Genomic DNA, 72,089 nt, shown 5'->3' with positions numbered 1-72,089 from the left:
GCTTGTCATTTATTAATATGATTTTACTAAGGGCTTCTTGCTCAGATCTAGTTTGTTATCTGCAGTTCTTTGCTTTTTGTTAATGAATACATTGTTGAATTCATGACTGTCGTTCCAGCAAGAGAAACACTTTTTTAATTGAGCTCTCAAGGGCTCCAATAGCACTCTTCAGCCAGGGTGAGAAGCCCTTTTTTAATCAAAGTAAAATGTTGATAAATAGGATAGAACTGCTCCTCTTAAATACCTGTATCAGCATTGCTACTTTTAGAGCCTGTCCTAAAGCCCAATCTTTTGCATTTCCTTCATGTACTGTGGTCTTAATTTCAGAGATGTCTTATTTGTAATACTGGCTTAGACCTCACAGTGCTTCATCAAGTAGGTTCAAATTGTCCCTGCACTCAGTGGCAGGTGTTCTAACATCTCTCAGCTATATCTTGCAGGTGCTATGAGTCACGCAAGCTTATTCTAAAGATCTGTGGCAATTTCCCCAGGAATGTAGTTAGAACCACCATGAATCAATGCTATTAATTTTGCAAGGTGAGTAGCTCTGGAGGAGATGCCTTTAGCACTGAAGTGTGGGGAAATTGCAGCTCCCAGGAGCCTTGTTCCTGAACAGCCAGAGCCACCCAGATGGAGTGGATGAAAGAGGAGGCTGCAGTGCAGACCTGATTGTAGAAAGTGCCTTGACATGTCTCCTGAGGCAAGGGTGAACAGTGGACAGGGCTGTACATGGTGTGCCCCAGTGGAGATTGTCCTGCAGCAGGTGACTGAGCTGCAGGAGACTGTCAAGAGACTAAAAGACATCAGAAGAGAGTCATTAAGAAGGACTACAGAGCCCTGGGAAAGGTGGTTAGGGGCTCTGGGACTCAGTTTTTTAATTGATACTCCAGGTCAAAGAGGAGTACCTTGAAAAGGCCATGTGGATTTGGCAGGTTAATAAATGGTTAAAATGGTAGTGCCACAGTCAGGGGTCTGGTTATATAGAGTATGGGACACAATTTGGGAAGCCAGGTCTACTGGAAGCTGGTGAAGGTGGTCTGATAAAAGGGGAAGAGCTGCTTTGGTCAGAGACTTGCCAGGCTGGTCAAGAAAATTTCTAACTACATTTGTTGGGGGAGGGGGACATGGATCCATCCCAAAACTACCAGTCAGGTACCAGCACCTGTAATCAGAGTGATGCGGAGCTACTTCAGCCACTCCAGCCATACAATCAGCTTTATTCAGAGCTCAGCACAGATGCTTCTATACAAAACCCATAGTATGGGGAATAAACAAGAGTTAGAGATATGTGCATATCTACAGGGATATCATACCATTGGAATCACAGAAACATGGTGGGATGGCTCCTATGACTGGAGTGCTAGAATCATAGAATAATTAGGGTTGGAAAACACTGTAAGAAAAACTAGTTCCAACCCCCCTGCCATAGTTACAGGCTCTTTAGAAAAGACAGACTGGGCAGATGAAAAGGGATGTAGCTATTTATGTCAATGACAGGCTAGAGAGTATGGAACTCTACTTGGGGACGGGATAAGGACCTTGTCAAAGGGATAAGGAGCTGCTGAGAAAATTCAGAAGGACAAAAGAAGCTTATAGAATGTGTTCCTGCCCATGGCAGGGAGGTTGGAACTAGATGATCTTAAGGTCCTTTCCAACCGTAACCATTCCATGATTCTATGATTAAATAGATTGGAAATACTTACAGTCACAATAAATAGCTATTTCTCTATACAAGTTATCAAATAACAATGCCATCTGTCAAACACTCCATTACTTCTATATATATGTTCACGATAACATGTAATCACTCTTTGTCATTTCTTACCCAAACTAACCATGTGGTGCCAAAGCAGTAGAATAAGAGGAAAGTCATTCAGGAAAGTGAGTAAACTCAGAAATATTTCAACTCAGATTTTATGAAAGTAGCAAGTATAATAATATTGAATAAAGAAATTTAGTTTTGTTAGAGTTCTATAGGCAAAACTGATTCTGCTGCTCACAGATAAAGAACAGTATTATTTGTTTCGACCTCGTTGCTGGGAGCAACAACATTCCATGCTATGACAAAGGAAGAGTGGGTTGCATAGGAAGCATTTTTTTCCACTTCCTCTAAGACCATGAAATAGAAGTGGAAGTGTAGGATGTGGGAAGATTTGGGGAACCTAGTGGAAAAACCTCCTTTCTTCTCTTACCTTTCCAGCTCTTCCCTAAATGGCCTTTTACCCACACCACCTCATTCCATTTTGCTGGGACTTGATTTCTTAGGACTCTGTGCTACAGTACAAGTGCAGATAGTGCTGGCCAGGGATCTGAGGGCTCTGTTTTGGCTGCTGAGTGTATGTGATCTGCTGCTCCAGCCCACTGACCTCAACCCCAACTCTCCTCAAAGATTTTCTTTCATTCTAGGATGCTGGTTAAAGCCATCCCTTTGTTCAAAAGCTATGCAACAGCAATATGGTATCTTTCATACAAATACTGAAGAAAGATTACAGATCTTAGACTACCATGTATATTAATCATACCAATGATATTTCGCTTTGATTTTCATGTCATTTTTGAAGGAAGCTCTCAAAACACATGACAGTCTGGGCTGACTCTACTTTCTAATGTATTGCTTCTGTTCCATGGCTTGATTTTTGCAACCTTCTTTTGAACTTAAAGTAAGGTTTTCAGATTCAGATAATCTTTTTGGCTTCTCATCAAGGCCCCTACACATTGTAGTTTGGTGCTCACCAAAACACACTTCGTCTCAAGGGGAGAGTTAGCACAATACTATGTTAGTTATTAGAGTTAGTATAACATGAAAGACAGTTTCAAGGAACAATAGGAAGAGAGCCAGATGCTGAGCACAGTGGAAAAAAGATATCTTATTAGAGACACTTGCCTGCCATGGACTATGTAGCCTGGTAGCTAGTTTGCATCTGTAGTTAAGGTAATGAAGCTCATCTCAATCTTTTAAACTACTTGGTTTACATGGTACTTTTTACTTCCCTTCTCTCTCCCCTCCCTCTATTGGAATCACCTCCATTTCCAAATATCACTACAAATTAATAGACCTAAATTTTCCTATTCTTACTTGGACATGTTTCAGATGTTTTATGAACAAATGAAGTTCCACACACACTAAGTCCCATTGCTTAAGAAATCTCAGTGTACTGCTGGAAACAATCCTGGCTGGATGGGGAGGTGAAACTGATTATTTAATAGAAGTTTTCCAAGTCTCACAGTTTATTCTATTTTTTCTTTTTACCCTGTGGGCACAATTCTTTGAACTGGACAACTTCAGAAGCTTAATGGAATTTCTCCTATTTATATCCAGGCTTAATCTTTCTCTGCAAAAAGAAAGCAGTTTTTTTGTTAATGAACAATACTTCTTGCTTTTAAAGCCCGGTCAAGATGTCTTTCAAACAAGGCTTCAAGAAGGAATGGAAGGTATATGCAAGAATTGGAATAAATGGAAAAACAGTAATGTTCCAAAATTGGAGCCAAAATATTTTTCTAGTCCTTATTGAAGCAAAATTCTGCTTGATATAAATTACAAGTTTTCTTGGTTAGAGACAAACTGACTGGCCTATGCATGGAAATGGATAATCAACAATTCCAGTATTTGAGAATGTCTTTTCACCACGAAGAGAGCTTAGAAACCAGGCTTATCGTTTGACATACATAAACAGGAAGGTTTTATGCACAATTCTGTAAGAACAAACACTCATTATCGAGTTAGTTAGTAAATAATAATGATAACAGCATCAGAGTAGTGATTGCTGTCAATGAGTAATGAGCTTTTTCTCTTTGTATATTTATTATTAGATTTTCTGTGCTCATCAGAAATTGAGCGTAGCTTTGTTCGCGGCATATATCTTCATACTGCAATCAATAGGATGGTACACTTTTCATACACATCAGACTTTAATATTAATTTGTTCTTATTTACACACCACAAAGACACAGAACATCTTCACTTCTATAAAGCCTTCATTCAAAATAAAGTATGGTTATATCATCACTGAGGTTAAGAAGATTTTATGTTTACTACTCAAAAGATTAATGGGTCACTCAAGCATTTACATTCTCATACATTTTTATGACAGTGCTATGAAGTAAATTTGATGTATGTTCAGAAGACAATGATAGGTTTAAATGTCTAACAGCTGCTCTTTTGAATTTCAGCAATGTTTTAAGTGTTGCTACCATTTAGCACTTCCACCGCTCACTGCAATTTACTGTTTGCCTGCATTAGTTATTGGTATTTGCACAGGAAGACAAAGGGAAAGAATTAGATGCAGAGTAGAACCAGTTTTACTTCCTTTAAGACACCTGAATCTAATCAATATTACAGCAGGCACTGTTGCAGAAAAAAAACCAACCCAACAATTTTAAGAGTGTTTATGGAAAGATTTCAATGAAAAAAAATCTTATGCATAGGTGTGTGCACAAACCCATACCGTTTTCCTAGATCTAGTTTGAAGCTTATTCGCCAGTTTGAAATGGATTTAATGTGCTCTAGGTCACAAAACCAGTTTGATGAGTAAACAACTCAGAGGGGGGCTGATTTCAGCAAAACAGGCCATTGAAATTGCATGGGGTTGGGAGTGGCGGTAGCAGCAGGAAGTTCTGGTCTTTTAGCTTCGATCAACTGAAACAGCTTCAAATGCTGTTGTAGTCTTTTCCTGTGTGAAGTATACATCGCTAAATGCAACACACTTGGTACACTTCACTTAAGACTGTTTAACACAGCAGGGAAACATGGTTCTCTAATCACCCCCTACTAAGAACCAGAGCCAACAGAGGAGTAATTAAATAAGAAAGATCAGAATGTCACTATAGGCAAGAACAACCTGTGTTATGGGACAGTCACCATAAGGGACCATGAAGATCTACTTCCACATGTTTTTGCAACTCCTTGTTCCACTACAGCACCAGTTGTTTCATGAATACCTGAGGACTACAGCAGTCCTCACAGTGACTACAGCAGCAGAGGATATAGAAGAGAGCTGGGGATGCTGTACATAGCCCTTTCCTAGCATGGTCTGTACTGCATAGAGATTCAGTTCTAGGAGGCGTTTGCATGTGTGTGACTACACGTTCCCATTTGTCCCCATTTTGAAGAGTGTTTAGTTCACCCCTGAGTCAGGGTTTCACAACTGCCTCATTATGTGAATGAGCAAAAGACAACTACGCTGAATTCCAAAAGCAGCCAATAAATCTTTCAGAAGCCTAATTTTATGTTAGGAATGGTGCCTCAGGCAAGACTTGTGTGGCTTAGAAAGGAAAATATTTAAAACATTTATGAAAGTTCTGCAAACCTGGTTTACCCAGTTTCTACTCTGTATTATGCTGTTCTGAAGAGCCTCAAAGTTTAATGCTTCCATCAGATTGGGAAATAGAATAGTCTGTCACTTACAGTATACACAGGCTGTTATAGCAAAGGTTATCACTGAACACATTTATTTCATATTCAGCTTTGTAACTGGAGGAATATAACATGGAATTGGAATCTCAAAGAAGGACTCCTAGAAGTCTAAAATGACAAGGCAGAGGTTTATCACACATACTACCATCAGTTTTTGGTCATGCAGAACAGAAAACACAATCCTGGTAAATACCTGCAATGTAGTTTTTCCTAACAGTATTTTCACTGTTTCTAGTCGCATTACTTGTTGACATCCTCTAGACTCAGAACAGTCTGCAGAAATGCAATTGTAGCAATTAGCCTTCGTCCCTGATGCCACAACACTTCGCTACCTTGCCCACCATTAGACATCCACAACAAGAATCCTGTGCCTTCTGCAGAGGCAGTCTATGACTAGATATCACCTCCCACAGCAAGGCACTTCACCATATGGGAAGTAAAGTAGAAAATCACTTGCTAGCTTCACAGCTAGTCTTGCTACGTTAGACAAGCTAGAAAGATTGCATCCCAAAATTAAAGGAGTAAGGAGAGAGGGGGGACAAAAACCAAGCAAAAATTCCCCCCTGCCCCTTAAGATTATTTTTCATAATATAGAAACTAAAGTGGGAAGGGGAAGCAGACAGTTCATTGTTCTGTGATAGGCATCTGAAGAGACTCTCAGAACTCCTACATTAGCAGCCATCCAAATATGTATAAAACTTGAAGAAAGAACTTTTAGATACCAGAGAAGTGAGCCCAGCTGACTCAGGCATGCAGAGTGAAGTAACTCAGAACTACAAACCAAAAGCAACACAATAGAACCACCCATCCCTAGTCTGGATGCTGGCTAAGCAATGCTTTGAAATAACCCACAGACTTAAAAAGGATGAAAGAAGATGCAGAAAACGTTTATACATGACCAGTACAGATAAGTCAACATCTTTAGATATTTTAAGTAAAATGTACAAAATTTGATCATTCAAATGATTGATCACTTTAGATAAACTCATTGTAACTTGCTTCCCTGTGCTTGAGGCTTCTGCTGAATACAGTGAGGCACATAATAGTTTTCTACTTTTCTCATATATTGATGAATGATTTTAAAGCATTTATTGGGACTGAAGGAGGTGTGCCTGAAGAAATATAAATTCTTAAATTACTAACCATGTGGCATTACACCTAAGGAATAATTCCAATAGGAAAATTTGGATATTCTGAACTTCCCTAGGCTGGTAAAAATGCTCAAAGTAAATTTTTCCTACAAATGTCTTCCAGAAAAGATTAATTTCCATAACAAAATATTAATTGTAAGTTAGGTTGATATTACTTTCCATTAATAGAAGACTTTTGAAAAAAAAAAATAAAAAAAGAATTTCAAGTTCATTTTTGAACATTTGCATCTCCAGTGCCAAATAAAGACTTTTTTACTTAAACCCTTGTTATTCAGGCAACTTCCCCTCAGATTAATTTTAATATATTAAACCTCCAATTTTAAATTTATAGTATTATTAGTTCTATTCAGTAAATCAGAAACATCCTCTTATTATAATGATATTGCTTAGCATTATGTTCTATAGATAGATTAGTTGCCCGATTTCTCCAAACATATTTCATTATGACTAATAAAAACCCCAGATAAATAAGCATAGACACACAAATTAGGACAAATATAATGTTATTCATGTTATTTTAATTTACATTCCCAGGAAAAGTTACAGCAAGGTATAAATTTACTCGCTGAAGAAAATAAATGAAAAGATAATTAAACTCTAATTAAAATTACACTCTGATGTACAGCTGCAAGGATGAGCAATTCTGGCTGGAGCATCATTAACCATGTATGCTAGCATTTGTTTGTACTTATAGCTAGGCATGAATGTATTTAAAAACCCCAAAGATCTCATTTCAGCAACCAAGCACATGCTTAGTCCCACTAAAGATGGTGTATTTAAGTTTGCTCAAAAGCAATGAATTATCCATATGCTTAAGATCAAGCCTGAGTGAGTGTATTGCTGAATTCAAGTCAAAATGACAGTCACAGGCTTAGGCTGTGCATCTGTGTTGGGGGTGGAGGGGAAAGATGTGGAACTAGAATGCCTCATCCTTCATCTGTGTTTGAGATGTCAGAATTGTGTCAGTCATTGAACTCCTAGAGCAGAAGTAGGAGGATTTAGCTCTAGAATGTGAACAGACACAGCAAGACCATGGTTCTCCCACTGTTCGACAGCCAGCAGAGGTGAATCAACAGGCATGCACTTAAAAGCAGAGGTGGGATCAAGATGCAAAGTGTAGCACACTGAGATCACAGTCTCAGCATTCCGCATGCAAACATATACATAGTGCCTGCAAATTTTATCATACCATGCACAGCTGCCATTCTTTGTGTATTTCTTTTCAAGAGCATACAACAGCTGAAACAGCATGCCAATTGCCCACGTTAAAAAAAATATACAAAGTGAAATGATTTGAAAACAAATATGCCAGATCAAAAATACAGTGTCATCCAATTTTTTTTGGCCACATAATGAGTCACTGAAGAGCCGTGAGTAGAGGGTAGGTAGGAATCCTTCTTCAAGCGCATCTAGATTTACCCCCACCACAATCTCTCTCATCTACTTGATATGAAGCTGAACAAACAGGGATTGCACATCTGTGTTCACTTTGATGTCGTCAGACACCACAGATAGTCCTTATATGCTACAGCATCCTAACAAACCAGACTAGACCAAACAGCTTGCTTGAGGATCTTCTCCCTTTGTTACCCGACAAGCACATTTCTGTGTGACCACATTTCATAGTACCTTGACATTTGCATCAAAGACAGCTGACAGGTCTTTGCTGTTTTAACTGACATGTTAAGAGACAGCAAGTACTTGCCTGTAACCGCAGAGGAGGGAATGAGTAAATATGTACTGTTCCTCACTTTGTGGGGTTGGAAAGGTATTTCCAAAACACATGAAATAAAGTTTAGTAATTTCTAGATCCAAAGCAACCTCTTGATGACTCTAAGTAGCTGGAGTGAATGATACAGGTTTTAAGGGAATCCAGTTCTCAAGTGCTCTGAAGTTTGTGCAGCATTTTTGCAACTGCAAAGTGATGACAAAATGGATCCAAGATCCAACAATTCAGAATGATCTGGTTTTACTTTTACTTCCCTAGGCTGAACTGGGCAGTCTAGAATTACTTGCTAATTTTTATATGATTCTGAATAGCCTTGAGAGAATTAAAAACCTAAGCATTTTAATTCAGTTACAATGAGTTCTTTGGTATCAGCAGTTATTTATATGCTTATGTTTTCACCACTACATACACAAAAAAATTTCAATCATAGGAATGGACAACATTCATTTGGCCTTTAGCTTTCATTTTCTTATACCTTACTGACTATCCTGATCTGCCTCTAGACCAGCAGGACCATACTCTCAATTTTTTCACTTTTGGAAAAACCTCTCCTTGGTAGCTTATGGAAGAACTATCATGGGACAAAATCCAAAGCACTCCAGACTCTAAGCTTCAGTCAGCATTAAAGCCTGGATTATACAGTTATAAAATTTACAAAGAGGCATCTCTGACTGTCTTGAATTAATGCTTACAAAGAAGGAAAATCTCTGTTATAGTCCTTTCTACAAGACCTCACAGGAAAGCAATAATTATGCAGGTCTCTAGACAAAGCATTTTAAAAATACTATTGTAATCCCATTGAAGTTAATGATAAAAAAAAACCTCAGGAGCTGAAGACTTCCATGTTTGTAAACAGCACAACTGTAGGAAGTTATACGACCTAATCTATGCCATTTTTCCTTTAAAATTAATATAATGGAATTAAATCTGTCCACACTGTGTTTTAAGGAAAACTTCTGCAGTTCTTTCTTCCCACTGTATTGTACTTTGTTTAATTTCTACTCCACTCAGCAGCCAGAAAGGTCTAGGGTCTGTCCATGCATTTAATTGTTTCAGGCAAGACAGAATTCAAGACTCCAAAGTCTGCTTTATCCTCTCCCTCCTGGTTAAGGTTATCCTGATTTGCAAAGATAGTTCTTCAAGATTTTAACATAAGAAAGCTGTTCTGAGCACACATGCTGTGAAATACTAATAAAAAAAGGCACAGGCAGAGCTAGCTCACAGAACATGGAGTGGATGCAATTGAGTACATGAGGAGAACACTCTTGGTGGGAAAGAACTATCTAAAAGGTGCTGTTGCTCTCCAGCCTTTTGGAGACTCAGGGCCATGATCTGGCCCCTGCTTTTCAGATCTTGTACCATTATTTTGCTGAGGTTGCTCCAACAGTATACCTAGCTGTCAAAGAAAACTTGAGCAGACCCAGTGTAGACGCTTGTAGGTAGGAAGGCGAAAGGCCAAGGCAGGCTGCACTCAACAATACTGTGCTTCCCTGGGAGGGCTGGTGACAACACCAGTGGCTGTCAGGGCCCTTGCACAACCTTACGTTTGGAATAGGGGACAGTGGCTCAGAGTACTTTGAAAGCCATGGCTTTCCTGACCTGTCACTCTTGGGAAGCAGATGGAGCTTGGGCCTTAGACTTGAATTTTAATTCTTATCCCTGACAGAGGAAAACATTTTCTGTTAGTTGCCTTAAAACAAAAAGAAAGGAAAGTAGAGACGAACATTTCTAGAATTATTTGTTGATATTTTCTGGCAGCTGTACATGTACTACTCTCTTGCTGTGACCATAATCGAAGCTTAATGTTGCTCCCAAGGAATGCTGTGGCAGTATTCCCACCGACTGCACTGAGAGCGGATCTGGGGCCTTTGTTTGGTCAAAGCTGTTCCAGATGGAGTCCGGAGGATTCCCACCCGCTATTCCAGTTGTAAAGAACAGCTCTGCTCTTCTCTTCCAAAGGAGTTTTCTGGCTCCAGCTATGGTTGACCTGTTGGAACCAGTAGTGGAAATGACCCACTATGATTGCACAGTATGATCCCTTGTGAGAAAAGGGTAATTCTGTGTTTTATTAGCAGCATACCTGTCTAATCAATGTTAAGATAGTTAAATTTGGTGTAATTCAGTTTAGTGCTGTGCATATTGAAAGGGTTTGGCTAGTCACAGGAATGTAGCTGCTCCTAGGATAGAAATATAGTACAACAATGGGACAGATTTTGAAGGATATGGACTCTTAAACCCAAGTACCGGTGTACCTACCCAGATGAAACCATACCAATAGTGTAATGCAGGAAAAATGTAAATTACCCCAAACGGAAATATGACAATCACAACATAGAAAATTTTTTAATTCTCCAGTGAGGTTTTCCTGGGATCTTTAATGGTGAAAAATTGGTTAGAAACTTAAATTTGCATCTCACTTCATAAAGTACTAATATTGTCTGTCATTATTAGTGAACTATTAGCCTAGCAGTAATTTCTATGACCAACTGAAGTGGGCCTAGTTCTCAGAGGACAGATTTGTGGGAACACCAATCTCTTTGGTATTTGGTATTTTCAATTTCAAAAATCACTTGTCACCTCTGAAAATTTAGGCTGCTATCATCATTATGTAATACTTCCAAACAAAACTTCTCCTCCTCCCTTAACTTTCTTAATAACTCACTGCTGACCTGTGTCTCTAAATCTGTAAGCAAACTGACGTTTTGTTCATATAAATAGGGCTTCTGAGCAAGACTGCAAGTTTAGTCCAGCAGAAAAATGGCACTACCTCCCAAGTTACCACTGTACCCAGCTTGAAGTTTTTGCTCCAAAATTGTTTGACAATACAATAAAGTGTTGCCAAGCTCTCAGTTCCGATGGGAAAATTCACCAAATCATGCGTAGCAGTTTTTCAAATCCATACTTATTCAGAAGCTTCCAGTATAAGAAATTAAATTTGTCTTTCCCTATACTGTGTGGCTGAGCCTGTCCAGGCTAAAAGCCAAGCACCCTGATTAGTATTCTGGCATGAAGCAGTACAACACCAGTGGAAAATACATTGACAAAAGGCACATGCATGCTCAGATGGAAGATTCTTGATTTGTTGAGGGGGGTTGGTGCTGTTACAGCACACAGATACCTTTGGTACACAATACAATCACCAGCTTAAGTGTGTTTCATAAATCAAGGGTTTTCTTGTATTTCTGGTCAATTTAGCCTTAAAAACCAGAGAGACCTCAAACACAAAAGGACATCCAAACACTGCTGACATCGTTGAAGAACTGTTATGCTAAAAGTAATCCTTCAGTCAAATTTCATTAAGATATGCACTGAGAAACAAAGGAACATAACAAGGAAATCGTTTAGGTGCTCCTGTAATACGTGTAAAATTCTTGTGCACTGAATCAACAGTCCCAGAAAAACAGTTCTGACTCTTGGTTTTGCCTTTCCCCTTCACACAGTTACTATACAGGCTTTTGGTTTTTTAACAATGTGGCTGTACCTGTTTGCCAGAGGTTCCTCATTGGCTCAGTTGTCTTACAAGGTACTAGAAAATACATTTTTACAGTTTACTAAAGTTCATAGAAAGCAAGGGTGGTAGGGTGGTGAATAACTCTTCTTTATTTTTAAAATACGTTATTACTCACTGAAGTAAGCTTGTTTCTTAGTATCTTAAAAGACACTGATTAAAAACCAAACCAAATATTTTGCTGTAAAGTTCTGAGACCAATAGCCTTCCCTTGACTTTACTGGATGTCAAACCGGGCTTCGAGTCTACATTAATGTGAGTAAAGTTGGCAATTGTCTCCAGGATGACACACTAGTGAAGCAGACTTTCTAACCAGAGGTGGAACAAAGTATAATGTCTTATGGGCTTCCAAAAGCTCTCTGACAGTTTTACCTTTGCTAACGTACATTTCCATCTGATGAAAGATAGGCAAGGAGCAGAAAAAGCACACGTGATAAGGTATGTGATGCTTTGTGTTCAGCAGGCAAATTTGTATGACATTTTCTCCCTTCCGTTTTCTCAGTGAGTGAAAGCTTGTGCATGTTTGTCAGACTGGCCCTCCATTAAATGTCTCTTCATGGAAATAAGGGGATATTTATGCACAGTGACTAATGAATGGATGCATTCCAGCATCTGCTATTGTGTATTTCCTGTAAAGTCATTTATTATTCTATCTAACAAACACAGTGTTCTTGGTTTGATGCTTAAGATTAATGAGGCATTTACTCCTATTCAAGAAACAAGTTCAGAAGAGACACATTTTCTCCCATTCAGCTTTGTTGATAGTTTAATTAATGCCATTAATACATATAAGTCACCAAAACCTGTTTTATGGTAACACTGAGGAGAGTTGGCAAAGTGAAGAAATTTCAGAGGTAAAGCTGCAGCATAACACTTCCCTTTGTTTCCAGGTAGTACAGGATTCACCAGACAGCGGGTGATCTTACCGACTACACAACTAACAAAACCCTAAGATGTAATGAGCTGAGGTAATGACAGAATATCAGTCTTAACTCTCTGCTTGTGTGGGCTTAGTCAAATCCTTAATGTGATTTCATTACTATTTTTTTTGTGTGGATGCATGTCATATTTTTTCTTCCTAGGATTACAAAGAGAGGAAAAGAAAGAAAATGCCCTCTCATTGAAATGTATGAGTTGATACAATAGACCATAACCAGTGCTATAGTCTATGATTTAAAGATACATGAGGTGAACTTTTCAAAATGTGCCATTTCACTGATACGACAGGAGGAATGTAATGGCTCTTTCAGTGCTCCTAGGGTTTGGAGGGTTTTTGCTCAAGTTTCTGCATGGGGCCTTTTTTCTTAGGGATGCCTAATTGCCAGGCCCACTCAGGCCAGCACGGAAACCTTGGTGTGAACTGGAATGTCACTGGGTTCACATTTCAAAAACAGAGAACTCGAAAGCAAGGAGTGAGCAAGGGAATATGCAAATAGAGGTGGGGGAACCAAATATGCAATAAAAATGTTGCACTTAACAGGGTTTCCCAATCCTACTCTCAGGTGGGAACAACGCATCAAAATAAAGGTATAGTACTCAGACACCAAAACACAGACCTTCTCACTGTGAAATCTCATCTAGAGTTATCTTTTCAACCATTGTCTTATGACTGGGATAATTTCCTCCCTCCTGTAGCCCTAAATGATCACCTGATGATCACCAGAGACCTCTGGACCCCAGACTACAGGGATGCTGGGGAGGGACTATTCATTAGGGACTGTAGTGACAGGACAAGGGATAACGGGTTGAAACTTAAACAGCAGAGGTTTAGACTGGATATAAGGAAGAAGTTCTTTACTGTTAGGGTGGTGAGGCACTGGAATGGGTTGCCCAGGGAGGTTGTGAATGCTCCATCCCTGGCAGTGTTCAAGGCCAGGTTGGATGAAGCCTTGGATGATATGGTTTATTGTGAGGTGTCCCTGCCCATGGCAGGGTGGTTGGAACGTGATGATCTTAAGGTCCTTTCCAACCCTAACTATTCTATGATTCTATGAATAGGCACAAGATATGAAACAGCTTGTACACATCATTCTCACCGAGCTAGAACAGAAAAGGTCCAAGGACAGAAACCATTGGTGATCCAGACAAGTAAACACAACATATAGCTGTATTAGAAGTACAGACAGCTGCTTGCTGAGCTTCTGGAGGCAGAAGCTTGTTTGAGCCTCCTAATTATGTTTTTTTCTTTCCCCATTTTCAGTTTTTATCTCACAGACTAAAATCACAAAAAGCAACCAAATCTTCAACCACAAAAAACAAACCCCAAACCCCAATAAATGATATTGAACATTATTTTGACTCCCCAAACAAGGAAAAAAGTAAAACAAATAAAAGCTCAACTTGAACTGCTTATAGAGGAGCAATAAATCTCAGTGTTTGTAGGCTGCTGCCAGTGATGTGCTGCCAGTGATGTACTATGTCACCACGCAGCTTTGCTGCTTGAGCTAACACCTGCTAAAAGCCACCCCCAGCATGTAGTGGATGACTCCAGGCACAAGGATGGATTTAGTTTGGTATAGTGCCTGCTAGAACAAGGGACTCCTGGAGAGTTGAAAAGAGAAAAGCCCATTATCTGCTCTCAGTGTTACTGTAATTCCTGAAGTAAACCAGCAAAGTCCATGGAGGCTGATTTGACAACTAGGAGGCCTAGAGAGATACACTTAGATCTTCAAGAAATCTTTCTAAAACCTGTCCTACAAAGAAAAAAAAAAAACCCTAAAAAAAACCACCCCAGTTTTGTTTATATTAAGGATTCAGTGATTAATGTGAGAAGATTTATAAAATCCCGTCCTCTCCCCAAATGCCCCAGCCAGAAGTTCTGAATGGCTGTAATATTGTAACACTCTTTCTCAGTCTGAAACAATGATGTTATCAAGAGATGCAGGGACATGCTATGAACAATTCAGAGGTAAGACCTGTTAGAGACGTGCATCAAGCATATAGACATGACACACACACACACCCAAAAAGAGAAAAATTAGACTAAGAAAGATACAGGAAGCAGAATTTCTTTTATAAAAAATGTTTCCATGAATATATCTAGATATTTATCCCTCTATTATGGGAATAATAGATATCTGCACATAGAAAATATGCTAAGATAAACTATAATGCATTTTCTAATTCTCAGTGTCATTTCAGAGAACAAGCTTATTATTTAGGCTCACTACTTTGGAATAAGTTCGATCAATAGCCTCAGGAATTTGATTTACTTTTTTTCCTGCAAGGGTTTCCTAGTGCTTAGCCTGCAGCTGTTAGCATTAGTTTTCAAGACACACTGTACTAAACTGTATTAGGCATGTGAAAGGACTTTCATTCCTCATTAGCTGTGCATAAGAAAGGATTGTAACTTTTTAAAAGAACTAAGCAGCTTTGTAAAAGATTCAAACTTCCCTTTAACAAAAATTATACTTGTTAAAACTTTTTTTTTGATTCCCATCTGAACTGTGCTTCAACTCAAAGCAAATAAAGTCATCAGTTGACTCCATTCTGTTAGGGGACAGCATTAAAAAAAAGAAAGAATCCAATGGGTCCTTGAACAGTGGTCCCTTGTCTGTCACATCAAGACATGGCTTATACTTCACACACTATTGACCATGAAAAGCAATCTTGCGACTTTTGAAGCCCTATCACAAAAAAAAAGCGAGAGAGAAAACTTTTCTTGAGATGTCGAGGATGGGGGGCTGACTGCTCTCATCTCCTATGATTAATGACTTGTGGCCTTATTGTGTAGAGGCTGCTAATTAGCTTCAGACTGATGAAGGCTGCAGAATGCAAACTTCAGCTCCATAAACCTGGACTGCCCCCACTCCCCACCCCAAACAAGCCTGATGTAGAAACTCCGGCATCTTGATAAAAACAGTGAACACATTCTCACTTGAATTAATGTAATCGCAAGCAACTCTGGCCTTCACCTAACTGGAAATGTGAGCTGCAGTATTTTTCTGTACAATAATTATTTCTTAGTCTTACCCAAGTTCCCTGCTTTTTGTCTAAAAGCTTGCTTGGCACATTTAGTAAACAGACATCACATACTACTGAATCTTATTCAAGACCCATTTAAAATTTAGTTTAAAAGCAAAACAAAATAGCAAGTGTATACTTCTAATCTTTTGTTATCTACTAATTAACAAATGAGAGCTGGTTAATTATAATGCTTCTACACAGGTGCACACAAGCCTTTTTGGGTGCTCTTTATAGATACATTAAAAAAAGAGCAGGAAAATGGCAGCTTCTAAATTGTTATTGCCTTGCATTTTGATCACCTACTTTACTGAAGTACATGCAGAACCTTTTACTTGGTAAAAATTGCTTGCCATATCTATAGAGGTGGAAGCCTAGTACACAGAGCTTCAATCCCTTCTGCCATGACCCCACTCCTGCTCTCCCCCAGTGTCGGATTAAATCTGCTTGTTAAGTTGATCTTTGCATGGAAAAGCATTACATTCCACTAACACAGGAAGGTTGCAAATACTTATGCCAGATTTTTAACACTAACCTCATCAAACTGATGCACTACAACATAAGGCTGATTAGCTTAATAACTGATTACTTGTCCTCTGGGCACCAGCAACCAAAATTAAGAACTTTAGCAGCTCATATAACAAAGTAATATGATCTTACTGTTTCAGAGACCTACAGTTTCAAGAGGGAGGAAAAAAGATTTTACATTTACAGAACAGCTTTGAAGAGAAGTTTCTGGGTTTTGGTGTGATGGATTGAAATGCTGATAATTTCCCCTCCACTGAATAACACCTAGATAAAGAGACCATGTAAACGACTGCACAAAGGATAAGTTAACCAGATTACCTTTGTGAAATCATTTTTAATTTAAAACATACTTAAGTCTGAACCCTTTCAACACATCTGCTATTTGAATTTGAGAGGCTTCCTTTTGTGCTCTGTATTTCCCAGAGCATCCTTCACTTGTGCCACCGATTACTCACTTGCATTGCTTTTACACCTGCAGGGCACCTGTTACACCAGGTACTGCATGTGGTGTAGTGAAGACAGTCACACTTCAAAGTAAGTTCCAGTATTGCAAAAATATTTCCACATCAGTTACCACTGTGAGTAACTGTAGCAGGCCTTGCCAATGGGAAAGTTTGTAGGGGCAGTGCTAAATTTATGATGAGAGGTAACAGATAGTCAATTGAAATAGTAACTTAAGGTAACATGAGACAAATGTGATGGGCAATGCAAGTACAAGGGCACCATCCACAGCCTCTTTCAAGTCCCCAAAAAGAAGCTTAAGTATATGCCTACCTTGAAACATGAAAGCAATCCCTTTGAAGTCAGTAGTAATCAAGTTTTTAAGTACTTGTGTGCCTACACATTTATTTTTACTGTAACTATACAGCATACACACTGCATGGTGTAAACACTAACAGAGCAACTTCAGCACTGCTGTAATGTAGCACAGTTCCACTGACATACTGGATCAGTGTCCTGCTCAAGACACAGGATTTAACTTAATGTTTATAAATGTTTTTCTATGCCTTACCCTGTTTCTTTCTTGCCTTGTTTTGCTTTCAGCAGGGCTCTTTGTAGTGTCATAACTCACAATCTTTCTAGTCAGACTGTTTATAAAACCTTTATTGTTCCAGAACAATGGAGTTGTGACCTGTTCGAAGGCAGGATTGCAGTCGGGGCCTTCTCCGTACTTTCTCAGGGTGCACTTTCTGATGAAGTGAATAGACCACGCAACCCTATTGATGTCAGCCAGGAGGGGAAAAATAGGCTCCCTCAATAAATCTAAAAGTAAATCTTCTGCCCTATCTAACCATCTGTATGAATTCACCTAAGACACGCAACTAATAAGCGGAACAAGTATCCCCAAGCCTAAAAGGCTGAAATACTGCCTGCAGACCAAAATGGATTTGTTTCATCCTTATGGCAGTCTGGGGGAATTCATAGGCTTAGAAAGCAACAGGTGGAAACATAGCGTGGGCCAAGACAAAGTGAATGAGATTGACCCCTAGCATCATGAATATGCTTCACTCTTCTGTGTCAGTTCCCTCCTATAAATTACTCAGGGAAGTTTTGTGGCTTCTGATTCTTTCTTACCACCAACAACATGAATTTTCTAATTTTGCCTCCAATGTCACAAAACAGTTATCCACTTGCCAAGACAATGTAAATCTTTGTGAAACAGCCACAACTTTTTTGCTTTATACAAACAAGCCACATTCTGTAGTTCTGGTTTTGAAGATCAGTTAAGGATTGCCTAGAACAGGTTGAAGATGGCTATGTCCTTTTTAAAACCATACTTTTTTTAAAAACAAATTTTTATGCTTTTTCTAATCACTGGCCAGTGGCACTTGCCCTCATACAGGTTTACCATGGCTTTTGGACAAGTGTTTCAGAACATGAAGGAAGATAACCATAGAACAGAAAACTTGCTGCAGAGCAGCAAAGGAAAGTTTTCCTTGATTCCAGTGGATGAAGCTTTCAGATAACACCACCTAGGCATATTCTAGACAATTAAAAAACATGTGCCTTCAATATAAATTTTCATTATTATTCAGGAAAGAACAAAAAAGCCAGAGCAAGTACCAAAGCAAGCAAACAAACCGAACCTCCAACTTAATTACTTAAGTGTTTGTGGGAAAACTGAAAGCACTTCAGAGCAGTGGCTACCTTTCTGTCCAATGTCAATACAGCTTCTGGCACAGCAGGGTTCCAGTCTGCGACCAAGCCTTTCAAACACTACTGCATTGAGCAACAACAGCACAAATCCAGCTTAAGTTACTTGTAAATTTATTAGTTATGTTTTCTAACATTCACTCAATTCTGACAGCAACAGAATTCTTGTATAATGCCTTCCATCTGAACAGGGCATATCAAAGTACTGTGCAACAAGAAATTGCAGCTTAAAATGTGGGAAAAAAATAAAAATAAATATTTAATTGTTACAATGGAAGGCAAAGGATCTCATCTCTGTCAAGCACTACTAGATGGAAAAATATTACTGTAAATGCATCAGAACTAAAACACAGCAATAACTGACTTCATAAAATAACAATTCCGCTGATTCAATGCATCACATAAACTTATACAGCAAATTTCAGGCAACTTCTTTATATTCCTGCTTAGAAAATACCTAAATGAAAAAAATGATTGTTCAGGCACCATTAGTAAAATTGCACACTTATTGTTAAAAAAGTTGTTAACATCAGATCAGCATTTTCCAATCTGTATCAGCTGACCTGGCCATATCTACTCAATACTAACTGCTCCTAATGAGATAAAAACAAAGGAGGAAAAAAACTCCAGCTTATGAAGCAAACACTTACCTGGGACAATCTCAACATAAAAGAAGCGTCGTGATCAAACAGAGCTCCTGTGAGACACACAAGGGACCAGCCTAGGAAGTCAAGCAAGGCAGGGGAATCCACTGCTGTTCCTCCTGGACATGTGGAAAGAAACAGTTTTCCATCCAGCAGCTTTCATGAAGAATTAATTCATTTTTTTTTTGTGTTGAAAATACCAGGAAAAAAAAAAGCAGCTAAAGAGAGCTCTACTATAATGTTTTTCCTCTCACATCCCTCCAGTTAACCAAACCTATTCACATCTACAATCTATGCATTTAGTAGCACTGAAGTTATTTAGCAAGTCACAGAAGAATGTGTAAAAATTTAATTATGTGTATTTTTAAATCCCACTTCTAGTAAAACTAGAATAACTATTCTTTGCTCTAGCATAATGCACTTTATGAGGTACCATAAAGCAATACTACTATACACAGGCTTTGCTCCTCAGTATAAAGCAATATACTCTGTTAACCTACCTCACTGCTTTTATAGTCTGGTGATTGGATCAACAGCTGAATGTCACCACCAAATCAATTCAGGTGTCCTCATTAGCACTTTCACTCACTGGCTGTGGGTTGTATTCAGGTTGCCTGGGCACTGAAGAGATGATAACAACTCCTAGCTGCTGTTGCTTCCCATTAGCAGAGAAGCTCTGGAAAACTGTAAGGACAACTGGAGCTCAGTGAATACTGCAGTACCATAGGAAAGGGTTAGATGGTCAGGAGTACTGTTGGCCAGACACTCCCATTTCTACCAAGATCCTAGGTGCAAAATTAATTGTGGCAATTGAGAAGTAAAAGTTCTCATCTCTACATTAGAGTTTGTGTGTCCAGAGCATGGCACATCAGACAGGTAGCTAGGAAGTCAGGAGTAACAACTTGAGAGATCAGAGTGTAGAGGTGCTGGAGAATGGCACATAGGAAGAGAGCTAGAGCACAGACACGGGGATGTGAAGGCTTGTGGTAACAAGCCAAGAAACTAAATTCAGGTTGTGCATCTGCTTGCAAAAGAAGGTAACTTGAAAACAGATTATCTGAACATTGTGTAATAGGTCTAATTACTGGAGATCTACAAGATTATAGTAGGGGCAACCAGGTTAGCAGAGGGATAATTACAGGTCCAACAGTAAAACTACTGTAATCTACAGACATTTTGGGGTCAGTGTTTCATTAGACCAGTTTAATACAGTAGGTCTAAGAGCAGCAAGATTTTGAGTGTACAAACCTTTCACAGAAAGGATATAAAAATCAGCAGCAGGGTGAAACCTGACCCCACGGCATTTTGGTTATGATGCAGACAGATTTTGACAAATACATTTCTTATTGCACAATATAAACCAGCTCTCCCAGGCTAAGTCATAACTAAGGGACACTCAGAGTTTCTATTTCCACTTATCAACAAGGAAATTAACTTTATTTTCAACTATTTATTATGTATGACAAAGCTATCCAAACCAAAAACACTAAGTGCATTTTAGACGCTGCATAAAAATTAGTGCCCTGGGATGTGTAGGGGAAATCACCAGTACTTACACTTGGTAATTGAAATTATTAATAACAGTGAAAATAATACATTCATTCTCCAAGGAAGCCATCATAATGCTTAATAATTGATTGTAATTTCCAGTAATAAATACTAATGAATTCATTTGCAAAGTAATGTAGCCTTATATGTTTATTCACTTTCCTAAGAAATATTTGCATTTGTGTTATGTCAACAATTTCATACACTAAGGAAATTTATAAATATTTATTATTAGCTTCAATACTTCTTAATAAAAGCAGTCATTTCCCTTAAATACCAAAGCAATCTTCAGAACACATCTATGTCCCCAGCAAGCACTCGGGCTGGATTCTGAGTCCATTTACCATCTGTGAACTTGCATGTTGACAGTGCATCAACCAGCTGAATGTCCCAACAGCAGACTGAGCAGGCCTGCAGTGACCTTGCCCTAACCTGGGATTTACCAGTATCCAGTCTGTCTATCTCCAGAACCCACCATTTCCACTGAAAAGAGATTCAGTCACTCTTCAGAGAGAAAAACACCCGTTCAGACCAAAGGCACTGAGTTGGGCTACCAAATAATCTCTCCCACCTCTATACAGTTTCCGACCTTGGAGTCTATCTGTATACTGCTTCTACTACATCATCTTCTAAGACAGCATTCCTCTTCCTCCAGAGACTCTGTTAGACTGCAAATATTAATGACAGCTTTTTCTACTCAGCCGTTTGATTCATCTGTGAAGGTTATTGGGCCCTACATTAAACTTGTTTTGTGCCATGTGGAATGTATATCTCCTGCTGCACTTGTGTTACTGATGTGGAGCGTCTCTTGGCAAGAGTGGCCACAATAATCAGGGCAGTGCCTTCTGTGGACCTCCAGGAATGTGACTGCAGCCAGTTTCTGCAGAGTGAGGGGACACAAGCCTCCCTTCCACTGTGGGCATAAAGTTAATGGTAAGACTAGCTGTTAACCCTTTCACTGTGCATGCTGTGAGAAAGATGTTGCTCTGCACAAGAAATGTGAACCTTCAATCCCAGCTGTAGAATTGGTGGGCTCACACGATCAGCACCGTCCTGCCTAGTGCTTGGGATTAAATCCAGACTGAACCAGGCATTGTCCCTGTAGGCATAAAGGGTCACATCTTCTGCAGCACTAGTAAGGAGGGGTGGTGAGGCATGTGGTAAATAGGTCACATCAAAATTCTCTCCTTATAAGCCTGTCACAGCTGGATCCAGGTTCCTGTCTCCTTGGGTCCCCTCAGAAGGCCCACACTGCACCTGTGCCACACAGCAATCTGCATGCCCTTGGATACACCGCTGTTACGACCAACTGACAATGCCTTTCCAGCACTGTTTCCTATAATTCATCTCCCAGCTGTTCATCCTCCTGATTTATGCCATCAGCACCAAAGCCTCATAGCAAACAGAACAGAAGGAGAGGAATTCACACTGTCTTTCTAAGTTTTATGAGTGCTGGCAAGCCTTTATTATTCCCCTGTGAAATCCCGGGCACATCCAGTGCCTTCTTGCTTTCTCAGGCACCTCCACACTCTGTAGCTCCTTATCTTCTCATTTAAAGGGAATTATGGATCTGACTTGGAAGATGCAGCAATATGAGTTTTTGTGTGTCAAGGAGTAGAGCTTACTTCAGCCCAAAGTACAAAAGACAAATTAGAACTTGCAAAGGCACAATCAACTGGCTTGCTCTTGATCCCCAGCAAAACAAAGAGTCCTAGGATGGCAGTAGCTGAACCTCCTCGTCTCAAGAGCAGTGTTACAAGAGCTGGATGTCATCTTAATGCTTCCCCTGCTGTTTTAAAAAGACAGGCCTTGATACACCCACCAAACAGCATGAAAGGCTGCAAAATTTGGCACCTCAATGTGCCTCTAGGGATACTGCAATGCAACTGTTACCAAAGGGGGGAAGCTGACTCCAAAGAGCTCAGACCTGGAGCAGACTCATAAATGTAAGGCTGCCATTCTGCTTGCACCTTTGCTGTGAATGTACATCTCTACAGTATGAGGTTAAGAGCTGGACTCTGTGGCTGCCACCTCTAGCAGGCAGGCTTCTGTGGGCTGTGCCAAGAAAGACACAAGGAGTAAAGGGATTAGGCCCTATTGTAGGTTGAGAGCCAGTTTTGGTGGAGTGTTAATCTCCAAGAGTATCATTGCCAAAGTCACTTCTTAATGTAGCAATTCAGGAGACAGCCTCTGCCTTAGGACCCCAGGCTAACCTATTTGATGTCACACTACAAGTAGAGCAGGTGCTGGGTTTGCAATGTATATTTGATGCCTAGTGTTGAAAAGTGAATTGATTGAAATGCTGTCAGGCTGCATTTTGAATGATTGCACTACTAATGTCACCTACAGGCATCTTGATGGACATTCTGCCATACACAAAATACAGTAGACTGGAAATCATCATTTGCAAATCATCACCTTTGAAGGTACAGCTACTGATTAAGGAAAGAAAAGAATTGGAAACATGTTGAAGAAACATTAACCTGGGAAGTGAGCAAGTCAAGAACACCAAATATTTAGGCTCATGGATTTCTCATTATGGGAATTTTCAGCCTACTGTATTTCTTTTGGAGTGTTGCATTTCAAAACCTGTATTTTGTTTGATAATGTACTTCTACCACAGAAAATCTAATCAGGTTGTCTTATCAGTACAGCACTTTGGGGTTTTCTTAATTTATGAAAAGAGTTTTACAAAATCTGTCACTAATGTATGAAGATGACAAAAAGAGTTGTTAGAACAATGGCACATTTTTGAAATGATATAAGGATTTAGCTAAGTAATTGTATTGACATTAATGAGAATTTAGTGTTTAAATTCTATAGCTGATCATATAAATCAGTTTTGACTATATTTGCTTGTTCCTTACACAAACCTGGGTTCGAGTTTATTAACATTCATTTCACAGGATACAGGTAAACAAGATTACCTTACTTGCAGTTGCTACTATTTTCTGTAAAAGTAGAATTCTGTGATTAATTTTACATCAGTCTGGAACTTAGTTTTAGCAATGTGGTAATACCATTGGCTGGTAAGTGCTCTCAGAACCAGCACCCCAGAAAGAGGAAGAGGCAGCACTATGGAAACATCAGTATCTCACTGCAGTCAGCTGCTGTTGTCAGCTTATGTTAGCTAGTCATGAATAACGCTGAAGCTTTTCTTTAAGTACTCTTCTGTCAGATTTTCTGAGAAATTTGGTATGAGTTTACTTTGACCATATGCTTCTAAAAAACAATAACAGCAAGAACAGAACCTAGGGTACAAGCTAGACATTCAACTGTTTCATTTAGAAAAACTGGGTTTTCTTGATTTTTTTTGTGTCACTGTATTTATACATATCCCCAAAGAAGTTATGCTCTCCTTGAGGATTACAGAACACTGTATCTCACCTAGAAGAATATTTCAAATTCTACAAGAATTTAGCATAGCATCAGGGAAACTCTATCCATTCCACTAACAAATGGGGACAGGGAGGCTATTTTAAATCTGTGCAAAGTCACACAGCAGGTTAAAGTCAAATTATTTTATTTGACTTTATTTGCCTAAGTCAAATAAAAAGATTACACACTGAAGCAAGAACTGCTTATACAGGTGCAAATCCAAGTAGAATCAGTAATGGACTTGTACCCAGCCCATGAAAACCCATGTTTATAGGCCTGAGAAGCCTTCAGCTTTAGAGCAAGAGTCCTGAGCAATTGCACCATGTGCAGCAGTGAGATGCTCAAGCAAACCCTGAGTTTTGTGAGCAGGAGATATAGGACAAGATGGCAGAGGGGCCAAAGCTTTACTAAAGGTTGGCTGGCTTTGAGCTCTCCTGTTGCATTTAATACTGATTAATCTTGAATCCTAAAAGAGGCCACTCATCAGGGAACATCAAGAGCAGGGCTTCTGCAAGGGGAGAACAAGCTTCGGAAATGAAGGGAACGAGAGTGCAGCCCCACATTGTCTGAAAGGGACTGTGCTGGTGGCTATGATGGGCTCCATTGGCAGTCTCAGACTAGGTGAGACGAACAGGCATGTGCTGTATCCTCCCAGAGAGCCGAGCCAGGAAAGGAGGCTGGAAACGAGTCTGTGACACAGGTCTAAGGTCCACAGGACAGGTCTGGAGTTCACCCCAGAAAACTAGTCAGCAAGCCAGAGCAGCTGATGGATGGCACAGGAAGACCTAAAACTTGGCTTAGCAGACAGCTGGGTGCCCAAGGCTGAACTGACCTGGACCTGCAGGCAATGGTTGTAGAAGTGGCTCTAAGGGGAGCCTTGCTGGAGCCGTTAAGGCCAATCAGGGCCTTGACACAACCTGACTTATGCTTTGGCAGGAGATGGGACTCTTAAGCCCTGTTTAGCAAGAAATGCTGCTGTTTACTTACCAAAGACCTAGGTTTTACCTTTCAGTAAAAATATACACCCACTCTTATGCTGAAAGGCTGGCTTCCAACAACAGATCAGGTACTTCTTCAGCACCTGATATCACCTCCCACACAGGCATGTGCTGGAGCCAAAGAAGCTCTGGCCAAAGGGTGATGGGTGGTCTTTCCTGTTATTTGTGTGCTGGATAAACTGAAAAAAAGCAGTTTGATGAGGAAAAGTTTAAACATATAAATACTTGTATAAGAAGCACCCAGGTTTATATTTTTCTGTTGCTCTTCCTAAATTAAGCCTTAATCCCTTAGCTCTCATTAAAAATTAGGAAAATGTCTTTAATGAATAAATGGTAGGCTGACTACCCAGTGTGTAAGTTTAAATGTAAAGAAAATTAATCGCTTCTAAAGGAATCTTTCAGTGTTTAGAAATTAGCTGGCTGTCTGATTACTGAGAATTTGTATGCACATTCTTTTCTTTCACTGATCTGCTCTTTCAGCGTCAGAAATGGTAACACTCTGGGAACTGTTTACCCAAGATCAGCATGGTTCAAGTGTTACTTAGGATCTCAGTTAGCATTTCTCAGTTTTTAAATGTTCTCCCTTAGGGGGAAGTGAAAATGACAGCAGGAAGAACCTGGAGGTACTAAGCACTGCTGAAGCTGGCACTTGATGACAGGAGGGGAATGAACACACCAGGCACTACATTTTATGATACAGCAAACAGGAAAGTTTATATTAGATTGTATCAACTTCTGGTGTGCCTTGAGCACATCTGAAAAGAAAGGAACAAACTGATGAAAGTTACAAGGCACAAAAGCGAGAAGACTGCACAGAGGACAGGAAGCTGGGAATATATGTCACATGGAAGTAAACATCTGGGAAAAAGAAAAAAAGAGAGCTTATCACCCCTCTTGAGAACTATTGTAAGCAATGGTTTTGCAGTTGAGATGAGAAAGAGTGCTCCTTCCTTCCTGGTCCCTAGTCCCACCAGGGAGCCACTTTGCCCCAGGGTGAATGGCTTTGGCATCTGATGATCTGAGCTTTGGGTCAGAAGTAAGGCAGGCAACTAAGAAGAATGGGGTGCATGGGGGCAGCATGCAAAAGCCATCTTTGCATGGCCTGGGATTTTAGAACAGCATCCCCCACACAAGTAAGTGACCCTCTCATAACAAATGCTAGGAGCCATGGACACTTGTTTTCAGAAAGTTAAAGTCAGGCTGATTGAGAGCCACAAGGCCTATGTGGGCACATTGATTTGAAACATGAGCACCTGAGCTCTGAGCACTCATGCAGAGTTTGGACATGTGGAAACTGGCAAACATCTTGCTGACCTTGCTGTAAGTAACCTTCCAGTTCTGTATAGATGTTCCATGTGGCTGAGGTCCTGCCCTGCTGGGTAGTGTTACTGAGCACAGAGAGCAGGCCCTTATTTCCTACTCCCATCACTTGCTGTCAGTCAAAGTTACAGCACAGTGGTAACCCACTTAGAACAGAAAGGCTGCAATACTTCTTTCCAGGAAGGCAAATGCTTTCGGAGGCTTACATATAGCTATAGGATAGCCATCCATCCACCCCTCTCTTTCGAAACAAGTTGGCTCAGCAAGGATACAAGAAAAGACAGCTTACTCTCTCCCTTTCAGACTTGCTACTGTCTTCTCCTCAAGCTGCAGTCATTCTGCTACTGGGTAAGAGCAATGCCTGCCTTTCCTGTGCTACATTCATGATAAAATTGTAAAGCTGCAGTACTCTGAGCAGGCCACGAATTCCACAGGCCAAACTGTAAACACTGCGGGAATCTGAGGTCCTTGACATCTAATGGAAAGCAAAACTGTGAGACTGAGAAAACAAGCTAAAGGCTAAGTTAAGATATGTCTACCAGCTCCTAAGAAGGCTCAGTTCAAATAGGGAACTGCAGTCACAATTTCCTGCTTGATTGTCACTTTCTTCCAGTGAAGAAATAGTCTGCTACTAGCCCTTGTCAGGAACAAATTACTTTCCCTTCACTGCCAACTCAGCTCCACATGCCCTGCGCAGAAGAGAAGCAGCACTGCAAAAAGCCAGTTTTCCCCAGAGGTTATGAACTACACAGACGGGTAATCTGCACACATCATTTCAAAGGGGTAACTTACTCCTCTTACATTGCTCTCAGTAAATACAGAGTAAGTGGGAGTTCTGTCCTAAATGAATTGAAAAAAAAGCCTGCCATGCAATTTTTTTTGCATTGGAATTCTCATCAACGAAACATTTGTAATCCCATGAGAGCAAGCTTTAAGGAGGACTAAGACAGGACCTAAATCCAACTATAACAGAAATGTGGTGAAAACATCTTGGTATTTTAGGTTGTGCTCTTGGCCAGACCCGATCAGTGCAAATACAAAAATATTTTTTTTTGTCATTACAAAGAGAAATATTTTGAGACATACTAATTTGAGCCTTCCAAATTGTTTGCTTTTAGTGTGGGCAAGATTCAAACACAGGCATTCTGCTCAGCACTGCCTCACCTTACCCTTACAAAAAATGTTGTGTGTGTGAGAAAAAGTAAAAGGTATCAAAGAGGGTCCAAAGCACAGGAGGGCCATTTTGAATTTATTCTATGGAGTAGTCTAAAAGTCCTTATTCAGCAGTTAACATCAAACCTAGTTTCGCAGAGAAGGCTTCCCCTTCAGAGTTCGGGATTCTAACCTTAACAAGCAGTTTTAAATAACTGAGAGCAAAATCACTAAAGCAGTGCTGTAAGCTTTAAATTCATTCTATTATAAAAAAAATATAATTTTCCTTTTCAAATACAAATTTCCTGATTATTCAATTAGAAGTGTACTTTGCTGCCTTGTTTTTCTTCACTGGGATTTGTTCAGCCTAAATGAATGTTCATAAAGTTACTGTATGTATCACACTTTAGTAAGTCCAGATTTGGACAACTCTTGCCTGCTAACTCAAGTTTCTGGACTTGTTCTCTCATAGGCACAGAGTAACTCGATCCATGCATCCTGTTGATTCTTTCAATGCCTAAAATTAGCACTGTGCACGCACGCTTCCTCTACCTGGTGGCGTGCTCCCTGACAGAACCAGGGGCAGGCACTCACGCACATGCTGGGAGCAACAAAGGCCCAACTGTTGCCTTTTTGACAGGAAACCCCAGAGATGCTACCTTTTACATTATGTAGAAGGAAGAGATCCCACCCCACTCTCACATCCAGCACACATGACAAGCATTATTTTGTTCAGCTAAATGCTGGAAATGATAACATGGTTTCTGAGCACAAGTGGTGGCATCCATCCTAACATACGACTACCAGTACTCGTGACTCTGACAAGTCCAAGTGTGGTAGGAATTATGTGGTGGTCACAGGGTTGCCCAGTTAGAAAGGTTAAAGAGAATCCCCCCAGCCTCTCATTCCTCTGCTCCTCTGCTTTTCCATTCTCACAAGGATCTCTTGGGACACCCCTGCTAGAAAAACATTTGTCAGAAAGCGGAAGGCAACCCAATGGGAAACATCAGTGAACCTGTGTTTACTTTATTTAGAAATGACACCCCATCCCTGTCCCCTGGGGCAAAACTTCTTTTCTAGACATGACCTCAGAGATGTGCTACACGCACCCTGCACAATTTATCACCATGCTGCCTATAATTAGGTTTGTTAACATACAGCCTAGTGCAGTCTTGTTGACTGGGAACTTAATCAAGTTACTATTGAGTTCTTGTATGCATTGCTTCGGGTGAGTGTTTTACTTGTAGAATTATAGCTGTGACCAACGTGAGGAAATTAGCTCTGGACACAAGTTTTTTACTTTTTCCCCCCCTGCATGTGAAAATATTTAGCAAACAGTGACAATGATGGAAAACAGTAGGAAACAAAATGTTCTACATTAGTATAAAACATGAAAAATGCAGCAAGGACCCTCAGTGGTACAACATGTGTTATGCTGGCTGGCAGTCCATTAGGCTTGATAGACATTTCACTTACCTAAGTCAAATATAACAGTCTAGTATTCATTAATATAAGAAGGGGGTTGTGGAATCAAGCCTACCATCTGGTTAGAACGACAGAATAATCTACAACTCATGATTAGGTCTAAGGAGTGGAATTTCACTTTAATCTTTTTCATTGCTCGAAATTTCCATCTGCGCAGTACGGCACATCATTTTTCTTCAAGACAAATGTGCTGTTTTTCATGTTCCAAAATTAGATCAGAAGAAAACGATTAATCATGTCATGGCCTGGGAAAGGAAACAAAGCCCTGATATTTCTCTCTCTCTCTCCCTCACTCCCTCCCCCTTTCCCCCCCCACTAGCTCTGGCTGCTTGCAAGGTCCTTTCTTTCCCTGCCTCGATTTTCATCACAACTTTCAGAGATTCACACTGTGGTGGGCTAGAAACATTCAGGAAACGGGAATCTGAAATAAAGACACAGCTTTGATTTGCATAGCCCTTTTTATTTCCCCCTTGCATCTCCCCCACCCCCAGTTTGCCACTTCATCTTTTCCTCCTCTCGCTCTTTCTCTCTCCACCCAATACCATGTGCCCCCTGGCACAGGACGACAGATGGTGACCTGTTTGCATGTGATACCGTAACTGAATCTAAACTCAAGGAAACAAGTCACTGGGCTGCAAATTAGTGAGACCACACAACTGTCAGGTGGCAGTCCCCTTTGACAGTTGTAGGCCATTATAGGAACATTGATGTTTTCGCAGTGTGACAAAAAGGAATCCTTTTTGCAGCAGACCTGTCTGTCAGCTGGCTCTCAAGTCATAACAAATCCCTGGCACTCAGCTGAGGCTGAACATTCGCAGCGTCAGGAGGATGATAAATGACCTGCAGGGCTTTGAAGTGCCTTGGCAGTTCAGATGGGTCCGTAGTGCTGACAGAGAAATATACACAACAGCGTAACCAATAATGAGAACATTAAACATTCCTGCTTTGTGACAGGCTGACAGAAAAACCCAGCCTCACATCAATCATCTTTGGAGATATAACCTTGACAATTAGCCCCCTCTCTGATACTCAGAGTAACCTCTTTTTTCTCCCTTCCCCCTCCTTCTTTTATTTTGTCTGGCTTATCTTTCATGATCTTTTTTTTCCTGGTACAGCAGAAAGGGAAAAAAACAGCAGAAGGGGAAAAAAGAAAAGCCCATATCAAAAAAATCTTTTCCTTTTCCTCCATGCAAAAATAAAATATACCAGGACAAAGTTTATTTGATGGACTTCCACCTATTTCCCTTTAGGAGAAAGGAATATACTTTTTGCCCTATCTACCAAAGCATCTGTCACTACAAATACTTCTGGCAGAATTTTGTTTACATTTTATGCTTATTTTGTTCCTTAGCTTTTTTTCCCTTTCCCCAACTCTTACATTTGCATCAGTTCACTCTGCTGCCAAGCATGGTTTCCACTTGTAAGAGTGAGATGATTAAGCATGCAACTGTCCCCTTGTTACTGTATTCCAGGATCATTCAATAAAGCAGATAGAATCTCAGCTTCTTCCCATAACCTTGTGTTTCTTTTTCGTATGTGCCTGTGCACTGGTTTGCCATTTTTTTAAATCATTTTACAGAGCAATAATAATCTTCAAAGGACAAATGAAAGGTGCAGCTAATCTTCCTGAAAACTAAACACTTAAAGACCCCTCTGGAATCATTCTCACGAAAGAGCTGGGATACATCCGGATCTCAAGGACACTTTCTCCACTCACAGGGAATTCCTCTTGCTTTACCCAGCATGGGAACAGCAGAAATTCCTCCTAATACACACAACTGACTTCTTGCCCTGTCTCTCCTTACAGCTGAGGGTTCAGATGGTGGGGTCAATGGGATTGGTGTCTGCCCTGTGAGAGGCAAATTAGGTTTCTGGGCACTTTCTGCACTCCTTCCTGGTGGCCTGGGGTCTCCAAAGTCACCAGTTCAACCCCACACAGAGGTTTCAAAGGAGCCTAAGCAGCCTTGTGAAATAAATGAGGCTCAAAATGGTGTTTGTTACAGAGGTCTTAATCAGAAGAAATGCTAATAATATAAAAACCCCAACCCTTCTGACACTGAAATTAGCAGCAAATCCTCTAAGGTGCACCATGCTCAAGTCTCTGCCTTCCTCTTCCCAAGGATATTTTTATTTTGCTTATACAATGACAAACATGCATTCTTGCTCTCATGGAGTGCAGCACATCAGATACTTTGATGTGAAGTTAGGGTAGTGAAATGCATTTACACAAAACCAAGCACTTGTAAATTAAAAAAGGGTGGGTTTCTAACACTGCAGTAAAGCCTGTCCCCAAAGCCTGTTCTCCTATGCGTACTTTAAGGTCCCTCTATGATGCTGGTGTGTAGTGAAAAGAAGATGAAAAGGAGAAAAAACCCCAAGGCCTTCAACCTTCAATTCAGTTATAGAAGAGTCAGCTACAGACCCAGATGACGCTACCAAGACAATATATTCCAGAGCCTGCTGCTGTCAAAGTATGTTCTGTGCACGTGGCCACAGCTGTTGACTTCACTATTAGAAGAGGTCAGTGTGAAGGAGAAAAGTATTAGAAAGATGATCGACAGTAAGTGGCAAAAACTGTTCAGCTTTTGCCTGGCCTCATTTGTACTCTGATTGTGTTAGTCTGATAAAAAGACAAACCATGCAGTGCCCATTTCATAAAAAAGCAAGGGAAGGTTGGCCTCTGAAGGACTGCGAGGAGCCATTTCACTCTCAGGCAAATACTTTTAAGAGATCAGGCTGACAGTGCTGGAAACAGAAAACTTCTCTTTGCCTATGTTATACATGCCTACCAGCTATCGACTGACTGTGTTACAGCACACTGAAAACATACTGTGTACCACATTGCCTACCCTTCCTGGAGGGACTACAATCAAACACTGTGATTGCAAAGTTCTGTTCAGGCTTTGGAAAGTCCAGATGAGGTAGCACTGGCTCATTGCAGGCTGAAGTTCCAGCAGAGCCAGGCAGCAAACAACTGTGCATTCAGCAGCAAGAGAGTCCTCTCTCTTTAATCTATGTCTGAGACTGGTATCTTGTGACAGAGGGACATCATTAAATCTTTGGCTTCTCTGCTAAGAGAATGAAAAGTTATTTCATAACACTGATCTCCCAAAGATGGATTCCTTAACTCATTAACACCACTGCTCTGCTTGTTAAGAGTCTGTCTCGCAGCCAGAAGACCTATTCTCACTGTAGCGGCTGGTACAAAGGATGGTACTCAGCCTGCACATTGTATCTGTGTGATCTTTCATGTGCTTAATTCCAGTCTTGTTTTACATACCTTCAAGGAAATGGCCATACCCCACTTTTTAAATTCTAGTGTATATCGCTTCCAGGTCTGTCAGACAGGTTCGATAATACCTTCTCCTCTGCAGAGAGGAGCAGAGAGTGAGGGTGCCTTACATGTATGGCACATTCACAGAGCTCCATTCCCATCACTGTCAGGCTCTGGTCAAAGCAGGTATGATTTTCAGCCCATAATCACTGGGGCTCAGAAAGTTTATCTTCCCACTCCCAGATGATGCTTTATGGACCATTCTACAGCATTGTCAGTAACTGCGTTTGGGTACTAGCTGCCGATGATTAAATCTATAAGGGTCTTTGTAAGATCAATGTGCAAAGTAAATGAAGATGGCCCCTCCCAGCTGCCTACCTGCAGAAGAGGATAGGCTGCTTTCAATACTTTTCAGTGAGGAGATGAAAAATTCCACCTTCACCACTGGCAAGGATGAGGGAAGGAGCCTTGCTTCTTTCACAACTAATGTTACACAATTTGTCTTGTAGAAGAAAACGGCTTTAGGAGTTGATGGATTCAGATCCCACCAAAAGGATTGTCAGTGTGGAAAGGATTGAAAGGCCTCCACCATATGCTGAGAAGACAATGGAGGTTGAATGTTGTCATCCACTCCTTTTCTCCTGATTGTGTTTGGAGAGCCAAGCAATCATCTGGCATGCCCCAAGATTTGAGAGTCCCCAAAACTGGACTAAGATATAAACCAGTAGTTATTGCAAAGGATAAGGAAAGGAAGAAGCTACATGGCTCCTCTGCCAGATCAAGTGGCCATCATTTATGTTGTCTCTGATGAAATCTGTAAGAACCAAATCGTGCTGGAATTATAGGATGCTAATCAAATCTCCTGGGCCATAATTCTCACTCTGACACTTTATTTGGCTCACAGCCTTGAGATAATCACCACTCCCTGCCTCAGTTTCCCCACAAACAGGAATGGATGCATTCAAATTACACTCACCTGAAAGGCATGCTGTAAAATTTAATTAAGCCCTGAAAAGCACTCTGCAATTGTGAGATGAAAAGGTGCCATTAAAGGCTTCTAGTATTATATTTCACTAAGACTCTCAGAAATATTTTGGATGGAGTTAAAGAGAGAAAATAAAAGGGGAATAAATCATAAACATTGCAGAATAAATGCTGCCTGCCCTTTCTTATCTGTAACTCACAAGGCATATAGATTACATCTAAATAATCCTTTGTATGAAAAACTGTCCATACATTTGCACGCAAGATGTAAGGACAATGCTGGTTTTATATGAAAGGGAATATACATGTTTCTTTGCACACCCTCAGTGAAGTTAAAAGGGTTAATAAAATATAAGTTGAGATCAAAAGAAATCTGAGGTGACATTTTGGCCTTGAGGCCTTCTTTTGGCTGTGGGAAAACAGAACGAGGCTGCTCTGCAACCTACAAGTTGAAGTACAATTAGTGGGTGTTTTCCGACTGCATGCTTTTTCCTAGGTTAAATTTGTGTAGATGTGAGCATACGCAGCTCACAGATCTGTACATTTCTCAAAGAAAGCACCATGAATTTACTTTTTCAAGTGAAGAATTATTAGCAGCGTTAAAGATGGCGACAACCTGAGAAAATTCAGTTATGAAATTAAAAGATCACATCTGCCCAGGTCAGAAACAGATAAAGCATTAAAATCATCATTATAAAATGCACTCGAAGGGGAAGGGCTTGGTGCATGTGTGTGCAGCTGCAGTGTCATGCACACATCCTGAGGACAACTGGAGGCAGTTGGCCTTTCATCTTTTGACTCAAGACCTCCCCAAGACCTATGCATTACAGCATGAAGAACCACACACTCTATCAAACATCATTATTTACATAACACATGGCAGGGAGTGGTTATGGAACAAATCAATACTTTGTGATATTTGTTACAAGCCACATGGCACAGCTGAGCATTTCTAAGGCTTTACCCAAGGTCTGGCTTAGAGACAGCTTGTTACAGCTATATTAAAATTGACTAATAAGTGAGGTTACCAGGGAACTACACTGAGCCTTTTGGTTATTTTCCTTTTTTCTCTCCACTGGAGTGTAGCTTAGTGAGGGCAGGGCTTTCATTTACAGACAAGCTCCTAATGTGACCCTCTTCAATGCAGACTCTTTTTCTGTGTAAACTACAAACTGATCTCCTTTCCTCCACCTAATAAAACTGATCCCTAATCATAGCTGTAATCACAGCTGTGGACAATTGCTCTAGATTCCATGATATACCTCTTAAAAATGAATGAACATAACTGTTCACTACTGAAAACCTTCCTATTCAGCCTCCCTGCTTGGAGATAGCAATGTGGCTACACAGTGAGACAGTGATACAGTCTTCCCTTAGGTTCCTAGGCTAGGAGGTTTTGTGTGAAAGTAGAACTTCCTGAGAAAGATGAAGGTGCAGGTGCCTATCTGTCTTTATCAAAGATATGAAAAGCCTAGATACCTAGCTAACACACAGAGGCTGGGTGCCTGAAGTTTGGCTATGTGAAAGCTGAACGCCCTGCACAAAAAGCTTTGGGCATCATGACAAGTTCTTGTAAAAACAGCACCATTTTGGTTTAAGTAGTACCTGACCATCACTTTACTGTGGTCTTGGAAATAAGACCTTGGTTTAAAAACACAGTCAGGGAACCCAACTAACCTCTCCGGTTTCATTCTGCCAAAGTATATTCATTAAAATCTCCAGTTTGGTGAAGACCATATTTTAGAACACTCACAATGCTCATAATACAATGTTGTCAGTTCCAAACACCAGAACAGCTGAACCTGTGACAGCACTCAATAAGCTGCAAATTCACTAGGATGAAGCCCGTGCTTTCACTTTGTGTTTGCTCAGCACCTAGTGCCTGGTTCATGATTAGGCCTAATAAGGTATCTAAAACACAAAGTGGCAGTAACTGAGAAATATGATCCATTACACTGAGCATATAGCTATCAAATAATAATCTAAAAGCCACTAAATAAAACTTTCAGAATGCAAAAGACAACTTGTGCAAAAAGAAAAACAGTAAACAAAATACCTAATTATGTTCTTTCTTTTATAGTAGGAATATAGGCTTGTAGTAAGAATACAGGCAATCACAAAAGGCAAGGAAGAACAAGCAATTCATAAAGATGTGTCAGCCCAGTCTGAATAAGGAATCTCCTCTGAATTGAAACAGGTACAGGAAAAAATAACCTGCAAGAACCATGAAGTTGAATGAAACAGTAGCAATGATTTTGCTTAAGGAACTTGCCAACTCTCACTAAACTGCTGAACAGATAAATTAAAAAACAAAAAGAATCAATGTACAATACACGTTAATAAATCATTTAATGGAAAGTCACCTGAAACATTCAACTATGTGTCCTTAGATGTTAGCATAAAACTGGGTCTATAAAGTTCAAAAAATTAAGCCATTTATTTTCTTTTATTCTACTGCTCAGGGTTCACACATCAGTCATCTGCTGCTTCAGCTACATCAACAGATTTTATTTTTTGGTCTCACAAATTTCTTATTCCCTTTGTTTCAATGGCCATTTAAAATATTTTTCTCTTTTGACGCTCTTACTCCTCAGCTCCTTGGTTTCCATTTATAAATCAAACTCACATTTTAGAGCACCACAAAACACTGCCCTTGGACCTCTATCTTTACTACTTCCTTCACTATTACTACTTCTAAAAGAACTGTCAGACTTGTCTGGACTATCTGGGCCTTCTTTTCCTACTGTAGACTTTATTTTCTCATCTATGACGTTGAGTATGTTTGTGACAGCTTTGAATTCACTTTTGCTAGAGGCTTCTCACAGGAAACTCACACGTTCAATTGTACAACAATACCTCCACTCCCTATTTATGCTATTTTACACCTTTAAATGTAGACTAATTCCTTCAAAGAAAACATTAACTGACATCGGCAATTTCTATTGAGTAGCCTTATGCATGTCCCCAGTGTCATATACACTAACCATACACCACCACCAAAAAAATTATTAGAGGGAACTGCCCCTTGAGAAATCTGCAGACAATGTTAAACTCAAGTTTTCAATATTTCAATAATATTTTAAGACCACTGATCAAGCAATATAAAGAGCTGATGCAGTAATTAAATTTGCAGATGATACTAAATTTGGAAGTGTCGCAAACATGAAGTGGGGACAGAGAAATAACACAGAGGACTTGAGAAAGCTTAGAAATAAGAGCAGGAAATAACAAAATGAAATTCATCCGGGAAACACGCAAAGGTACAGTACATCTGGGGGAAATATTTCAAAATTAAATACTAAAAGTAATCCGATCTGGTGGTTCAAGGTGTAAACTGATTGCCACAGCTGAAATAATCCTCTCAGCCCTTCTGCTCAGCAACACATAACTGGCGAGGTATATTACAAGAGTTTTGAAAGATCAGGCACAAGTTATTTTTGGAGGCAGGATGCCTGTCTCTTACAGAAAATCCTCTGCAACATCTATATTCAGGGAAATAGCCAGGTTCATTGTAAGCACATTCCCACTCTTGGGCAAGCAAAGTATTTCCTTTCCTCCCTTCTCTCTTTCCCAAGAGTTACCTCCATCCCCTTTTTGCATGCTTGGTTGACAATTCAGCAGAGACTTGTGACACAGCGGCAGTGGTGCTAACAGGTTAGAACAAGTTGAGAAGAGGGGAGGGGGACGCCAGGCTAGTTAGAGGGTGAATTATCTGGGCTTTTAGTATTCCCAACCTCTGAAAAACTGCCTCAGCTACTTTTCACTCTCAGCAGCCACAGGGATTGCTATACCAGACAAGCAGTAATGTTGTCAGGAACACAGAACCAGATACTCAGTTGATGTCAGTCAGGGTTTTTCTGCTGACTTCAAAGAGAATAACAAATTTAATGTGAGTTTGCAGTGAAATAGGATATTGAAATGCTTCAGTGCAGCTTAGTTTTCCATCCTCAGGCTTGCCACAATCAGGAACTAGAGAAGAGATGAGGCTTTGTACGCATTGATAAAACCACAGCAAATATATCACAAAGCTTTGGCCCTTGAATACCATTAACTTGTAGAGAAGCTGGAAGGACTTGAATGGAAATCAATAACAATGAAGGATCTGAAACAGATGGACTTTGAAGAAAGTCACTATCTGCTTTTGTTACACATAAAACAAAAGAAATGTCATGGAAATAAATAAATTCATGATATCCCTATAGCAAATAAGTCTCTCTGCTTCATAGAAAAGCTTCTGCTTAGGAATTAGCTTCCTACTACAGATCTAAATAAACAGCACATATATCCTTACACATTCCCTGCCCTGTTTGTCCTAGATAAACAATCTGAACAGGAATGAATTTAGAGACTGAGACAAGTCATTGGTTTCACCACTCATTCAGATCTGTTCATTGTCTACTCTCCCCATGTGTTCAGTTGATTCAATTTGTTATGAAATTCCAGAGGTGCAAACGGCTGGACAATAGCTCAAGGAGTCTTAGCAGCTGGATTACCTTCCGTCACTGAAGTATAGTATGCTTCCACACAGGCTAAGAAAAGGATTTCACAGAAATTAAATTGAGATTGAATATCTTTCCAAAAAGATTTGCTGCAGCATGAAGAACAAATCATACACTTTTTCACGAGAATTTTTGAGTCAAGTTTACACTTTGTGTGAAGATAAGTTGACAGCCCTTACTTTCATCTGATCAGTCTGAAACTAGTCTCCTGCGATGCAGCTATCCTTAAAAAGTCATACTGAAACATGAAATGTCCATTCCCTCCTGGTCTCATGGAAATTAGTTTTCTAAGGATATTTCAGATAGCAAATTGAAGGAAACAAAAAAGAAAAAAACTATTTTCTGAATAATCTCTTATAACTGTTGTCAGCTTGTCACACTGAGTGGGCTGGAAGCTCCAAGGAGAATATGTTAATAGGACTAAAAACATTTAATGAAGAGACTGTTAGCACATAAGTACCAGGGGGATAAGGATAATCCCTGGTTAAGCACAGTACTTGGACTTTAAGTGATCTGTGGCCTGTTCCCCACTGTGCCACATATTTCCTGTAGAAACCCTAACTAATAGCTTCATATTACCTTAATTCCAAGTTTGTAAAGCTAATACTTTCTGTGCCATGTCTATTCATGCTGCAGGCTACATACATGTTTGGTGTACCTCACAAAAGGGGACAGATTATGAACAGAGTAGAGAAGGTATTTCCAAAGCAGGTAATATTGTTACAGGCAACTGGCACTGTCACATTTCAATAGGCATGTATGTCTGCAAAATCTTCTCCAACCAGAAGAGGGAGAGGATATGTGGTTTGCAATCTCTGGACCAACAATTCATTATGAATCACTTTGGGTGGGCTGAACTTGCACTTAATCATCAAAACCTGTGCAAAGGTTATGGGTAACACCATTATGCACAGTCAGATATCTTTGGCTCTCCCCGGCATGTATGTTTTCCAGCAGTCACGAACTCCCACCCTCCACAAGCTCCTTATAGTACATAAGAAGGTTGGGCATGAAGATGGAAATGCAGTTGTGATATAATGGAGTGTGGTGCCTGATACTATCAGGGGTTTTAATATTAGTCTCATTGCTGCAGGGTTTGAGCACTTCCAGCTCAAGTTGGGTGCTGGCATCATCCAACTGTCTGATAGAGAGACCTGTAGGCAAAGTTGTGGTTATGAAACTTGAGATGAGCAGATCTTCTATCTGTATAATGAGCTAATTAAAAATTAATTTAAACATAGTCTGTATAAGGTGCTGAAGCATATGATACAGGGTATAATCCTGTGCTGGATTTGACAACCCTTAGCTGTACTGCATATTCAGTGAGTTTGAACAAAATTATATGCTACTTCTGCCAGACTCCAATGAGGATTTTCCCTCACTGAGCACTTGAGGATCTGACTCCGCAATGCATACTGAATGGTTAGTCCATGTGATGATGGGTAGAGACAAAAGCTGAGATTTAGAGGTCATTTGGCTGTGTTTGCACAACCACGTTTCTTAGACTGAACAATATTCTACAAAGCAAGCATGGATATATCCACTGTCCTTGCCTGCCATTCCTGGTTCCAGATATACTCATGCTGAGCCAGCTTGAGTGTATCAGCACTTTTAGTGTTGATGTACCCATAAATGGGATAAAAATACCTGTACTGGCAATAAGCACAATAGGTATTTTGCCTGCAAGGCATGTAAGGCCTCTGGGAACCATGTGTAAAGCTGCAAGGCAAGCTCTGGTTACATTCCTCTGCCCATGAGTCTCAACTGGGGCACAGATATATATCAGGTGTCAGGAATTGGGAAAGCAGAAATAAGAGGAGTAGGAGTGCACTCAGGAAACCATGAAAGAGAACCTACAATTTTCACTTTGTTCTTGGACAGCTAGATACCAGAACCCATAATTGAGCTCTCCCCCAAAGCTGGTGCTAATCATTGCATTGCACAGACAACATTACTAGTGGATTCTTCAGTCCCTGTTCCAAGCAGCCAGGCCAAAGCTATGATACAATATTATGGTACAGCTTGCAGGACCAACTAGAGGAAGAGGTGCTCCTTTGCTTGTCTGTTTCTTAACACTGATACAGAAAAAGCCTAGATTAGATCAGTACTGTGATGGGCTTGTTAACAGAAAATTCTGTTTTGGTTTGAAGGAGGACAACTGGATGGTTGCCTTGGCTTGGAGACTGAAAATCATATAAAAGTGAGTCTGTCTATATGAATCAAGACAGGAATAAGAGGATTGCTTCTGAATACTCAATGTGATAATTTTTGACAGTCCACTAAATACAGATCCACTGGTAGTTAGTTTTCTGTATTAGTAAAGAAAACATTTTCCTTCTTGCTTAATAAGCATGCTAATTAATCATACAGAGATACAGCCTAGAAACACATGTAAGAATTATGTGTGGCCACACTTACTTTTGTGGTGTAACCAGGTACAGAATCCCTATGACTCTAGATAGAAATGGCCTCAGTCCGAGCAGAACAGAACAGCAACCATGAAATAACACCCTATTTACTTGAAAAAAATCTTGCATTTCAGGAAGCTTTCTCAAGCATTAGGAACACTTTTGGCCTTTGCTCACGACCTTTGTCCCATCACTGTTCCAAACCAGGGAAGGCACAGAGGTGCCAGGTTTCTCTCTGTGTTGTAGTGGAAGAGCCAGTGATGGTGATCCCCTTGGATTAAGAAAGAGAACCATGAACAACAGGTACCCTGTCTGGCTGAGATACACAATATTTAATTGACATACAATATTTAATTCGAGAAACAACTTGCCATTGTTTCCATAAAAACTCAATAGTAAAATATCAGATTAGAATAAACCCATGTTTAATTTGCTGATTCTAGCCAGCTACTTTGTGTTGCTTATTGGATTCTCATGGGAGTTCACAAGAGGCTCCCATGGAAGGTTCCCATAATGGTTCCCATAAAGGAGTGCATCTGTGTGTACATCTGTGTATCAGGAGTACTGTCAGCATGCTACCATTGTTCTGTGCTACCTACAATGACTTTTAATAAGATTTCAGACTGATATAAAAATATTTGTTTCTTTTTCCAGCATGCTTACCTATACAATTACAGCCCTCTGGCTCAATAGGACGCTCCATAGAAAGAGCAGAGTTCACCTGCACAGGAGATAGGATCACTTGTGGGTTCTTCAAGACTTCTTTATGAAATGAAGAACAAATTTCCAAAAGAGCTAAGTAACACCAGAAATCTCAGCATCTTTTGCTTTATGTACATAGCGTGTCTCTGACCTTGCTTGCTCTGCTGTAAAATGGAATGACATAAAGATGATATTAAAGATATGACCATAGTACAAGAATACATACAGAGAAGAATATTTAAGAAGAGACTGCATAAAACATTCCTCCCAAACCCTTCCCTACAAACACATGCCAGCTAAAGTTTTGGTAGTCCTGATAATGAACTTAACGTTTACCAGATGAGACCTGATTGATACCTTCCCTGGTGGAGATGGTAAAATCTGTAATGATTGTCTGTTACAAAAGGAAGAGAAGCAATAGGTTTACTGTTGAGCATAGAAATGTAAGATATAAAAGAAAAAGAACTCTTCCTCCTAAGAAGGAAGCAGTACTCTCATGTCCTGTACCTCATACTCCAGACCTCTCTTTTGCATTATTTTCCTTTATCAGAGGTATCGACTGGTGCTTTCTATAGCCCATTCTTTAATCTTTAATAATTTCACCATGAAAACAGGATTTAAAGGATGACAGAATACATACCATGCCTATTTCTTCCTGCCAGTTTTATACAGAATGGGATTTCATTAAAAAAATCTGAAGACCTGAAGGAGTGAATTTTTACACAATGCTGAATAACGATGTATTGGGTTTCTGCAGCAAGATTTTGGTAGTGGGGAGGCTACAGGGATGGCTTCTGCAAGAAACTGCTAAAAGCTTTCCCTATGTCCAATAGAGACAATGCCAGCTGACCTCAAGGTGGACCTGCTACAAGGCCAAGCCCACCAGCAATGGTGGTAGAACTTCTGGGATAACACAATGAAGTGGGGGCAGTGAGGGGAAAATCCATCTGCATGACAGCAATTGGAGCTGGAGAGATGAGTGAGAATATGTGAGAAACAGCCCTGCAGACACCAAGGTCAGGGGATAATGCTGAGGAGGTGCTCCAGGGGCCAGAGCAGAGATTCTCCTGCAGCCTATGGTGAAGACTATGAAGCAGACTGTTGCCCTGCAGCCCAAAGAGCAGATACCCACCTGCAGACTGTGGAGGACCCCATGCAGGACTGGGTGGATGCCCAGAAGATGCTGTGCCCCCATGGGAAGCCCACACTAGAGCAGGCTCCTGGGGAGACCCTCCCTGGAGCTGTCTGTTCCTGAAGAACTGCACCCCGTGAAAAGGACTCACGCTGGAACAGTTCATGAAGAACTATATAATGGGAATGGTATAATGGGAATGTACAAGAGAAGCAGGATTTACAGAGAAGACTTTAATTGCTTAAATATATAGGGTAAGAAAAGGTGTATTTTTATGATGTATGCTTCTATACACATTAATCATGTCTATAAGTTGCTTTTTTTCTCACCTGCTGAAGAAGCTATCTAACAAACAGAGGCTTAGACAGAAAAAGTATAGATGCAGCTACAGTAAGGGTGTAATTTTATGGTCAGCTTCATCTAGCTGAACTCTGAAATGCTACTTAAAAGGACAGACCTTCCTTTCCACCATTCCACCTGTCTCTCCTCCACACTTTGTGTCAGCACATGTGGTTGCATGCCTCAGCAGTCAGCCAGATCCGCACCCCAGTGTGGCAGTCTGCACAGCTGGATGAGTGCTGCTGCTGACACAACAGCAAGGACAGGGGACAGACTTCCTTTCACCACCTTTTCAGTAACTTAGAAATAGATTAGCCATGGCTAATACAAAACTACACCCAAGTGTCACCCCTCTTTTGGTGATGGAAGGAAACAACAGATTCCCATATTATTTGCTACACAAGAAATCATGTTAATGATAAAGAGAAACATTTGGGATACCTGCCTTTTGATACTATGTCATTGTTAATACAAACAGAAACAGATAAAAGGGAGACAAATGCTTGTTTCAAGAGATGGGACAATACATGGAAAAGTTACACCAAGTGAAATGGAACTGTAAAAGAAGGTTTTGCAACCAGAGAACTCTGAGGCTTGAACATTCATTTTTCATTACTTTCTCATCTCCATCTCAGAGAATACTACTTGCAAAACTACATTTAATGCTGATGTCATGCTAATTAGTACTTCATGAAAAGCTGGCTAAGGAGGCAGATTTAAACCAAATGGTGGAAAAGGCAATACACTAGTGGCTTCAGCAGGATTTCAATTATGCTTTTAACATTTGTTTCTTCCTATTATCCATCTCCTACTCTCTGCTAAATTCACAAGGAAGACTGCAGAAAAACTTCAAGGGGTGTTAAAAGAGAAGTCTAGGGGAGTATAGAATGAATAGTGCAAAATAAACTTTTTTTTTTTAGAAACAGAAACTTTTACTATTGAGGAAAAAGTGTCAGAGAAAGAATTAAATAATAGGACAAAAAGGGGACAGCTTCTTCTACAGCAGTTAGCACTATCCATTATCAGTGCCAAGATATCAGATGAGATAGATCACCCTCATCCTGGATGACTTCTATCTAATTTACTACCCTTCACATCACCACCAGTGACACGGTGCTCAAGCCTTGATCCTCCAAGACAGCAGGATACAGACTCCAGTACTCAGTTCTGCAGTAGGATATACAGCAGCTGTTCCCACGGGCCTCAGCAGAAGCTGCATGGATACCTATTTCCTGGAAGGGTGGGGTGAGAGAACTTGGAATGCAACTACTGAAAGTTCAAGTCGACAGGTTTGGAAACTTGGCAAGGACAACGCAGACAAATAACTCAAGGTTTGCAGGGCACCTCTGTGACTGTTATAAATCAGATGAGTACTGCTCAGTTCAAGGGAACCTGCCAATACATGACAGATGAGCACCCACTCCTTTGCCATGAGCCTCTGAATCTTACTATCTGAACCGGTTGGATCTCATCCAGCCTTCGAGTGCTTCCTCCAGCCCAGGAAGAAGGTGAAAACCATGCAAAATGTTCTGCCATTCTCTACACAAGGAAAAACAAAATCACATTTGTTCATGAAAGTTGATGCTTCACTTCTTTACAACAGTGCAGATGGGAAGAGGAGCTGTAAAAAAGAATAAGGAACTTCCTTGTCTTCTTTCAATTCCCCACCCTGTAAGTGCTTTCCTGCTGCTGACAGAACTGAAAGTCAGGCCTGGATGAACCCAGCAGAGATACCCAGAGGCACCAGGGAGTGCTAGGCCTCTCCCAATGCCACACCACAGTTCAAAGACTTGAAAGGCTGCAGAACTCCCACCGTGCTGCAGCTCAGCTTCCCACACAAAGAGGTATATTACCTAGCAGCATACTCTTCTCAGCAGGTCTTTACTATGACAAGAGGTCCATATCTCCTCTGCCTTCTACAGGTACAATCACATACTTCTCTCATGGCACAGAAACAATGAGCATCTTTGCTCCTCATGCTCATTATATCTCTAGCCTCTTGTCAGTGCCAGCCAAAGCTATTTGCTGAGCTTTACTGACTGCTTCTGCCCCAGTTCCACCTTTCCATGTACTTACTTTGATAGGTGCCTTTCTACACAGCAAGGCTATCTTGATGATTTTTGAGACAATAGACCCTGTAGTAAACAGGAGCCTCGAGATGCAATGTCACTCCATGCATGCTGCACACTCACAAGTCAGCTGCACGATATGTGCACTGATGTGACCTGTGATGGAGCTAGCAAAATTACTTTCCTGCATATGCTCAGTAGCTTTTTTCTCTAGCACTCACTACCAGCTGGGTCAAAAAAGTACCCAGCTGATGTGAAATAATGGAGAAAGCTTTTCTGTGAACTCTTCATATGAAGATGAGATTTTACTGGGCAGTTACAGAGGACATCTGGCAACTCCTTCACTAGCTGATGGGATTTGGAGATGTCTCCACACCGTTACTGCAACAGGCTGCTTAGTTTTGGACCTTGCAGTCTTTAGGCTTACTGATCAAAATAAGTATGAATTAAAGAGGTAAAATACAAATTAAATAAAGAGCAAACCAAACCTTCTGAAAACATAGCAGGATTTTATCCAAGTTTGGGAAGAAGATCATTCCTTAGCAGACTAAGGACTAGGATACTTGAACTGTTGATTTAGCCAATATACTAGCAGCAGCAAAAGATGGCTGCTAGTTGCAAGATCTGGTTCTATTAATACCAGCATCCAAAACAACTGAAATTGTCAGGCATCTGGTTTTGCCTCTTACAGAAAGTCAGGCAGGACCAAACTCTGGACAGAAACGTGAATTTTACTGTATTTCAGGGCTGATGGTGAGAGGGTTGAAATATGGAGTTCTAGGCTTCATCTAGCATATCTTCAGTAAAACTATCACATTTCTCTAACCCCACTGCTTTCCCAAGATGCTGCTGTGGTATGTGCTGAAGGGCAGGGAGGAGAAAAGGAGTGGAGGAGGGGAAAGAGTTCCTAATTCTTCCTTATTGCCTATCTTCCTGTTTTCATGGCTGTTTATTCAGAGGATTGTCTTTCCACAAGCAAACGACTAGAGACAAGCTCACCCCAAATGTATGTTCTCTCATGTTTCAAGCACTTGCTCTCTGTTCTTGCTGAATGTTTAGTTACAGCATGAAAAATGGATATGTGGAATGAAGACATTTCCCCTTTGACTAGCACATTTGCAGAAGGTATGTCAAGGATCTGAGGCAAGGGGTATGGGCAAGCTTTCAAGAAAGTTTTTCCCCCCTTCTCCTTTGCTTGCTTATTGGAAGAGCAATAAATATCAAGCAGACAGGCCCTTCTCACAGTTACAAAGCCTACCTGTAACTGAGCTGGATAATTAGCAGCCTTGAAGATGATATATGACTTTCATTACCCTTTGGGACTGGAGACTAAATGAGGACAGAGCTAATTGCCGTGCAAAGCAGTTTGGCATGAATGAGAAAAATGCAGGCGCTGTCTCCTGCCAAAAAAGGGCCCTATTGCTGCTCTGATCTCATGGCTGGTTTTTGCCGCAGGAGTTCACTTGGTGTCCATAAATCATGGTCTGCTTACAGCTGAAACTGCACTGAGTCATCAACATGCAATAAGCTGAGTGACAGATTCCAGCCTGACTACATTAGAACTTCAGACTTAGTCCTCCCCCCACACACACTACCCGTACTTAACAGAAAATTAAACCCAGACTACACAGACATGAAGGCTGTGAGAAACACAAGGCTTGTTTACTTGACAATAGTTTTTTAAGACTGATGTTTCCAGGAAGTAACATCATGCATTTTGAAAGGGAGAGGGCCACAAGTACTGCATTTATAAAATGACCCCCCTATACCATTTGGTTTGTTCTCCCTCATATAATTGCTGATTAAAATGTATTACTCTCCTTTAATGATCTAAAGTGGCACTTTGTCATCTTAGTTCTTATGGAGATAGATTTAGTCAGCTATCTGAGAAAATATTTTGCTGCTCTTTAAAATTAGGCCAGAAGAACCTGAAATCTGATTGCAAATCTTCTTCCAAAGTGACCTGGAGCACATTAACATCCATATTGTACCCTTAAGAAGTGTGGGCTTCTGGGGAATCTGAACTATCAGTGTAAAAGAGAGTCCTTGAAGACACTCTTTTCCTCTCCCCATTCTGTTTTACAGAAGAGTTTTTGCTTTTCCCTAAAGGTACCTTAGGTCTATTTTTTTTTTTTAATGGAAGAGATTGTGCTGAATTTGCAATATGGTAACCTGTCAGATCCTAATCAATTAGCCCACATCAGCTCAGTATAAGGCAGATACCAATTTAACTCACAGAGCTAAGCCTTCTGATTTTCTCTAAGGGCAGTCACATAATTCATTCTTTGTAGTGCCAAATTATATTTGACATTTAATTTAAAACTCAAGGTACCATAATGCAAAATCTCACTAAAAATAATGGTGATAAAGCAGAGGAACATTTCATTTGACAGTGAGGATTTTTTCAGCTTATTTATGCACCCAGACTTTCCTTCTCCCCCACCTTTCAAAGCCCCAAACTCACCAGTGCCGGTTATCCAGACTATCACTTTCAGGTGATCTTAGCATCTACAGGTTCTTGCACACAGTAAAGGGGCACTTGAAGGTGAAGCAAAAAAGCTGGCTGCTGCTTGCCTTTTGGTGGGCAAGCTCTCCTCTCCCCGATGACACATAGGCTCAAAAACATTTCATGTATCGTTGAAGCTGTAGTTAGTAGTAAAAATATTTCAGTAGAGTGGCTGGGCTAACTGGAATGGTTGCATGTAGACTGGGGAAGGGGAAGTCTGCCTGAAAAGGTTGAGTTTTTTAACTTTTAGGAGACCCAACACACAAAAAAAACTCAATGAAAACATTTTAGTGGCTTCATCACCATTCTCTGCCACGCAGTAACTGCATTCATGGCCACCTGGCACAATGGAAGTCTGTTGGTTCATGAAGCACATCCAGACGCTGACAACACAACTTCATACACAGACAATAACAAAAAGACCAAGTTCTCCTCCTTTCTTGAAATGTGCAACACAGTGCCAGACCACGGAGAGTTCTTAGTCATCGACTTAGTTGGCACTTCCAGTGGATGAACAAACTCTAAGAAAAACACTAGTTGGAAAAGACATGCAGCAATCTCTGTTCAAGGTGAGTTGCTTGTAGGGACTAACTATTTCTGCTGGCATTGTGCTAACTATTCTGCTGGTTAATGCTAAGCAGTCAGTGATTTGGCTGGCTAATCCAGAGCAGCTCTATGAATAGAGAAAGTAATGGATAACAGGAGGCTCTACTTCGTTGAGACAATACCATATAGCAATAAGCAAAGTACATCAGTAGCGCAATCCTCCTGAGAGTGACTCAACTTTTGTCCTGTCAAAAACCAGCTACTACTTTGCAATAAAAAGAAGCAAATGTCTAATGCTCTCATCCTTTATGTGCCAGATTAGCTCTTAGGGGAAAAAAACTCATCACTGGTCGCAACATGCTTCTTAACATAAGATGGATGACTCGAATTCTGGGGCATTAGGTCTTACTGAGAATTTCAGTCCCTCATTAAGATGAATACAGTCCAGCATTGAATTCTGGTATTTTTGGAGTGAGTCTATAGGCCTCAGGTTAAGCATTCTTGCTTTACTTCACATTTACATGTAGGTGCATGCATATGCACTGGGATTCAAGTTCAAAATCTTGCCCATTGGCCAATGTATACAGATCCATTTCTTTCAGTACTTGCTATATGCTCCATATGTATTCTTACAGAAAACAAAGGGTATTATCTGGAGTATGAAACGTGGACAGGAAATAAGGTTGTTAGTACCAGAGTAAGAATGTACATTATCAGCATACTTGGAAACAAAAAGAAGCTGTATTTGATGTTGATGCAGTGTGCCTATGTGACAGGTTTAAATTACTAAAGCAATTGTGATGGCATAACACTGCTGTAAGATTTTGAAAACATTCAATCAAATTTCACTGTGGAATATAAAAACACAAACCCAAAAACTTCTGGAAAAGAAATGCTTTGGTGTTATACAATGCAGAGGGCTTCATTCTATGGTATGTATCCTGTAATTCAGCTCTTCCAGACTTCCTGAGCTGAGACTGTATCAAGTCCTTTATTTTCAGTAGGAAGGATTTTGGGTTTTAAGTTGCAAGGACAAGCATACACTTCACAAGTCTAGATAATGGCTTTCTCAATCTAATTGTACTTTGGCTTTTATAGCATCCTGTGGCAAAAAGTTCCACAGTTATTAATGGGTTTTTTATGTAGAGAAGCACTTCCATTTGTTTCAGCACTATTACAGTTTTCAGAAATATAGAATAAGCATTTCCTTTGTACAATTTAAGATTCAAGAGGAATTATGTATTCTTCAGACCTCTTTTCTAAGTATGTTCTACATGGACTTTTCTCATATGGAAACCTTTCCAGAAACTGGTTTACTGATGTTACCTTTTCTAAGCCTTGTACGCACGGTCTTTTTGTCTTCAGGACAAGAAACACATATAGCTTTCAAGATGTGAACCTGTTATAGATTTGTAACATACACTTCATACTCAGTATTGGCATAGAATTTTTTGCAATTGTGAATTTGTGTAGGTGTGTATAAAAGTGAAAACAAAACAAAACAAAACCTGCTCACCAACTTAATGGTAGTATTTTGGCACATAAAAATGCACGTGCACAAAATCATTAGAGCATGTCCACCAACTAAAGGTTTTGCATCACTGTTCTGAGAAAATTCTTTTCTGCAAATATTTCTTTTAGAATAGTTTGAATGTTTTCAAAAAAAGGACATAATGAAAATACTAACGTGACACTATTACTGTAAGGAAGCTGGATTAATTAAAAAGCCATTTTAGTAGCCTATTTATAGCATTAATTTTTTGCTATTGCAGAGATAAAAGCTTTAAAAATAGTGAACAGTTTAAAGCAAGTAGTGAAAAGTACACTCAGACTGAAAAACTGATATATTGTACCTCAAGGAATCTTTAAAGGTAAGTGAAGGAATAAATGCATTTACTAAGATTTCAGACTTTCAGATGCATGGTTGGTTTCAAGTGCCTAGAATTTGAGCACCTTTACTGAAAAACAGATAAACACATAAGTGAGTCCAACTTAAAATTTATCCTTTCTAAAGGCCTTATCCTTAATCTTACTTCAAATATAAGATTTATCATATTGCTTTGCACGGGGTGTATCAAATATGGGAAACTAACTCAGAATCTTTGCATTCAGTAGGGAATCTGCTTTTTAATTACACTGTGCAAAAACATCAGTGATAAAACTGCCTTATAAATAGAAAACTAAATCATTGGGTAGGAAGCGGCAAGACTGGAATGCAGAGAGAGAGATTGAAAGAAAGGATACAAATGATCTCATGACACACAGTGTAATTTCTGGAGAAAATTCTACTTTAATTTACAGTGATATAAAGAAGGCTCAGAAATCAGCTCATTTCCTCCTCATTTAAAATACTGCCAGACAAATGGATTATGTTTTTTGAATCCTTTACGATATGGGATTCTACAATTAATAACACAGACACATTTGTTACCATCCTTAATCACAGATATTTGTGCAGTGATTTTGGTAAACTCTACTCTGCGCCAATGTAAAGTCATTTAAATCCTGCTCAGCTCTGTTTTGGAACAACTCTCCACATAACAAACCTGGTTTTGACCACAATTATGGTTCTTTATCCCATTGATGTTGAGAAGCATTTTCCAAAGCACAAGCAACAATCACTTAGAACAATATGAATTCCTTGGCTAGTGTCTGTCCATACTACCTAAGGAGCTGTAGTGCCTTGTGTTTCCTTGTCACTGTTTGATCAAAATATTTCTGAGATTCCACGATCATAAGCACCACAATTTTCCAAGTACTGTAAGAAGCTACAACTCACTTTTCAAATAGGATAAGCAGAATTTGCTGCTATTCCACAATACATAATACAATAATAATAATTATAAATAAATAAATAATAAAAATGCAATAAAAATCAATTCTCTAGCCAAAAAACAGTAAAGTCTAAATTGACAGATAACAAAAAATGGGGGAAAAAAAAGAAGAAGAAAAAATATTACTCTCAATTTATAGTTTAGGAAACAAAACAGCTGAGAGAAAACAAATGTTTTGCTCAAGATTTCCAGGACTGGGCAAAACAAGGACAAAAATTGAATCCAGATATCTTCATACTCATCATGGACCCTGTATTGCAAAATATTTTCTTCAGGGAGTGAATGGTAATCACAGACTGACCAGCAACCTCTTAAATTCAACAGGAACAGCTTTTGCTATATTCAAAGGCGGTTTTGATCAAAGTCCATTGGCTTACTCACTAAATGCGGGTAAAAGAAACCTTCAGCTAGAGTAAAGCTGAGGTCATGCTACAGCAGAGTAGATTTTTTTATTTTTAAGGCATCTCTAATTCAATGGCCATGAATAATATAATATTCATGGAGTCCCATCAGGTATTCAGTTCTGTGTATAAAAATACTTTACACTGTTGGTCTGATAATTCTAACTAAAACTGGTAAAGTGATATACAGGCACTTGAAAACAGTATTGGGATAAAAAATAACAAATTGAATAAAGGAGAAAAAATAAGCTTGCTTTAGCCTGAAGGGAATAAAATTGAAGCCTTTTAACCTTACACATAAGTTCCACATCATTGCTTTTTAAAATCAGTGGAAAATCACTTAAAATCAAATTGATTTTGGCTTTTACATTCAGATACACTTCAGCTTTTCACTTACTCTCCTATACAAGTAATGTCTTCAGCCAACCTGTATTCAGAATGGGTTGAAAATCAGTTTGTATGTTCACATGCTTATTGGAATTTTCTCATTTCCATTTCACTCAGAGCCAATCACGATCAGATTAACTTGCTGGGGAATATGTCAAGAGGCTGATTTCATGGGTGTTTTAGCAAAGAAATGGTTCCTAATGCAGTGAAACATTTTTTTGCTTATAACACATTGTCTATTGCCCATTTTGTGCCAAGAAATGGGAAGACAGATAATCAGAACAGTTCATATTTATTCTGTAAAGCTCTTTTCTCCATTGTGCATAGACCCATAATAAATCACAAAAGAACTGTAAAATCACAGGAAAATATTTCCTAGTGTACATCTGCTTGTTTACACTAACAAAATCTAGAATATCTGTAGCCTTCCATGTATGGAATGGTAGAGTATGATCCTGAACTGGGCACCCCTCTGTTCACTTGCTGCCATCCAACTGTGGATCATTTGGACCGCATAGCTGCTATCTGAACTGACATTTAGTCATCCAGTCTGAAAGCAAGTATGCTGAAATGATGCAACATAACACGCTATCAAGGCTGTAATAGGACATAGAACATCTGCCACTGACCTGGATAGAAAGAATAAAATGCTCTGAATTGCTTTGTTTTCAACATTCTCTTTGCCATGATCCTCACATGTCCACTTTTCCTTAATTTGTCACTGATGCCTTAAGGAGAGAGAAACGGCATAGCAGAAGAACAAGAAAATGTGAAGCAGATGCCCAAGTTCTATTACTGACTCTGTTGGTGATTGGGTAAGCTGTTTATAGCATTGTATCAAGTTCATTGATTTAGATGGTTTAGTTTTAGGTTTCCAAACTGAGATGTTCATGGTCTTCTTTTCACTGTGAGTCAGTACTACAACACTCATCATCTTCAAAAAAGAGTTAGAATGAGTCTGCAAATAAGGTGGTAAATATCTCAAGCACTACATCTAAAAACTGAATGCTTGCAATTAAATGATATCAGGAAAATATTGACTGTAAGCTCACAGGAAGTCAATTTACTTGCCTATAAATGAAAAATTAAAAGTGAATCAAGAAGAGGTATGTTGTGGGTTCGAACAATATTTTAAAGGCCTCTGCAAGTCTCAAATAAGAAGTCAAAAATCCAAATGCAAATATTACATTGCAGAGAGGATGAGTGGGAATGGAGTGGGAGGTTTTAGAACTTGATAATATCAAGGACCTGAAAGAGATTAAACTATTTAACTATTCAGCAGTGAAAAGAAGTCAAGAAGGATCACTGCAGACAAGGAAGGAAAGACAATATAGAAACTGACTTGTGCAGACTGACATTCCACTTCAAAGGGTATTAGTGCTAGAGAGTAGTTACAAAACTGTAAGTCTTTAAAAACAAGTCTGATTTAATAAATATTTACTAAATTGTATAAGAATTACCTGGCATCAAGCTATAAATATTAAATTGCAATGTAAATATTAAAAGAGAGATGTTTTTTCAAATAATCAATTTAAGATTATAACATTTTTTTGTATTAAACATAAAAAATAGTAAAAAAAAATGCCTGAGAGTCAAACAAAAACCCTGACGGTTAGATTCCAAAAGAACAATCCACTCAGAGTTCCTTTCATGTGCCAACAACTATTATTTATATTGTTTATGCACTTTCATCATGACAGCCCTAACACTGAGCAGAGCAGATAGAGTCTAACAGTTACCACATTAGAAAAAAAGCTCTCAGAAGGTAAATAAAGTGAAGTGAGGCTATATTTTTGGATCTTGGGAGATGTAAGGCCATTCTGATATTCTGTTTATATTGATTACTTTATACTGTTTAATGAATTTCTGTACTCTTTCTACAAAATAAATATTGGCTCAATGAATAGAGCCTGCATTTTAAGGAACCACCCTATTAAAACTGGTTTTGTTTGTGCCTGGAGAATCAGAACTGTTCCAGGCAGTTTGCTTCACATTTTACTTGAAAGCTCCCATTCCATTAGTATGACATTGTTTCTGAGACAAAGCTTAACCATAGTGTCTTTCCCCTTTAAAAGGTAATGACACCATCTAAGCAAAATAACAGTGGGTGAAAAAAAAGAAAGACCCCCATTATAGCAAACTGTGGTATTAATGAAATTCTGTTTGTATTAAAATTTTCTTTCAACCCTGGTCTTCCTGTTCAGGGGGTAGTGTCAACCTGTCAAACTTTTAATCAAGAGGAGTTCATTGATGCTTCCATTATGTCAAAAAGCCTCACCTAGGTGACTTCAAGGGGAGACAGCAGGTCTGACTTTCTCAGCATCCAAGGCTATGAATTTTTCATTTCTCACCCCCAACTTTTAATTCCTAGTCTATGTATATGAATATTTAGAATGTATATTTTTATTGCAGCAAAACTGTAAGTAGTGTAGATTTGCAACCTAAAGCCAAGAGAATAAAAAAAGAGGTAAATACATGAAAGACTACTTTCTTCATTTATAGGTTGCTTAAAAGGGGCTACTGAGAGGGTTGAAATCTAGGTGTTCACAAAGCCTTTTACATGACAAATACTTCAGCTAAAATTTCACAGTACAACATCATGATTCACAATTGAGAATCTCCATAGAAATGATTTTATTGAGGTGTTGCATTTGCAGATATGCTGATATTAATGACATAGTTCAGCCTAATAAAAAAAACTCGCTCTATTGCACAGAACTCAAATTTGGGGCTGGATGCTGACTTCCAGTGATAGCTGCTTTCCAGCAATTAGCAAGAATTAAATGGATAAAAAGTCAGTTTAACCATGTAGCTGTACATTAATGCTCTGTGGGAGAATGCTGTATTTGGAAAACAAAAATTTAAATGCCCACGTCAGCTTTTCAATGCTTTTCTTTGCATCACTTATTGTTCTGCTACAGGTGAAGTTGTAGGGGAACTGTGACTAGGAACATCTCCTCCCTGATTCCAGGAAACTCAATTTCTTGAGGGTGTTAAGAAGGTGACGGTAACAGAAAGCAGCCTTACAGCAGTTCTGATATACATCTCAATATTGGCACGCTATATGATTGACCCAGTGTGAAAGTAAGAAAGATTTCCGTACCACATGTTGCAGACAGAAGACAGTCCCAAGGAAACGTCCAGTCTTCCTAGCTCCTCAATTTAGTTCTGCAAAAGTTTGACTGGATTTCTGTAACAGAATTTCTGCTTCTACAGTTTCTACCATAATCAGGAGCAAAACCATCTTTTTGCATTCACAGTAATGCCCATTATTTATCAAGTAGACTTATGGTGAGATGAGTTTTGACTGAAAATACTGTGTTGCTTCATGATCAGGAAGTGAAGTCAGAGAGAATTAAGAAATCCTGAAGATATGGTTAAAGGAGCCTCCTGATCTTGGGTTTTTAAGTAAGTTTGCAAAGGCGTATTAACAGGGAGTGTACCACATAATCCATTGAAATAAATTACTCTTCACTATTCTGCCAAAGGAAAGATTATAATCCAAACAGTTTGGCAGTTTTTGTTGATTCTTTTTAAACATATCATGTATAATTAGAGGATGACTATATGCATCATTTATAAAGCCAAACAACAAGACCAGAACTCTAGTAATGTGAAATGACCAGCTAATTACAACACTGGTTTAAATTATGTTCCTAGGTATAACTTGCTCTTTCCAAAATGGGCTGGATAGCTGTGCTATTTATTCAACCCCAAAGACCAATTTCATTCTTGCAAACATATTGCATGTTTAAAATATAGTAAGGTTTAAATCATTCAAGCTTATTGTTTTAACTTCCAGCATTTCATTACTCTGCTTAATGGTTTGCACATTGTTTTACACAAGTACAATATAATTTTATTGTATGATGTCAAAAAACCTCCCATGTCCAATTTGCTTCCAAAAGAGAAGAGAAGCAATGGGATAGCAGACTTAAACTACAGGGGTGTTTTGCCTATAGACAGGAAACATTCAAGGTTGTTCAACATAGAAACATAGAATCACAGAATAGTTAGGCTTGGAAAGGACCTTAAGATCATCTAGTCCCAACCCTCCTGCCATGGGCAGGGACACCTCACACTAGGCCATATCACCCAAGGCTCTGTCCAACCTGGCCTTGAACACTGCCAGGGATGGAGCATTCACAGCTCCCCTGGGCAACCCATTCCAGTGCCTAACCACCCTAACAGTAAAGAACTTCCTCCTTACAACCAATCTAAAATTCCCCTGTTTAACATATGCTTTACACGCCCAGGGTATTAGCAACATACACACATCCGAATTAGTCCACCCCTCAAGATTGTATTGCATAAAGAAACTGGGCCAGCCCAATCTTTCTCCCATTGTAGTCAACTGGAATGCTGATAACTTTAACTGGGCCAAGAGAAGGCCCTAATTTAAGCCTAATTAAAAGCTAATTAAAATTAAGCTAATTTAAATTAAGTCTTCTGTGTTGGAGCAGGTTTTGATGCCACAGATCGTGGGTTTGAGACACCCATCCGGGCACTATAATACTTCATGTGCCAGGTGGTCCCTCAAAATATAGGGAAACTGAAGGTAGAGCTTTCCATCTCTGACACAGCTTCCTTCTCCCTGTGGGGAACCTCAGCTGACAACATTGGGGGTCAAGAACCACACAGGAGTGGTTTATTTCATAATCTCTAGGGCTGCAGGTTCCACTGGCTAGAGAGATGGAAACAATAGGTCTCACAATGAGAGGAAAGCATTCTGATGGATTGCCCCCATAAAGTGTAGATATTTATCTTTAGTGTTAGAAGTTCTACTAGGAATTAAAATATATATTTCAAATTGTTCTTTTGGGTGCAGCACAAAAATTGGTTTTTCACAAAAATATATTTACCAAATTATTTCCATAAAGCATCTCCATATAACAGAAGCACTGTACCTGCAAAGCTGTTTAAAGATTGGCACTTCCCAAGTGCCCTCAATTGCTCCTGTTCTACTTGCCTTGACCTGTTGCATCACGCTATGCGATATCAAACTGCCATCATATTCCATTTTACAAGTGATTACGCTTCATTGGTGGGCAAAGTTGCTGCTTCCTGAGTGTTTGTGAGGTTTGATTAATTAGTGCTTATGAAGTGCTTTGAAATTCTTGCATGAATGATGTTACAGAAGCACTGCATATTGCTGCTGCTGCTATACAGGCAGGTACATGATTAAAGATGTGATGTTGCAAGGTGTGGCCGGGCCTTACCTTCTCTTTGGGAAAATGTTCTGGTTTCCTATGAATTCCCTCTGGCAAGCTACCTCAGTCTTCCAACCAAACCAGAACACTTCAATCATCCTACGGTAGGGAAAAATAATAAGAAAAAAAGATTAGATGAAGGGTATTTCTGAGAGCTCATTGCCTGTCGAGGATGCTGCACCTCTAGGTGGTCTGATCAACTTCAAGGGCACCTTGGTGATTAAATTAATTCTCAGACTAGCTCAATTTTCTTTACCTTTTTATTTTCCTTAATCAACCAGAGCTCTTTTAATTGCTTTCTCCTCTAGGTATTTTACATGGACACCTGACTGCCTGTTAAAGCATCTTCCCTAAGTGTCTTTATCTGTGATATCCTCTCATTGGCTGGAGAGACCCACCTGTCCCCCCCCATCTCTCCTGCCCAAAGGGAGCTGTTACACGTTGTATCCCTTTCCATAATTTCTGACTGTGAACCCAACAGCTCCCATCTGCTCTGGGAATTACAGCTCCCCATAGGCAATACATTCTTGGCCAAGGCAGGAAGCTGCAGGGCTAAGCCCACAGCCAGCCTTAAAACACCCAAGCTGAAGATAATTATTGCACAGCCTTACCTGGTTAAAGATTTCTTCAGCTTGTTCATTGCTGCCATACTTGGCTGTGGTTATTACCATGATGCTGTGGCCCTTCAAGAGCATGCTGCTTCATAAAACAAAGGCCAGGATTCCTGTGCCCGATGTGCAGGTGTCTAGTGCCATTTGAGAGGCCCTAAGGCATTAGGACATCTGCATGGGAATAGCAGATATGACGCAGGACCTAAAGCAGACTGACACTCCACCAGGGTAGCAAATGGATGCCAGCAAGCCTCTCTGTAATAGCTTAAACAGCACTGGAAGCCAGTGATGATCCCATTAAGTTCCCCTGTACTGTTCGACTTCCCTGTTTTCTGTAATTAATGAGGGCACTGGAAAGGATCAGTCATATTGTCCCTCTGTGTTGATCACACACCTCACATCATTTTTGTCTTGCTTATATTAACCTAATAGACTATGATCCCCTGGAATCTTTGATTCCATTCACAGCATGGTGTCAGGAGTTTCATTTTTCCCGTTCTTTCTACTCATTTCACATCCTGCATCCAATAACAACTTTTTTCTGTTATTTTTCATAATAACCTCATGGTTAATTTCATACATACCTTCCTGCATATCATAGCCTCAGTGTCCTTTGTGCTTACTTACTTTCCTAAGAACTGTAAAGAAAAAAATATCAATAACATTCGCACTAGACTTTAGTAGACATGCTTATCTAGACTTCAAGGCCCATGGTTTTAGTACATATCTCTTTTCAAACCATATGAGCACTTAGCATTTATAAGGTTCAAAATAACCAGGCCAACTTGCCTTATTTTATATCTAATATTGCCATCAGTTTCTTGGCTGCTGTCAAGGCTGACGCCACCTTCTTATTCTATTGTGCATTTTCAGGGACATAAATATTACTCAGAAGTTTTTAAAGGCACCAAAATGTTAAAGGCTTAAATGTAAAATATAATGAGTCTCTCACTTTGTCCCAGTGAGTGAGGTATAGCACATCTTAAAATCTGTGCCTTCTGTTTTCTGATCACTGCTCTTGTCTGTGTGCCTTCCAAAACCAGGGTGAGCAATCTACTGTGGCCATAGAGTTTCTAGAAATTAACAAGTCTGTTCTGACCTTTTCCCAGGGCTAGGCTGGGATTTCATGAGGCATTTCTTGTCAATCACTATATTCCTTGCACAGCTTGCACTCTTCTATGTATGTTTTCAACTGGATATTCATGCCTGGCCTGTAGATACATTTCCTGGCTCATCTCAGGCATGTCTCTATCCCCAGGTGTGAAATATGTATTCACTTCATGATCTCAGCTCTTAAATCTCCTGGGATTACTGTTCAGTTCCATTTAAAACAAAATCCATGCAGTTCTTGATTCACTTCCTAGGGTGGCTGCAGGTGGGCACAACCTCCTGCGGCACTTACTCCTTTCTCTCTGACTGACCATGAGTTGCAAATTGCTTTACTTCCTCTGTCACACAGCATGCTGTTCTGTAGGACTGCTTTGACAGCTCCATCTGAAAGAGCAGAGTCAGTAATAACTTTTTACCTCATTGTTTCCACTTTCTTCATATCCCAGGACATCATCAGTAAATGCTGCAGTCTGCATCTTTACACTAGACCTGTTTCCGCTGCAGTTTCACAGGCACCCCCACATCAGCAGTTTAGGTGCTCTGCGAGCATGTAATGCTTTGGTGACTTCAATTCCACTTTAAATTTTCTTCTCTAAATAAATGCCTGGTTTTAATAACCTTTGAGCATTCTCACAGGATTCCACATCATTTTAAATGGTCAAGAAAACTCCAATGTGAAAGATCCATAGTTGCATTCACTTTCAGTTTGCCTTCATTCAAGCTAATGTTTTGTCTCCAGCACCCATCTAGAAAAGTTATCACAGGTAAATATCATGATATTCACTGCCTATTGTGCAATCTCTTTTGTGCAATAAAGATGTCTTCAGCTACAACATTAGTGACTGGAGACACAGCTAATATCAAATATTTTGGATTTGGAACTTTGTGCTCATCAATACCTGCTAGAAGGTATGGCAAAGGTTGTCAGGCAGCTGTATAGCTCTTCCCCTTCAGACTGCCACAGCAACTGATTCCCTGATTTTCTCCTTAAGTCTTTAACCACCCACTCTACCATGACAGCGTACATCCACACAGAACATAATCCATGTAAAAAGGACACATTTGAGAGTGGACAGAACGAAGGTGTACACCTGGCCCAAGCCAGGTGATTACTCCTACTTTGCCAATTAAAATCACATTGCCATTTTCACTAGTTTAGCAATAAGCATCTATTTTATATTCAGCTCTTTGTTCCAGAGCAGATGTGTTCATTCTTACTTTTTTAACTATGTCACCTTTCCTTCAACATGGGCCTAGGTTAATAAACTGTACATCAACCACTGCTTAAAAGCTGGCTTCGCAGGATGATAACTGATGAGGGAATTGCTTTTAATTACTGTACAAGTCAGTAGATAAAAATCACAGTCCTAATAATCAGCTCCAGAAACTGACAGCAGCAAAGTCTCACATTTCAAATGTGGATTATTTTTTCTTTCAGCATTCGGCTACAGAAGGCAAATGTTAGTGGTTGGATCATCTTCTGTAAGCAAGCCAAAGTTATGTGTAACACTTTTGGATGCTAATAGGACACAGTTCTGGCAGAGCAGAAGTAAGAGTAACATTAAAGATTAGAGCAAGCTTGGAAAGGAAGAAAAGTGCTTTTCTCAATCCAGACTTTCAGAAGAACAATCATCTCACCTACATCTGCTGCTAGAACTTTTAAAGTCCAAGGACAGCAAAAGCGAGCAACTGACTTGCACAGATATCGAGTCAGAGAGAGCATGAGGCTTCCCAGATTGCCTTCAAAACCAGCAGCATTTGGCCCATTACCATGCACACCAGGCTAATGTATTTTTAATAGTTCACCTCCTAAAGAGATACTGCAGGCCATGAGATGCAAATTAGCCAGCCAGAACTGAGTGGGTTTGTGCTATGAGAAATTTCAGGGGAGAACGAAATAAATGAAAGTAGGATTACAAACTAGGTTTGGTGCTCTGGTGAGAGGAGAAAAATGTGCTCACGAAGCCCAGTAAAACTTTCTTTTTCTGGTTTATTAGGTGTTTGCAAAAAAGTCTCAGTTGCAAAGTGCGACATGTTCTTTTTCTGAAGACTCATCTACAGCACAGAGGCTCTGATAAATCAGCTGCTTTCTTTTTTAGCCAACTATGCAGTGTATGGGAAGCTGAGGGTTGTATTATGGCTTTGTTAAAACATTAGACGTTGCCTGAAAGTTGCCATGTGAGCTCCATTTTGAATGTATTTCAATACAGGTTATTACAATAGGAAAAATAAACACTTAGCAGCTCAGGAAACCAGAATGTAAAATACTGTAGGCATGGATTTGTTTATTTGTTGCTTTCCTGCTATAGATCAGCCTGTCAGGATACCTCCTTCATGTAAATATTTAAGATCTACAACAAAACAATTCCAATAGAAAAAAACCCAACCCTCTGAAAAGGAGGATGAAGAGTTTTATTTATCTTTAAAAAACATGGATGTGGCTCTCTTTGGATCTATTGAGTGTATTCTTTGATGAAAAGGAGAATATTCTGATTGTAAAGGCGTCACATGCAGTGAGCAGTACTTAGCTCCTTGAAACCACATGTTCTATAGATTGAAAGTTACCATATTCCTTTTTGTTTTTTTTTATGGGGCAATAATTTTAGCTCTCAAAAGTCCACATGAAAAACTGAAAATCCAGGATTTGAGAACTAGAGAAGTTCAGAATAGTAGTCATCTGGAAGTCTCCTCTTTTCATGTCGGTAAAGTATAATGTTACTTCACGCCATTTGGCTGCAAATGTAAATTACACCTTTTTTCAGTTGTTAGGACAGGACAGAAAACCACATAATTCTAATGAGTCATAAATGTTTCACCATTTTTTTCTTCATTTAATTCATATGGTGCCAACACCTGTGAAAACAATCAGCATCATAGCTGCGTGCTCTACTTAAATTTGCTTTAGGGTATGCTTGAGTAAAAGCTTTTATATCTCATTTCTCTACATTATTAACAACATGATGCCCTGAATCATTCTATAATTTAAGTATGCTCATTTCATTCCCAGATATTTTATTAGGACTAGAAAAGATGCTCAAAGGCTATGACAGTCTTAAATCAGACACACACACACTCCAATTCTTGATTCTTACTGTAACAAAATATCTATAACAAGATCTTCACATTATTTTTTTATGTGCTTTGGCAGTTTTGCACCTTGAATTACGAATCTAAACTGTTAGTACAGGAGCCAAACTACAAAGCTTTCTCCCAAAAGGCTTTGCAACCATTGCTCTAAGGTGAGTTCATTTCATGAGAGCAACATCTGTGCTGAACTGAATTTTAAGCTATTGCCAGAGGAAAACACATCTTGCTTTCCAAAGGGAAGAAAGCAGTGCTTGGAAGCCTAGTTCTGGAGTCACTAGATGGTGCCAGAGAGGAAAACACATTGGTAACACTCCAGTCTTGTTTTAGTTATAAGATGGGCAATGGGGTGATTATGTTAATCTGTAGCAGAATTGCAGCAGGTAAAGGATAGGATTTTCAAGAAAACGAGGAGTGAGGTTTAAAAACACACTACAGCTTCTGAAGAAACAAGGTAGTGACTGAAGGATACAGAAAAAAAGCCTAAAACCTACTGACTTTTGGCAGATGTCAGGCCTATGATCACCTTAGGAACCCTTGGTAACTCCACCTGTCACCTATATAGCCCTAAATGACATCAAACAGGACAGCTTGCAAAGGGCTTTGAACTGCAATTTTATAAGGGAAAGAGGCCCTGAGCTCTCCCTACATTTCAATGGGATTGTGGCTCAAACTTCATCTATAAAATTCCACATCTAAACCCATACAGCTTAATAAATACAGATGAGTGAGCACAGTGCATTAAGCTGGAAGGTGTAGAGACCATGGCATTTCCCAAAGAAATCCTTTCCCAAAATGTGTCCAAAATGTACATTCCAGTGTTACATAGCATATTACAAGTAACTATCCAGACCAATTTGTGATCAGGAAGCAAGCCAAAGCTCAGCTGATAAATGCTTCAAGCAAAATGTTTTCAGTTGTGATTCATTGCAGTAACTTCCATTGCAATCTAAAGGTGGGGACATGCTCCAAGTAACTTAAACCGGCTAACTCAAATAGGAGACCAGTGTAGGCTTCTGCAGGGTTTTTTGTAAGGAGTGTCACAGCTGAGCAACTTAAGTCAACTAAACTAGTTAATTTAATACTTCTGAACTGCAGCTTTCTCTCTGCACTGAAACATGGACCTGTGTGCATACACATGTGAGGATTTGATGGCTGAGCTGACCATTTCCTTCCATGTCTATAGTATTTCAGCACTGACTTTGAGATAATTGAAAGTAAGTGGTCCAACTGTAATTTCAAATTTGGTTACTCTGGTAACCTGTACATACAGATAAGAACCTATGCCTCTGATTACACACCAATGCCCTTACTGGCAGTTTGCACAAAAGATACCAACAAGCACTAGTCAGAGGATGAACTTTCTTTTTCCTTTGCTTCTTTCCAGACTTCTTCTTAAGAAGTCCTCCACTCAGACATGGGACTTTGGTGAACTGGTGGGGGGAAGTACAGAAACCAATCTTATCCACATAACCCTTTGTCCTGGGTTCAGCAGTAGCAGCCATTTTTCTCCTTCTTAGTAGCTAGTGTGTAGTGCTGTGGTTTTGACTTTCAGCCTGGGAACAGTGCTGCTAACACCAATGTTTTTAGTTGCTGCTCAGTAATGGTTACTCTGACCAAGGATGTTCTGAATCTCATGCTCTGCCAGGGAGGAGGAGAAGCCGGGAGGAAGCAGAGACAAGACACCTGACCCAAACTAACCGCAGAGGTATTCCATACCACAGTATGTCATGCCCACTATATAAACTGGGGGCAGTTACCCAGAAGGGCTAGATCACTACTTGGGTTGGGCTGGGTGTTGGTTGATGGGTGATGAGCAGTTGTATTCTCTTCCCTTGTTATTTCCCTTATCATTATTATTACTGGTGGTAGCAGTAGTGGTTTGTGTTATACCTTAGTTACTGGACTGTTCTTATCTCAACCCATGGGAGTTACATTCTTTCGATTCTCCTCCCCATCCCTCAGGGAGCAGGGGGAGGAAGTGGTGGGGGAGGTGAGTGAGCAGCTGCATGGTTCCGAGTTACCGGCTGGGCTTAAACCACAACATCCTTACAAGTGTATCTCCATTTACAACAGTATGCACCAGAGCCAGTGTCAGATCTGAACACACAGCAATGTAACTAGATGACACATCTAGTGTCATCTCAGCATCATTTGAATCTCATCCAATCCCATCTCTATATATTTCAATGTCCTCCACTTGCTGGTACCAAAAAAACCTACTACTACCAATTTTACTTCTTTCTAATCTTCTTTCTCTTGGTCTACCAGATTTCACTTGAATGCCTAAACGAAAATCCTTATCATTTAGTCAAAAACTGTCTTCACCTTTATAGCAAAGAGATTGCCACTGCAGAATTCATTCAAAGGCCACTCAGCATAGGAGGGCTGTGCTTGCTTTACGTAGTTTAATTCTCAGTAGTTTATTCAGCTGAAGGTCTGTTTGATTTGAATTGCTGCTAGGATGTTTGGAAAATACGAAAGAAATATATTTGAAATTTTTCACTAAAATTGTTCTCTATATTCTTGAAGACATCCAGACTTCCTGACCAATACAGAACCCATGAGATGCAGCATTTTCCATGGTGCTATACATGTATTTGTAACTTTGAAATAGAACAAGAAGGGAATATTTATATTGGCTGTAACTTACTTTAATTAAATGAATTAATTAAAATACAAAAGCTCTAATCCAACTTGGAGGTCCTGAAGCAAAGAACAGAAGAGAATGAGCTTTACCTTTCTTTCTCAGTAAAACTTTCTCTATTATTTAAACACTTAACTAAAAATCAGATTTTTTACTTATGGGAATATTCATTTTACTGACTCTAAGCTGCAAATCTTTCTTAGTTTCAGTTCTTGTACTGTGAAGGCAGCTTCTGTGCTAGGAATTTTAGGAGGACAGTCTTGAAATATTATTAATGAGAACTTACTGTATACTTCATATTTGATGTAGGTGCATTCTGCCTCCTAATGGAAGTCACATGTGTTTTTCCCCCAAGTACGCACCAGTAAGTAATGGCCCATCATCAGGCAGTGACTGATGACAATTGATCATATGGCCATCTACAGCAGCAAGAAATTAGAGTAACCTCTCAAGAGAATAATCAGAGAACAGTTTTCCAGGGTCACTACTAGCAAAGAAGCTTGCTGAAGAAGAAAACAGACTCAGTCTTCAATGTGGATTTTCTTTTCTCTCCTGGATTTCATTTCATACACAAGGTTTATATTTGTTTTTAGAAACTTTTATGAGGCAGACTGAAATGTTAAGGGGATTAAGGAATGGGAGACAGTCTTTCACCTCTAAGTCTTCAGTTCAAATCCGGCTTAGGTTAGTAATGAACAAGAAATATTTACCATTGCTGTTCAGTGTCTATGCAAAATGGATTGGTGGTTCTGGCTCACTTCCTAGCAATAAATGTGCATGCCACAACTGGCAACTCCATTGCCATTCTCAGCAAGCAGAGCCAAGAATTAAATGAAGCATGGGAAGCAAAGTTACCTCTCCCCCACTAAAGGCCAGGGTGGAGGCACATTGGCAGAAGAAGCCTTCTCTGCTGCTGCCTGAGCAGGGCTGTGCCACAGTCGAGCACAAAGACATTAGTATTGTGGACTGTCAAACTAGCACCTTTTTCAAGAACTGAATTTACTGATTTTCTTAAAAATAATAAAAACTATAAAATCAGATGCTGTCTAGTGTAGGGCAGATTGGTGAGACTGGGCCACGGTCTTCCCTATGCTAAAGTACAGATTAACCTGCCGTTATAAAGAGATTGAAACTTGCTGTAAATGCAATCGATTCTCACTACATAAGGCTTCTTTGTCCTGCCAGGGACATGGCCCTAGGACAGGAAAATAAAAAGCCTCCAGGACTTTTCTTCCCAGCAATCACAAGACAGATCATTTCTCAGTCTAAGAAGCTTTGACTCATTGACACCAGAAGCCAGTAGACCAGGAAGTTCGTTTTTCCTTATACCATAAACTTAGAGTAATTCCACTGAAATAAATGGAGTCAATTGCCCACACAGAGCAGCATAAAGGGAGCAGAACATGTCCCATTCTTTATCTGGCCAATACTGGAAAGAAAAAGTGACTAACACAAGTCATAAAATACCATCACACTGCTGTTCTGAGGACACCAGCACCATCAACAGGAAGGGCACTGAGTGTCCTTGCACCTGCCTACAGCAAGAAAAGAAGGCAACCTAAGCCTTTAGTCTTGGAGTGATTTTACCACTAAACAGTGCTGAATGAAAAATGCACGAAATTTATCCTAAAAATAGCAAGATGGGTCAAGAGAATAATGATCTCGGTCTTCACAGCTAGGTGAATTTATGGTGATGCCATCTTTTATATTTCATAGGATATTCAAAATGGACTTTAACATTTCCATGGGTTTGAACACTTTATTTATCCATATTTTATTACCACTGTAAACATAATTATCACAGCATCTTTATGCTGGAAGTGATTGATAGATTTTGTTACTTGCTTGTCAAGACTCTCATGTTCACTGTGTTCAGGCATCACACCAACCCAGAGACTGATGACTGTGCTAGCCTATTAATAAAAGTCTATTACAGTACATTGATGCTACTTCTTTCAAACAATATTAACGCAAGCCCTTCAGCAAGAGGCATATTTTAAACTTGCAACAACACAATGAAGCATATTTCATTACAATTATTAACCGTTTTACATTTTATTCAGACTGTCCATTCTTAGCCATTACGAACAATCATTATGGCTTCTTCTAATGTTTTACAAAGGTGTTGCTCACTCAGCCCTAGAATTTGAAAGCAATTGATGATTTTCAGTACCTATATGTAAGGCTGATGAAATGGAGACAATATAAAGTGCAGATGATTTCATGAAATGCTGAGTTGCTACCTTTCAAAAATAAAAGAATTACAAATAGACAACTCAAAAGCTGAAGGACTCAGGCCCAGACATTGTGAAGATCTCATTTGTTAGAGCTCAACTGGCACCAGGCAATGGATGAAACCCATTTCACCAAATAATATGAGATAGCAACACAAAATGAACCCTCTCCCCAAAAAACAAAACAAAACAGCCAACGCACCCCCTCCCCCCCAAAAAACCCAACAAAATACCCAAATCCCAACCAAAACCTTGAACATTCTCAAAGTGCTAAATGCAATATATTGGCAAAAGTTTTTGGTTTGATTTGGTTTGTTTTTTCCTGGTTATGAAACAAGACAGTGTATTTTTCTGTAAATGCTCCTCTAGGATGAACTTGCTGCCTCCTGTCACTGGATTTTAGATTTGATTCAAAGATACTCAAACTGAAACATGTTGATCAGGTTAAAAAATGTAATTATTGACAGGTAAGATACTTGCAATACTTCAAGATATGGTGGTGTGCGTGTGTGTGTGTATGAAGGGGAAGTCAGTCTGCAAGTGAAGAAAACAACAAATGAACAAGACATACTGAACTTTTAATACCAATGATTTTTTTTAAGCTGAACTTAAATAAGCCTATAGTACTAGAACTTCCATTATGACTTAATAATATTTTCAGAAAACAAACCCAGAAAGCAACAAAACTTCTGACTGACCAATAAAATGCTTACAAAGCATTTAACTTTAAGAGTGGGAGCAATATCTTTTAGTTTTCTTTGGTGAAGATACTTCTCTTGCAAAAGTTAAGTGTGTGATTAATTGTTTCACTGTGTGTCAATAACCTTGCAGGTTTTCATATTAAATAACGTCAGTTCTTTTGTTTGCAAAATACATGAGATTTCCAGAAAATCTAGGTTCAGCAATCACAATCTGAATTACCATCCTTAGATCCTCAGCCTGCAGAAAGCACTGAGGCTCCACTGACTTTAACTGAGCCTACCACCCACTGAAGATACAGTTCCAGGACCTGAAACAGTGCTGTTAGTCCTAACAGCTCTCAAAGCTGAAGACTTGGAGCTCAGTCAGAGAGGCTGTGCTGGATTTAGTGATAATGGCTTAAAAGGTTCGCTCTCCCAGCTGTCTGCAGTGGTCCCCCACAAAAAGCTGAAACAAAGCCACCAGAAAGCAACATGGTCCAGCCCTCATCCATACAGCTCAGAGCCAGCACATTAATTTTAACTGCCAGTGGTCTGCAAACTATGACAGTTGATAAACTGGCACTTGCTTACATCTGCTGCCTCCACTAGTAGGGTGGAAGACTGTGGCAAAGTGGCAGGGTAGACATTACGGGCAGTAACCCCTTCCTCCACCCTAACAAAATTAATAGTGCTTGTTTGCCAGAGCCGTAATCTGCTCAGAGTGGAACGATATGTTGAAAGAAGCAACTCCATTTAACTTCGTTTGGGGAGGAATGGAGAGAGAGGATTTTCTACATTTCGTGAGACAGTGAATGGGAAAGAAGTAGTGTATATACAGTACCCCTTGTAATTTTAATTCACGTTGCCCCCTCTCAGTGAATAAATCTTGTTAAACTTTATCCTCTCAGAGACCATCTGGATGAAAACTATTCAGGAAACGTCACCATTGCTACAAGAACTTAAGTCTCACCATAAATCTCAGCATGTCAAAGCCAAGCATGCATGCCTTAAAGAAACTCTGCAGCTGTGAGCTGCCCAGAGTTGCAGACATGTGTGTGCAAACGGTGCTCCAAGAAACACATTGCTACATTTCAGTAACTCTTAAAAACAAATTAAAGTAAACGCAGGGATTTTCTCATTTTCAGATAGATTTGAACTTTTTTTTGTAGATAAGAAGCAAAATACCTTAATATCTGCATAAAATTTACTACCTTATTAGAACTGTGCTAGCTCAAATGATCTTCAGTCTTGTCCTTGTCTTTCTCTGATTATTTCTACCTCTTTTCCAAGGTACATGTGCTAATGTGGCAAGCTATGCTCAAAATCGGAAATCATGATTACTTTGCTCTGTAATCTGATTGCCTGTATAGTTAGACACCTGCCTTCCTGGCAGATTTCTTTATGGTAACAGGGTATGAACAGGTTGGCCTTTAAAATGCCAGATACAGTTAAATAGGCTTTGATCTAAGCTCAGTGAGAGCACTGCTCTTATCCAACAACAGATATTCTCCCCTCTCTTGACCCCAAAACTAGTATAATTGTTTTCACAGAAGAGAATTTCATATTTGATTCACTGTTTTTAAAATACAGCAAAGCATAATGCAAAAATTACAAAACGATCCATCCTGTAAGTCAAAAAATAGACAAGTAGTGAAAAAAATTAATCTAAGCTTAACTCTCTGATCAAAACATTTTTGTAGATGAACACAGGCTTAGTGAAACAAATGTTCTGAAAGTATGCTTCATTCTAGCTCATTTCTATAAAGAAACAAAACTCAAAATACTTGAACTGAGATTCTAATTCACACTTGGCAATTTTTTAAAAAAAAAAGTATTTGTAAAAAAAAATAAAATCAAAAGGAGCTTGTTTTATTTTTCAAGTAAATGAAAAGAAAGAACAAGCTTAAACATAAGGAAATCCCAAGCAGCGCATTTTTCTTTTAAGCAAAATATTTTACATCTGACTGAAGCTGATTTTTTTTTTTCAGTTTTCTGAATTCTGAAAAATTTTCACCTTTGAACTGTTAGACAACAGCTTTGATACAATAAAAGCGAAGTAGGAGCCTGGGAAAGGAATGATTAGATGTGGTATTTGGAAACAAGTTCCTTTGACCCAAGCAATGAGATATTTCTGATACATAGCAACATACCTTAATTGATGAGCAAAGCTTTCTCCAATAGATGTGAAGGCTTCCTGATGAGTCAGCTAAGATCATTGGGCCTCACTCTTGAATTCAGTATAAGTGATCCTGGTTTATTTTTGCAAGAAACCCCAGTTCTGTGAAGCTTCATAACACCACCGCAAAGCATCTCAGGTACCATTACAACAGCAGATGTGCCGCTGGTTTGCTAATGCAGGTTCTTGCCTGAGTATGAGGAAAAATAAACCACCAATTACCCTTAGAGATAATAAGTGCTGTCCAGACAGGCAAAGACTGCCCTTGTGGCTCCCTGAAAAATAATCCATCCTTTCCTCATAACTGCAGAGATACTTACCACTAAGTATTATCAGCTTCCCACTGAAGAAACGATGTTGTCTGGGCCTCAGTAAATGGGCTTCAGCATATGGTTGTCTACGAATCATACAATGTTAGAATGTACCAGTTATATCCCCCATAAAGGAAACATTTGCTAGCTCAGCATGAAAGATGATCAGCAATATTTTATTGTCATGCAAGTTGTATTGTTTCTTCTTTTTAAAACTGTATCCCACTCTGGTTTCTAATTCCTCCTACATAACTTTCTACACCAAACTGGGGAGCTAAATTAGGAAGGCTTACTGTTTTAGTCTGCCTGCATGGTCAATGGACAGAGAAACTTGGGCTGAACTGCCCTCTGGACATGCTTATCACTATCTAGCATCAACCTCAGGTGATTACGTACTAGTTTAGGTGCCTGGGTTATGTGCTTGAAGTCAGGTGGCTCAAATCCAGGAGCATGTGCTTCTGTCTGAAGCTGGTATATGCTTTTGCTACATGTTGCAAAACAAATGGCAAATACTAATAGTTTTGGTAGAAGTGATAACAGTATGAAATTTAGCATTTTGGATCTAAACCTAGGATACTATTATTCTAGTGAAAGGTGACCAATATGATCTTTAAGGTCCCTTTCAGCTCAAACCATTCTGTGATTCTATGATTACTGCAGAAATTCAAACTGGTTTCTACGTCCTTTGACTTCATACCTTCAACTGTGCAATGTTGCACAACTAGACACGTTGTGTCAGCTTATTTTCACTTTTGATGGAAGCTTCACTCAGAGCTAACCACTACTGGAAGCAAGACAGCAGATTTGCCCGGCCAACTTGCAGCTCTGGCACAGTCCATCAGTTGTTCTTATGGCAAGTAGCACTTTTCTTTTTTTCAATGAAAAGCACTAGGAAAGGATGACTCAAACTGAGTTTCACAGGTGAAGTTCAGATGAGTTCAGATCCATTCTCAGTGTTCCCATATGCTTGACTCGAGTCCAAACATTTAATTGTCAGCTCCAACCCCAAACTTCCAATGAAGCAGCAGAGGAGGGGATTGTGAACTCTGCTTTCCAGCAAGCACTAAGGACTTGAGCACTTCTTTTTTTTTTATAATCTGTCATTTGTACTTTTTCATACTAAAGGTGACAGTCTAATTCACATATGACCAACACCCATAAATCATGCTGGGGGGAGGAAATATTCATAAATCCATATCAAACAGCACCCAAATTATGACAAATGACATGGCAGTCATAAAATTGCACAAGCACAACTCACCAAGTCATTAATTTCATGGCCGTGGAAAATAAACAGACACATTTTTTTCGCAGCCCTAATAAATTTTAAAAAACTCAAAGAATGGTCCATCTGCTTCGAATAATTTTTAATTTCCTATTCTGTCTCGTTCCCATTAGCTATTCCACTGAGATATTTGCTAAATTCTTTCATTTGCCTCCTCCCATCTGTATTCAATTACTCTATTCCCAAATAGAGTTAGTTTTTCTTTCTCCTAAGCGCAGTACAAAATATCCCCACCTGTACCTTAAAGCAAATGTTATGTGTGTTTTATTATCTGTTAGACTCTATGAGTCATTCTAACTCGATTGCCTGTGCTGAAAGACTTGGAGGGCAATCTGATTTTGATGTTTTCTGGCTTTGGTGAAAAACACCTGCCTGATTCTCATAGCTAATCTATTAACTTGGTAAATGCCTCAACAGATGTTCTAGAATCAGCTAGGGATCAGGGTCTGTCCTCATGACAGCGTCCGCTTGTAAGCTTGAAATATTTAAATGTTCAGAGATCAGAGGCCAATGATGTGTTTTGGGTACAAGCTTTCACTAAATCATATTTTTTCAGCCGGTCCCTGGAGTGCATTCCACATACAATAAGTGGCTGGAGCGCTCTGAGTGAGCAGGCCAAAAGTACAGGCCTCCTTGAACTTTGAAGGGACATGAATTTTAAGGCAGGATTGGCTTCTTTTATTGAAAAATGGAACAACTTTTAGACTGCTGAAGCTGTTCCCTTTTAAGCTACACGTCTTTTTTCCAGTTCCTTTCTTCCTAATGAAGCCCATTAAGAAAGTATAAGCCTTGGCTTTGAGGCCTGCCTTTGCAAGTATAACTTAATGTCTCTGAGGAACGTGTTCTAAGCCGTCATCCTCTGTTTGGGTCAGCACTGCTATACGTGATTCACTTACTGTGTGATCCTTCACTTTGTTACATTGGTTTAAGCCAGGGTTGTTTCACTTACTCTAAGCCATTCCACCCTATAATAGCCCCAAGGCTGGGATCACCAGAGCAGAGCAATCCCTTGAGAAGGCTTTACTCCTCCCATAGGAAGGGTGGGATAGATGCATGACATCAGTCTCAAGTCCACATGAATTCCCATTTTGCAGGCTAATGCAGTTTTCTATCCAGCTAACACCACTAGAGCAACCTAAATGAGAAAAAAAAGGATAACAACACAGAAAATCCCATGGCTGCTGCTGCCCCCACTCTGCTTTCAGAAATAGCCCCTTGTCAATCAAAGCCAAACCTGATAAGTTTATCTTTCCCTGATCTTTACTCACTGCTTTACTCTAGTCACTTCACTTACTTTTTGTTTACCTCCACTTCTTCATCTGCTAAATGGCTTTATTAATGCAACTTGACTTCACTGTTTTGAAGCTTAATTAGTGAATGTTTGTAAAGTGTTTTGAGATCGATACATTATTATTACTGATGTACTCAAAATCTCATCTCTGCTGCTATTTTCTCTTGGAGGCCTGACAAGGCGGCCTTCACTGTTCCACATCTTCAACAACCCTTGGAAGCAGCTCTGCTGTTAGAGCTCTTGTGAGTGATCAGCAGATGGAGTTGGAGGAGTGAGAAGGGAAATGACTGATCTGTACCATTACTGGTGTTACACATAGTGCTTTCTAGAAGACAAAATAGAAAGTATGAAGGAAGGGTTGATTAAAAATATTTAAGCATTTAAAGGAAGACATTGAA

General features: G+C 39.6%; 1 long non-coding RNA gene across 1 annotated transcript; it reads right to left on the bottom strand.

Annotated features, from left to right (window-relative positions):
* Positions 1 to 19,614: 19,614 nt before the first annotated feature.
* Positions 19,615 to 68,988, bottom strand: LOC115947084 (uncharacterized). Its single transcript, XR_004081047.2, has 4 exons — positions 68,779 to 68,988; positions 57,458 to 57,511; positions 56,272 to 56,361; positions 19,615 to 19,774 (listed from the first exon to the last, which is right to left on the bottom strand). It is a non-coding gene; the product is annotated as an uncharacterized lncRNA (long non-coding RNA).
* Between the last annotated feature and the right edge of the window lie 3,101 nt (positions 68,989 to 72,089).

Source organism: Melopsittacus undulatus, chromosome 8, assembly GCF_012275295.1.
Source record: "Melopsittacus undulatus isolate bMelUnd1 chromosome 8, bMelUnd1.mat.Z, whole genome shotgun sequence".
Taxonomy (NCBI): domain Eukaryota; kingdom Metazoa; phylum Chordata; class Aves; order Psittaciformes; family Psittaculidae; genus Melopsittacus; species Melopsittacus undulatus.
Note: the sequence above shows the minus strand (reverse complement) of the source record. Positions and strands in the feature narration are given on the sequence as shown.